A 72,089-nucleotide genomic window follows, 5' to 3' on the forward strand; every position below is an offset into this window, starting at 1 on the left:
GGGAAACCAGAACCATTTTTGATACATTACATGTTTTCCCAGCTTTCAATATTTTATAAGTATTGGGGAAAAGACTTTTTTGACTCCAATAGCTGTCAAGCTGTTGAAGTAGAATACAGTGAACTGATTTCAAGTGTATAGTTAGTTACAGCTATAAGATCCATGTGAACAATGTCGACCATGGCTTAGCTTTTGTTTAGCCGGCATCCAACTATGTCTGAGCCTCTTTGAAGGAAGAGATAAGAGACGTTATTAATTGAGTATCTAATAAAAGTAGATCGATGTTCTGAGCACTTTCCTATTTGACTTAATCTTCACAACTTCCCTGGGAAGTTTGATGCCTATTTAAAGATGTGAGAGGTGAAGTTTATGAAAGTTAAATATACTATTCTTAGTCCCACAGCTGAAAATTTGAAGGCCTGTCCCTTGAGTTCTGGTCTGCCAAATTTTACTTTAGTATTACTCTACCATGCTTTCTTTCTGAGTGACTTTTCCAGAAAGTTCTATACATCCACTTCTTACCAATGGGTTTTGTCAGCACTGATCAGACTCACTGTCTAACCCACTGTATTAGTTTGCTAGAGCTGCCATAACAAAATACCACAGACTGGATGGCTTAAAAAACAGGAGGCTAAAAGTCCAAAATCATGGTGTTGGCAGGTTTGATTTCTTCTGAGGCCTCTCTCCTTGGCTTGCAGATGGGCACCTCCTTACTGTGTCCACAAATGGTCTTTTCTCTGTGCATGCACAACCGTGGTGTGTCTTTCTGTATTCAAGTTTTCTCTTCTTCTAGGGACAACAGTCAGATTGGATCAGGGCCTACTTTAATGGCCTCATGTTAACTTAATCACCTCTTCATAGGTCCTATCTCTAAGTATAGTCACATTCTGAGGGGCTAGGAGTTAGGGCTTCAATATATGAGTTGGGAGAGGGGACACAATTCAGCCCATAATACCCACTTAGATAATAATCAAAAGCATTAGACCATTTTCTCCTGGGCTTTGCATGGCCCTCCCCGTAGACCCAGCAAAGGTCTCCAAATGCTACCATGAAGGATAAATGCAATGCTTACAGTGCCAGTTCTTATTTTGGGTTTTACTTATAACATATAGCTCAGACCTGTGAATCAAGCAGTCCTTACCCTTGTGGTGGGTTTTGTCCCTACTATATATAATTTGCATCTATACAAGTAGATTTAAATTTGTGTAGACAAAATATTAAAATAGGGGCTTCTTATTCCTGACTCAAGATGCAGCTACTGACTTTTGTATAGACATAAGCATAGATCATTCATATGATGAGAAGAGATCCAGAGTTCTAGTGACAGCAGGATAAAGGAGATTACTGAGGTCCTTACTGAATCCAAGAAAGGAGATAAAATGGCAAGTACTTGGCAGGCTATCCTAGAAGCTTTGAGTAGTGACTACCAGGAGGGTAGTGGGCAAGACAGGAAGAGACAATTGGGAGAGGTCTAGGGACATGTAGTTGCAGTCTAGAATCAGCCATGGAGGAGAATCAGGGTCCCTGGTACTAAAGGGACAGGTCATAACTAAAATAGAAGAATAATAAAGAGGACAACAATTACACTAGCTAATGATTATTGCATTCCTATTGTGTGCCATTCCTACTATGTGCCAGGCATGTAGGGCTGTATGTACATGTTGTTGAGGACTTTATGAAGACTTACATATTCTCTATGACCTTTCTTCCACGCTAGGTGGGTCTCATGACCAAAGATTTTCCTTCCTGCTCCCATTTCAAGGTCCTCTCTACCCTCTCTCATCTGAATAGCCACTGAACCTTCTCATTCTCCATCCTCCAAGTTCAAGTTTATCTAGTTTCCTGGAGTAACATCTAAGGATCTTCATCTAGCTGGTAGGTCTGGGATTTCTTCCATCTTGGTTTCTACTTTGTCACGGCTGTGAGGAGGAAAATCAGCATTCATGTACCATGAGAGAGGAAATGGGAGAGGAGGGTAAATATACAGTATTTTTTTAAAAAAAGATGGAAACTTCAACACATAACCCAACAATAGATCCTTATTGTCTATCTTTTCCAACTAGAATGAAAGTTCTATCATAAGAGACACCTCTCCCAGGCTCACAGCATCAGCATAGGCAACTAATACATATGTGTCGAATGCATAAATGAGGTATATAAAATTTTGAGTAGATGAAGGAATAAAGATGAGAATTCTCTCTGGTGCTCATTTGCTGCAGCCTTGCTTAACTTCCTAGGCTACTTTAATGTATATTTTTGCTCAGAATTATGGGCACAGTATCCTAAAAGAACTCTTTGGCTTATGTAATATTATCCCACAACAGAATCTCCTACACTTTTCCAAAGATTTGGAAGGGTAAAAGTAAGCCCTGTGAAATATCAGGCTTCCTATAATTAAAACTCTATTTCTTCAGACATGTCCTCACACAGAGGCAGAGACCAAATAATGGCCTTTGTATTGAATTAAGGCAAGTTATTGGAAAATGAATTCTATAGAATTTCTAGTTTTATTTTTCAAGAATGCTTAAGATCAGCAGCAGATGGTAAGCTCTTTGGATTAGATCTTGCGCATTTTGCTTGTAAAATGAGGGCACAGATTCTGAATCTAGACAACTGAGTTGGAATTCTAGCTTCCCATTCTTGCTACCTTACTGTGTCTTGGCAAGTTGTTTAATCTCTCCCATAGGGTTTCATCATCTATAAAATAGGAATCATAATAATGCCTGCCCCATAGTGTGTTGTGAGAATTAAATGAGTTACATATATAGAGCACTTAGAACAGGTTTTCACATACTGAAGAGAAATGCAAGTGTCAGTTACTCTTACTGTGATAGAATGCAGAGTCCTTTGTTAAACATTCAATGATAATGTGCTTCTTAAAGGGTCCCATGAACTAAATGACATATAATGTAGGAGACAGAGGACAAAGGATCTTAATAAAGACACATCCAGTGCTAGGCTAAGTATTTTATATACATTACCTCATTTAATCTTCACATCATTCCCCTTTACAAAACAAGAGCAAAACCAAAAGCAAAACAAACAAACAAGAAAAAACAATCTTATGTTAAATATATGTAAGTTCTCATTCCTAACAAATGAAAGCCAGATTTCAATCTGGCTTTGTCAGATTCTGAAGCCTATTTTGTTTTAATGGTTTAAGTGCAGAACTACTCAAAGAAAGTTGAAGTTTAGAAAATGTTCAGCTACAGGCCTCTGTGCTAAAAATGTTAAAGTGGCTGCAGAGTACCTAATTTGGTTTCCCAAAATAAGTAGATTATCTCTCTGGAGAAAAAAGTAATTTCCCTTGTAGGATATTGTAAAATCTTATCAACTTGCACTGAGGCAGATAGAGGCCTAAAATATAGGTTTAGAAATACAATTTTAGTTTTAAAAGAATTTTTTATAAATAGAATGAGTACTGGTTTAGTGTCTGGGATCATATCAGTTGTTATTTAAATTCATACAGCTTATTGTTCTTATTTGTGCCTATAGTTTTTTGTTTTTTTTTTTAAGGAACTCTAAGTCTTTAGTGGTCACACACTAGAAAACAAGATCCCCATCATGTCATCCTTGAGCTCCTGTGTGTTTTTCTTGGTCTTGACGTGTCCTCTTCCCCATCTCATTTTACTTCTGTGGGAGTCTTGGACATATGACATGTTTTAATGCGTGTGTGTGTGTATATGCGTTATTTTCTCCCACCTTGTGCCTCAATCTCTATTTAATAATATCACTACCTTTTACTTTTTCTTTCTCCTTATTTTCACTTTATTTCTAATTGATTTCTCTTCTCTTCCCCTGAAACGTAGACCTGGAGTCTGTTTTATTTCTAGCTGATAAAATTATGTATTCTCCATTCCTCCTTTAACCTATGAAAAGAATAGTTGATATTTCTCTGTATTTAAAATGTTGACCCTAAACAACAAGGTCCTACTGTGTAGCACAGGGAACTATATTCAATATTTTGTAATAAACTCTAATGGAAAAGAATATGAAAAATAATATATATACATGTATAACTGAATCACTTTGCTATACACCAGAAACTAACACAATATTGTAAATTAACTATTCTTCAATTTTAAAAAGGCTGACCCATGTGGCCTTATGTTAATTTTTTTCTTGACAGCACAAAAGGATTTCTGTCTCAATTTAAATAGTTATTGAATAAATTAGGCAATCCATATAAAGTAGCAGCACTGAGACAATGACAGAAATGACCTATCTACCTAAATAAAAATTAAGAGATTTGAAGATGGAAAACTGTGTAAGAGAATACAGGCTATTTTAATATTCCAGAGTAAATATTGGAATTCATCCCTGGGGAGATCCTTCATTGGTAAGCCCTTTTAGTCATGAAGACATGAAGAAGTACCTACTCAACATTCTTGGGAATTAACCTAAAAGTAGATGCTGGTATTCAGAATTCTGTTTAGTAATGAAGTTAATAGTAAAAATTAGGCCAAATAGAATCAGAAATTTCCCTGAGCCTGAAATGCATTGTGTGTCCTTGGAAGATGTGAATGATTGCTATGCAAGTATTTTCTCCCAGGAGCTGAGGCTGTACTCTAGCAGAAGAGACAGATAATTCTTCTCTTCTCTTCAACTTATGCCATAGGAAGCCCTGGGAAAAGGAATGGGACTGAGCTGACAAAGCACCACCAACACTGGATTGTTGGTGTCCCTTCTAATTTAAGGTTGAATGAGTCACAACTTGGGATATATGCTATGGGCCATGACACTTTGTTCCTTACCCATGGGTTTGGAATATTTTCCCTTGAAGGGAATGGATATTCCCAGTGTCAGTCACCCTAGGACAGGAAATAAACTGAGCCTTAGGAACAAAAGACTGTCTGCTTATCTCTGCATCAGAGGCCATTGGGCCTATTCTGCCATATGTAGGTGTAGAAATGCCTGGAGCCTTCTGTTGGGGAGAATGGGGCTGACAGCCCCACCACACAGAGGCCTGCCAGGAAACGCAAAGGGAGGCTGGTGGTCTCTTAGAATAAAGACTTTTTACAGCAAGTCTAAGCTGTGTTTCTCTGGTCCCTAAGCTTTCAGTAAACTCTTATTAACAGTATGGTTTAGTCTCAGTTGTACGTGGGATTCAGGGGAATTGAAATTATCAGTGGTGATCAGGGGAAGACAGATGGGCCTAGAAGTGAGTTGATAACACAGGGGTCAACTGCCCCAGAAGCGGTGGCTTGGCAGCAAGTGGACAAGCCAGAGAAGAGGAAAAATGAAGGACTTTTAGGGCACTGCCCTTGGAAACTTCTGGAAATCAGTGGTTGAGAGGACCATTTAAGGAGGCTAATTTCTGCCAGGAAGACAATGAGGGTTCTCACCAAAATACTTTGCATATAAAAAGGAAGTCTAACCTCACTTGGTAGACACAGGCTAGGAAGCCAGCAATATACCGGATTTATTTGAAACATTTAAAAACAGTGATTTAAAATGCATGCTAAACTGACTGTAAGCTCAGATAAACATAGTAACAGAAAGAGCAAATCTCAGCTCTCTCTTTCAATAAAATGAGTTGTGTTAATATATAATTTAATAAGAAGCAAAATTAATATATAATTTAATGAGAAGCAATTTAATTTATTTCTGTTTGAAGCTCTCACTCTTTTTTGACAAATTATTATTTTAACCTTGTAATCATTTGATGTGATTGATCAGCCAGTCAGCAAAGCATATATTTTCAACCTAACTTAAATGTGTTGGCAAAATTATTATTTCTTTTACACATTTGATACGAGTCTATTTTACATTTTTTATGAATAAATTGATGAGAATCATGTTATCTTGCCTCAGTATCAGCCTTCTGCCCCCGAAAGTTTTATGTTTATGCTGGAATATTTGACAAGGTCTTTCTAAAGTTAGCATAAGAAGAGGAAAAAAACCTTGAAAACCTAAACACTAGGTGAAATCCATGCAATTAAGCAAAAAATATAATAACAAAGCCCTGAAAGAGGACCTGTTTTCCAGTTCCTGGCTCTGCCACGAGGTATGGACATTAATCACTTAGTTGATTCCTCTGAGCCTCAGTTTCCCCATCTGTAACCATACAGGATCATTTAGAAAGTGCAGTGATAAAATGTATATGGGAAATACTATAAAGGATTAGAATAGCTATTACTACTTATGCAGGTTTTTGCTTACATGTTAGTTTACCTATATATTTATAGTATATGTACTCAGTGTGTACAAAACCTAAGAATTCACCCTATACTATTAGAAGTGGGTAGAAATGGGATGATTCTAGAAGGTTAGGCAAATGGATGTATGGCTTGGTGTAGATACAGAGATAGATATAGCTTTTTACTTTTTACATAATTTCTCATTACATTTTTATACACCTTAAGGGATAAATCTTAGTTTTCCTATTTTCAAGTGAAGTTCAAAGTGAAATAAAATCTTCAAAATAACCCAACTAGCCAGTGACAGAGATGAGATTGAAATCCAGGCCTCCTCTACTGCAGAATCCTGGGTTCCTTCTCCCCTACCTCACTGCCTCCTCCTTGTCAGTTCTTGGAACCCACCTGGCCATACACCTGGTACCCCCTTTGCCTTAAACTTGCCTTATTTCTCAGAGATCAGGGATTGGTCCTGGCATCTAATGTAAGAAAGCAAAATAAGTGAGAAACTTGGTCACTGCTGTTCCACACTGACCATAGGTTATTTGGTGAATATTACTTGACCAGTTTCAAACAGGAAATTCTGAAGACAGTACTGGAATCAAATGTGGATTTGACTAGTGTTATTGCACTAGTTTATGGGTCAACACTACAAACTAGGATTAGATTTTAAAAATTTATCTAGAACCTCAATCAAACTGAGGCCTAGGAATTTCTATGAGTCTGATCTGAAATAGCTCTTACATTGGTAAACATTCAAATAGACAATGATGTTCATCCATTAGTGTTATATATATATATAAATATATATATATATAAACAAAAACACAGTTTTATGTAAAAAGATGAATCTTTTTAAAGAGACAAACTGAATCGAATTTTAAATCATCAAACCCAAGCTCTCAAATTCAGGATAAAAATCTTTCTAAATGAAGATTTCATTAACTTCTGGCTTTCAAACATATGTATATATACACACACACATATATATTTATATATATTCACACACATGCATACCTTTTTTGTTGAAAAGCTCCTGTTATTGCCATTTGGTTCATATTTCAAAATTATCTTCATGCCATAAAAATTACATCACCTTTTATATACAGTTTATCTCAACAAGATTCAGAGAATAAAATAAGCAATGAGAAGCACTGGGAATAATTATAGAAAATGCATTTAAGCACATGGGTAAATTAAAGGGTTCAATCACAGGACCATTTGTGAAGGAAGGAAATTAAGAGATATTAAGTAAAAAGATATTTTGGTGCTGAGTTTTACAGAGAAGTCAGGAAAGAGGAATACAGGATTTTACAATCATGTAAATACAGGAATACAGATTGTAGATGTTTAGGCAAGAATTAAGGTGGGATTCTGCAGAGAAGCTAGGTATATCAGATTGTAAATAACACATCAGGCACATTAGGCCAAGAGCAAAGTGTGGGCAGGGTGGGGCAGGCACCATCAAACGGTCTTTATGGTATGTATGGTACGGTATGGTATATCTGGTATGGTATGTATGGTAATGATATTTAAAGCCAGATAAGATCACATGGGAGCTCATATAGAAGGAGAAGAGAAGAGATTCCAGATCTGAAAGTGGGGTATTTGGGACTGGATGAGAAGAGTTCAGCAAAGGAGAAGAGAGACAGGGAGGAGATCAGACGTAGAGGAAAACAGATGAGAGCAGAAATCACGTCAAACACTGCTGGGAGATTGAATAAAATGAGAACCAAAAACAGACCATAGCTTTGGCAATGTGCTGGTGGTTAGTGACCCAGAGAGGAAGGGAAGAGACAAGAGAAGGGGAGGGAACTCCTGGTAGAGAAAACAGGGAAAAGTCAAATCTTCCCTGCCATTTAGCTATAAAGGGGGATGGAGAAATGAAGCGGATATGGGGTCAGAGGGGATTTTTTTTTTTTACTATAGAAGCATTTATAACACATTTATTTTGCTGATGGTAAAGGTCCATTAAAGAAGAAAATTTTACTGACCTAGAAGTAGCCAATACACACCTCTCAGAGGGCACCAGCACCAAAGTTGACCAGCACTCCCCCTCATGGCCCACAGATGAACAGATACAGGCTTCTCACCCCAATCCACCACCCATCCCCAAATCTGCTTCCCTTCTCACCCATATACAATTATCCAGACAAGTATGTAGGCACTAGATGTGTCAGGGTGACTGCTTTAACAGTCTGTATATCACTGAATTCCATTGGGAGAGGTATATTCTAAACATTTAGAAACATACCAGGGACAGGCGATAGAATCATATGGGATAACTTTTATAGGGTTCTCCGAATGACGTTCCCAGACCAGCAGCATCAGCATCACCTGAGAATTTGTTAGAAATGCAAATTTTCAGGCCCCACCCCAGTCTTTATTGGATCAGAAGCCCTAGGGATGGGGCCCAGCAATCTGTGTTTTGACAAGCCCTCCAGGTGACTCTGAGGCACATTCAAGTTTGAGAAATACCAATCAATCTATACCAATTTCAGATATATTGGTGTTTCAATAAAAAAATTTTGACTAAGCAGTTTTAAACCAATTTTCTTTAAGCTTATAATAAGGGGAAAAATAGTATAATACTTTGGTAGTAAATTTCTTTCTATAAAATAATTCTCATTTTTTGTTGTTGTTTTTCTTTTAGTTTCCCTGATTCTAGTTCTGGGACAAAAAAAGTACAAGATGAGTTTAGAAAAGTTTGTGCTAGGAAGCAAGAAAATCTAAGGTGGTCTTGTGAAAAGGACATGGCAGCTGGCTTGAAGGCAGCTGCTGTGGCTGAATTAGGGACAACTAAGCATCAGAAACAATGAAGACAATAATGGATTATATTACATTCAGGGGAAAGAATATATATATATATATATATATATATATATATATATATACACACACACACAGTAATACTATGGCAAGGAGGAGGCAAAAGAAAGAAAACTCTTCTTAACAGAAGAATAAAAGTAGAAGAAAGGACAGAATTAAAATATTACAATTTTACATCCAACAATAAAATACTAGATATAGGCAAGGATCATTGATGACTCCCAAAACAATTGGGTCAAAGTTATTGGGGGGAGAACATTCACAAGGTCTCAAATTATTGCCACACAGAATACACATTAATGACCAGCGAAAAACGTTATTCTGAGCTATTTCATTTACTTAATACCATTTTGGGGGATGTTTATTTTTTTTTCATTCTAAACACTGCTGCAAAATATTTTGATACACATAACTGTGTACACAAATTAGCGTTGTTCTAGAAAGGCAGCACAGCCCATGAATAGAAGCAAGGACTCAGGAGCCAGTCATAAATCAAGTCCTGATCTGACACTTGTCCGCTGTGTGACTTTGGCTGAGGTTCCATCTATTTGCACCTTGGTCTCTCCATTCAGAAAATGAAAATAACAATAGTTCCTACACCCTAAGGTTGTTTTTGGAGTCAGATGAACTGATACAGGAAAAGGACTTAGAATAGTATCTTCACTGAGTTGGCCCTCGAGGCTTGTGAGCTATCACCACTAGTATCGTTGCTGTTGTTTTGTGGCTGGGTTAAGCAAGGCACATATTCAGGTTTAATTGATCCTAACAAATTGCCTGAGAGAGGGGCTGCAACAACATATGTTTCCACTTTGTCACAACCTCTCTAATGTTTGGTATTGTCAGATGTTTGTTGTTGTTGTTTAAAAAGATGGTTAAAAAACTTCAATTATTGTAATTTGAAATTTTCTGATTACTAGTGAAATTGCTTTTCTTTTAGATGTTTTTTGGCCATTTGCATTTTATCTTCTCTGACTCATCTATTCATATTTTCTGCTCATTTTTTTTATTGGACTGTCTTTGTTGTTGTTAATAAGGGCTCTTTGTATACTCTGAACTTCAAACTCTAGCCAGTTGTACACATTCCAGATGTGAAGAGAATCAACATCTTTACAATACCCAAGCTTCCCATCCATGAACATAGTGCATCTCCCATTACCAAGGTAGTCTCTCATTTCCTTCAGTGAAACTATATCAAATCTCTCCGTAAAAAGCTTCCTTCCCTTCTCATTTTTTTCTTTCTTTTTTTTTTTTTTTGGTGTTTTAATTTTTTTTTGGTCTTAATATGGGTAATTTTTAAGGTCTTTGGTTTCTAATTTTGCTGCATTAAGGTCACAGAAAGTATTCTGTATATTAACTTTTGAAATGTGTCAAGACTTCTTTTGTGATATCAATATTTGTAAATGTTCCATGTGCTTGAAAGTTATGTTTATTCACTGTCATTTAGTTTTAGATTCAATATGTATATTTATAATATGAAGTTTATGTTATTCAATGCTTCCATATGCCTAACAATTTTTATCTACTTGACTTATGAATGTCTGAGACATGTGTTAAAGTCTCCCATTCTGTGCATTATGTCAACTTTTTTCTGATGTTCTCCTTTGCTATCTTATCGGAGTTTTCCACTATTGCGTAGTTAAAACTTTATTTCTTAGAAATTCTTTACTTCTTTGAATGTTTTGAAATCTTCCATCCTAAAGTTTGAATCTACCTCATATTTTCTTCCTTCATTATTAGAGATTTCATGATAGCTTGGCCACCCTCTTTTTCCCAAATTTCCATTAGTTCAACTTAACCAGATAAGTTTAGCTCTTTAGCACTCCATCCATATCAATAGTTATATATATTGTTATCTTCCAAGATGTGAATTTATTAACAATTTAAGTAGATATTTAATAAAATGCTCTGCTTTTCAGAGTTATACTTTCTTTAGGAAATCCATAAACTAGAAGGAGGAAAGCATGGTATTTGATTTGGTATACAAATGAGAGGGAAGGGAGAGAGATAAAATAAATAAATATAAATATAGGCACTCCCCAACTTAAGTGTAAGGTATATTCCAAGATTTCGATTATAAATTGATCATGTGGAAGTTACAGGATACTTGTTCTCTCAAGCCATAAGTTATTTGCTCAGTTATTTTCAACTGTTAATTAAGAAACCCCTTTTCCTCTGTGTTATCACCTATCCCTTGGCACATATTTTCCTGGATATCATTCCTTCACTTCCCGTAAATTGTTGAGAGCTCATTAATGATGAATTCATTTTAAAGCTCTATTAGGTTTCAGAGGTCATAGCCAAGGATATTTTTTCCCATTCAATTCTCTCTGGCCTTTGCTAGAAGTCTATTATTTTTATATGACCAAAGTCTAGGACATCACATCTGCCTCTTCAGTATTAACAAAGTAGATACCTTTTTATTCCAATCCTTCTCTTTCTTTCAAAGGAGAGGCTGAAGCCTAGGGATGTAGAGAATATGACAAAGGGTAACTATACTCAACTGGAATCTGCAAAAAAACATTGCCCATGCTACCTTGTCTTCAACTTTTTATAGACAAAGCCAAAAACATTAGATATATATTTAAAGATCTTCTGACTTTGTCGATCAATTCCACATGAATTTGACATAGTGAGTAGTCATTGTCGACTTTGGTGAGTCTGGGCAGTGTTTCTGTACACACAGGAAGCAAGCTTTGGAGACAACATCCTATGTATTAGGAGAGGTCTTCACACAGATTTCTCTGTAAGCGTGCAGTGGCATCCTTAGGCAGCCTGATTTATTTCTTCTTACAAGAGCTAAGGGGATAATCTAAATCCACAGGATTCTTTCCATTAACTGATTTCTATGAATCTCTTCTGATTCTATATAATATATGTAGGAATCCATATGATGACTGTGTTATCAATAGTTTGCTAAGTCTGCCATAACACAGTACCACAGAAATTTGTCTTCTTACAGCTCTGGAGGGCTAAAAGTCCAAGTCAAGGTATCATCAGGTTTAGTTTCTTCTGAGGCCTCTCTTCTTGGCCTACAAATGGCCATCTTTTCACTGTGTCTTCACATAGCCTTTCCTCTGTGTGTGCGCATCCCTGGGATCTCTTTGTGTGTCCAAATTTCCTCTTCTTATAAGGATATCAGTCAGTTGGATTAGAACCCACATTAACAGCCTGATTTTAACTTGAACACCTCTTTAAAGGCCATATCTCCAAATATGGTCACATTCTGAGGTACTGGGGGTTAGGGCTTTCATATATGAATTTGGGGGGTGGGGGGACAGAATTCAGCCCATAACAGTGACTTTAAGAAGTGATAGCAGAATGGCCCACAAGGAGCCATGAGAAATAAAGGAGAGCTGAGGTCATACCACCATGTCCAGCAAATCTCATTAGGTTCCTTCAGTGTCTATGGGCAGGACCAACAGGATTCTCACTGAGCCTGAGACTGCACATCCCCTTCCAGGCCTCTACTAATGCTCCAGCTCTTACACATGCCCTTCCTTGGCACTGACCTCCTTCCTCTTGCCCATCTCTGACTTTGCATTTGGAGTCCACAGTGGTACCCAGCTTCATCTTTGTAGCTACTGCTTCCCAGACACTTCTCCTCTGGCTTTGTATTTTCTCTCCTCAGCTTAGCTCCTTGGCAGCTCCAGCCCCAAGACTGCAGTACCAGCCCTTCTTGCTCTGATGCCTCATGTTTCTCTGTTGGCCCACCATGACCTTGAATTTCTCCTTGCAGTCTAGTTCCTTCCAGGAATATGCAATTTTGCATCTCCTCAAACAGTGCATAGAATTGAACTCATTGCTCAAGGCACATCACTTCTCTTCTCTTCCTCATTTGCAGAGTGAAGGTATGACACCTGCCTGAGAGAGATGTGGGAATTAATGAGCTATTAATTATTGCACAAGAAGATGTTTTGGAAAGGTCCAAGTTTGTGCTGTAAAATTGAAAGTAATTAACTTTAATATAATTTTTATTTTAATTGGCTCTGTAAGGAGTCCTTGGGCAGTAAGCTCTTCCAGTTGGCCTTCTCATTCAATAAAGCAGCTAAAGACAGCAAGAGATGGAACAAAGTCTATGTTGATTATGTGACTGTTGTCTTTGTTTTATTCATTAGACTTTTCAAGACAGAATTCTGTCCCAAAGACAATGAAACATCAATAACTATAATTTCTCTTTGTTTTTTCTCTTTTTATTGAAGTATAGATGATTTATAATATTATGTTGGTTTCAAGTATATAGCAAAGTGATTCAGTTATACATATATATATGTATTCTTTTATTTTATTCTTTTCCATTATAGTTTATTACAAGTCATTGAATATAGTTCCCTGTGCTATACAGGAAATCCTTGTTGTTTATTTTATATATGGTAGTGTGCATCTGTTAATCCCATACTCCCAAATTATCCCTCCCACCCTTCCCCTTTGGTAACCATATGTTTGTTTTCTATGTCTATGAGTCTGTTTCTGTTTTTGTTTATTTGTTTGTTTTTGTTTTTTAAAGCTATTTTTAGCATTTAGGATTTCTTTTTAAAATTTTTTAAATTTATTTATTTATTTATTTTTGGCTGTGTTGGGTCTTTGTTTCTGTGCAAGGGCTTTCTCTAGTTGTGGCGAGCAGGGGCCACTCTTCATCGCAGTGCACAGGCCTCTCACTGTCGTGGCCTCTCTTGTTTTGGAGCACAAGCTCCAGACGCGCAGGCTCAGTAGTTGTGGCTCACGGGCCTAGTTGCTCCGCGGCATGTGGGATCTTTCCAGACCAGGGCTCGAACACATGTCCCCTGCATTGGCAGGCAGATTCACAACCACTGTGCCACCAGGGAAGCCCTGTTTCTGTTTTATAAATAAGTTCATTTGTACTGTATTTTAGATTCCACATGTAAGTGATATCATATAATATTTGTCTTCCTCTGACTTACTTCACTTAGTATGATAATCTGTAGGTCCATCCATGTTGCCACATTATTTCATTCTTTTTTATGGCTGAGTAATATTCCATTGAAATATGTACCATATTTTCTTAATCCATTCATCTGTTGATGGGCACTTAGGTTTCTTCCATGTCTTGGCTATTGTAAATACTGCTGCTGTGAACACTGGGGTGCATATATATTTTCAAATTAGAGTTTTCATCTTTCTGGATATACACCCAGGAGTGGGATTGCTGGATCATATGGTAGCTCTATTTTTAGTTTTTTAAGGACCCTCCGTATTCTCTTCCGTAGTGGCTGCACCAATTTACATTCCCACCAACAGTGTATTCTCCATACCCTCTCAGGCATTTATTATTTGTAGAGTCTTTGATGATGGCCATTCTGACCAATGAGGTGATACCTCATTGTAATTTTGATAAGCTTTTGCACAGCAAAGGAAACCATAAGTAAAACAAAAGACAAGCTATGGACTGGGAGAAAATATTTGCAAATGATGTGACTGACAAGGGCTTAATTTCCAAAATATACAAACAGCTCACACAACTCAATATCAAAAAACAAAAAAGGCAAAAATACAACCCAATCAAAAAATGGGCAGAAGACTTAAATAGACATTTCTCCAAAGAAGGCATACAGATGGCCAACAGGCACATGAAAAGATGCTCAATATCACTAATTATTACAGAATGCAAATCAGAACCTCTGATTTAAAAAAATAAGCTGGTTTAAGAAAAAACATAAAATCATGTTCATGGGTGAGATTCTACCCTGAACTCTTAATCTTTAAATATGACCAATGGACAGGATGTTCTTATGCCTCCTGAGTGGCATTGACCTTGGGACTTTTTGACCTTATTTTTCTCTACTGGAGATTTTATGAGCCTGTACATATGTATAGCCTGGACACCAAGCTATAAAGGGTCTCAGAGAGCCATCACAAATGCAAACAGAAGAGTGATATCTCATAGAGTAAAAGAAGAAAACAACTTTTTTGGTCTTCTGCTCCCAATCCAATAGTTCTTCCATACCTGATCTGGAAACCTTTTGCCCTTAGGCAAATCCATAACTTTTTCTGGATACTGTTACATAACTCAAAGCCTCTCTGTCCCTTATAGTCCCAAAAGCAGCATCAGGTCAGTAATTAAAGGGATCAACACAGTTTAATTACCAAAGCTCCAAACTTGCCTCAAAGGGAATGCCTTTCCCTCTGCCACCTTGATGCTGCTTCAGACTGAAAAGTGTTCAGCAGGGTGGGCCTGAGGCTGACCTTTCTAGCCTCTCCCCAGCATTGGCTTGTTTCCTTCTCCTCCTCCTAGCCCGCAGCAGGCTTCCTTCAACTCTTCTTAGATTTTTTGGGAAGGAAGTGGGGAATGTAGGAAAAAAATGGGAAGGAAAGGTCATATCCAACAACTGTACCCTGTGGGATTTGACAGATTCCCAGCGAGAGGCGTTTTCACTGGGATGTGTTTTCAAGGGTTTTCCACAAGTTCCCTCATATAGGAAGATGTAGCTGCCACTTCTTTAATCAGGCGGAAGGTCTCTCTCTCTTCTAGCTGCCCCTCCACCCATTCCAAACCTTAGTTTTTGCTTCTAATAGTATATCTTCCATCTTTCTCCACCTGCCCCTCTGAGGGAGGATAAGGAAGGGGAGGAAAGGTGATCTCTTGTCCAGTTTGTTCAACCCATTTATACCTTTGAATAGGGTGGGAGCTAAAGATGGATGATCTAATTTCAAAATATCCTCTCATGTCTTAGGCAGCACCTACCCTACTTTGAGATGTAAATTCTTGGTACCTATTGCTTTATTCCATTTGTTAAAATGGGACTATTTCTGCCTCAGCTTAAACTAAGAATGAGTCTCATTTTAAGACAAATGGCATATGGATATAGCAAAAACCATGGACATGGGAACAAATGACTGAAAATTGAGAAACATTTAATCAGTTTAATGAGAAAGGAAACTTTTTAGGAAGGATTTGAGAATACTGAGAATTTGTCCCCAAAGCATTCAGTGGAAAGGTTTCTGGGGAGTTTAACAATGAGATGCAGAAGGGCAAAGCAGTGAGGGACCGTGAGGCAAAGAGGAGATGGGTGGCCTGAGTGGCCTGCTGTGTAGATTGTCTTTTGAAAGGAAGAAAGACAGTCCTGGGATGAGCAGTGGCAGAGTATATAGAACTTCAATTCTGACACAGGATTGCCCAGGTCTGCTCTATCCTGTGGGCAGTGCTTGACATAAGCAGATACTTGCACTTTGGTTTGGTGACAGATACGGCGATAGAAGAAGCATTACAAAAAGAATTGGATCAAAATGATTTTCAGTCCAGAGACAGTTTGAAGACTGGCAGTTTTAGAAAATGATTATTTTCAAGTCTTGCTTAAAGCCCGCATTGTCTTCTGAAACCCAGTGAAGAAAGCAGTGCAGGATTGCCTTCAGGGAAGTGGTGGAGCCCGTCACTTCGGTCCCTTTAATTTGGACTAAGCAGTGTGGATGAGGCACCGTCTTGGCGAGAAGAGTGGTGGACCAACCCAAGAGGTCTCTTCCACTTCTAATTTCTATGATTAACGTGTTCTTGCTCCCATCCTCTTGCATTTTCTAACAATTTTGAAAAATCTCTGCTAATGGAAAAACATTTTACAAAGAGATTGAAAGTAATTACAGTGTGTGTGTGTGTGTGTGTGTGTGTGTGTGTGTGTGTGTTTTAACCTGGAATATATTATCAATTTCATTTATTTCCCTAGTAAAACATTCACTGCAGGTTTAGTCTTTGAAAGACAACTTGATTATCTGTTCTACAGAGCAAGTCAGGAAATATCATTCAGTCATAACTTCCTATTATGAAATGTTTAGGCCCTAATCATTTTCATATTGAACAGGGGTCTGACTAACACATAACATTTAATGTGTGTGTGTTTTGCAAAACAAATTGAATAGGCAGCATGTAACATTGTTGGAAATAAATGGATATATTTAGTACCTTTGCTTTAAAAAAAAACTATGTTTTTCTCTTCTAGAGCTACACAATGTCCTGAATGTTTTAAATAAAGGGTACTGTTCCACACTTCAAAACCATGTAATAAAAGCTCTTTGAAGGCAGATTAAATAACTTCCCACATACAGTTAATGTCATGGTACTCTTAAATAAAAGGGGAGGTGGAACTAAGGATAGGAAATAAAAATGTACATTCCTATCTGGAGAGTCACCTTAAATTAACTTTATACTTAAAAAAAAAAAACGCTAAGTTCTGTACATATTGAAGTTCTTTTGTAAAAGTATAAATGAAGACTTCTAACTAAATTAATATCTAATGTATGTGACCTGCATGTCACCAGGCCTCCTCAGTCAGGGCTTACACTAGAGTAACAGTAAGAGTTATCAAACCCCAAATCTCTGGTTTGGGGTTTGGTCTCTCCCCACCAGAAAAACTACCAGAACACCAGCCCCTAGATCCCTTACTCTGATTGAAAGGTGTTCATGAAAGATCACAACACTGCCAGTGTCTCTATCCCATTTAGGATCTTTGTGCAAATTAGGAAAAGATACCCTTTCTCCAGGCAGATGAAGAATAAAACTGCACTGGATTTCAAGCCTGTTCTAATTCCCTTGGCTGGACGTCTTTGGGCGTAATCAACCAGCACACTGTGTGTGGCAGCCCTGCTAACTCACCTCTTCTTTCAACCTGAAGCATCAATATACACTCTATCTCCTTTAGGCCTATGTGAACCTTAATGATGGGTGACCCGTGGTAGTGATGGCCCCTGTGAAACCTCTTTCTGCTGTTTTCTACACTGGTGGTCGTAGCTGTCCTCTTATTCAATGTTAATAATTTCCATGCTAAAAGTATGGAAGAATGAGTTCCCCACAATTCATGCTATATGCCTTTTCAAGAACCACACAGCAGAACAAATCTGCATTCTAGATTTCTAGTTGACTTCAAGGGATATAGCTTTTTGGAGGGGATCAGTATATTTGTTTCATAAGAAATCACCAAACTGTCTTCCAAAGTGGCTGTATTAGTTTTCATTCCCATCAGAAATGGATGAGAGTTCCTGTTTCTCCACATCCTCAACAGCATTTGATGTTGTCAGTGTTCTGCATTTTGGTCATTCTAACAGGTACATAGTGGCATCTCACTGTTATTTTAATTTACAATTCCCTTATGATATACGCTGTGGAGCATCTTTTCATATGCTTATTTGCCACCTCTTTGATGAGGTGTCTGTTAAAGTCTTCACCTCATTTTTTAATTGGGTTGTTTGTTTTCTTATTGCTGAGTTTTAAGAGTCCTCGTGTCTATTTTGGATAACAGTCCTTTATCAGATATGTCTTTTGCAAATATTTTTATGCAGTCTGTGGCTTATCTTCTCATTCTCTTGATCAATGCATTTGTTGTAGCTCTATCTCCTTAAGAAAATGACATATGTTCCTTAGGACACAATAAAGAGAAAATCTGAGTGAATGCAGCTGTTTAACTCAACCTTGTCCCCTTATATACTCCACTTGGGAAGCTAATGGCTTGTCTTCCCCTACCCCAGCCCAACCCCACCCAGAGTCATTGAGAATATTGGTCCAGGGGGTCAGGAATCTCAACTTGTCTAGTCATTGTCCTTCCCAGGAAGTTTATGAGGTCCTCAGGCAAAGAAAATCCTTTCCTTCCTTTTATACCAGCTGTCAGGACATTCTCAAAGATATGGGAACTGAAAGGAATAGGCAGTTTAGCCTTCTGTCCTTAGAACCTCGCTGTATTCTTTTATATGACTTTAGAGGCTAAATAAATAAATAAACCAAAACCCGTCTACAATACTATACATTACCCAATGATGAATTGAGGTCACCCTGGATTTGAACAACAAGAAAAAATCAGTCCTCCAATTGCATGACTTGAATTAATCCAGTGGTCTTGCCCAATATTTTGTTAATGTGGATTATGTCCTCCTGTCCCTTCTGCCTTCCAGCTTTTGAGCCTAGTGTGTTCTGTATACAGTATGTTTTGCTCAGCATAAACCTAGACATGAAAATCAAGATTTTCACTGGTTTCCAGGCCAAAAATGACACCACTCATAAAGGTTTTCATTTTTGCTATTTCATTTTAAACTTCCAGGCTCCTTTTTTGCTCTCTGAGTTTTCCTTTTTTCTCAGCATTTTTACCATATTCTTGGGCTAAAACATATTCTCTTATCACTCAGAAATTATCAGTGATAGTTGTTTTCTGTTTGTTTATGGTCTTGACTCTGCTCATTTTCAAGTGTGAGCACTTAGAAGCTAATCAAAGGCAGTGCCATTATTCTCCATGTGTCTCTCCAGAACCATTCTCCACCCTTCAAGGCCCTGGAGGCTGGCTGCTATGGATCACACCATCTGGGATCCCCAGCTCCCTGTTAGCTTCAACTAATGGAGGCACTGGCAAGTGGTCAAAATATATAGGGAGAAGAAGACTGGTCATCTATTCTCACTTACTCTCTGCTCAGTCATTGTTCTTTCACTGACTGTTCCTTCATCACAGGGTTTCTTAACCTTGGCACTGTTGATATTTGGGACCAAATAATTCTTTGTTCTGGGGTCTGTCCTGTGCATCATAGGATTTTTGGTGGCATCCCTGACCTGTACCTTCTAGATACCAGTAGCAATCCATCTCCCCCAATGTCTTAACCAAAAATGTTTCCAGACATTGCTAACATCCATGGGGGAAAATTGTCCCTGGTTGAGAACTGTTCTATTGCTGTGGCTGGAACAGCCCTTCTTGCACAGTTCCAGCTCATACTGGACTCTGGTAATACCATTCTCTCCTCTTGCTCTCTCAGGTCTTTCCACTCATGCTGATCGCTGGGCTGCTCACCATTCTTTTTTGGTTCCTTTCAATCTTCCCACCCATCTGAAAGGAATGCCTTCATTAAGGTCTCTTAAGTGAGTCCTTTTAGCATGTGCCCCCTGTTTTTGACTTAGATCACATTGCTCCAAGGTGTGTCATGCCAATGGGTGTGTTGCATTGACCATGATCATCACTGGAGGGTCATCTCAGTATCTTCAGGCATTTTTGGTGAGCTGGTCAGTGTCCTCACTTTTCTGATCTCCTGCTTGGAAGGTATATGTTTGACTGCTGGTATTCTGGCAGTCTTGTGGGGGAGGAGAATGAAAGGTCTCAATATGCAGTATGGAACCTTTCACTTAATCTTTGTTTATTTATGATATCCTTGCTGTGAAATGTCTCTGCTATTTTCAAGTCCAGAGACCTTCTGTTTTCGCTCTCACTAGAGAACAAAGTTCAAGTGTTCTGCCCTAGTCTTCTTTATTTTAATGCTACCTTCATGCACACTTCCAAAGATACCTGGGATTACCAATTCTGGCTAGTTCCTTTTGGTCTCTATTTAGAGATCTCTTCCTCTGAGAGCTTTTCCTGACCATCCAAGTCAGTGCTAGGTACCATTTTTGCCATCAGAACACCCTCTGCTTACCCTTTCTGGATGTTCTTTTCTGTCCCCTACCAGCATTGTGTACATTCTAAAATATTTACTAGCAACAATGTGTCAGATTTCTCAGGCTTTTGGGAAAAAGAATAATTGAGAACTACCTCTCTAGGTAGCATTTAGAACAATGTATAATTATGATCCATTTAGACATATCCTTCATTAAACTGGCACTCCTTGAGAGCAGGGACTCTATGTGTACTGGTCATCACTGGATCCCCAAAGTTTAGCACAGTGCCTGTCACATAAATATACGTGAATGGATGAAGGTTCAATTACTACTGACTTCGTGCTGATATTAGCACACAGCAAGTTCTAATTAGATGATGAGTCTTCCCAAGAAGTCAGATTTTTCTGTGAGTTGACATGATGATTGAGAGTTAAAAAGAAGAAGAGCATCCCGTAAGTTCAAGCCCAGAGCCAAGTGGGTCACCAGAGGTTGGAGGTACTTGGAGCCCTCCTTTTGGAGTCTGCCATCTTTCCCATTGTTCTGGGACTACTCTGTGCTTTGGAGATAATTGCTTGGGTATTTGGTCAACAGATGAGAAAAGAAAGTTTACATAACAGGTAAAAAAAGAAAGAAAGAATTTACTATTATCATCCCATTTTTGCCAAGTTTTGCAAATGAACAATTATGGTAAATCTGGTTTGAGACCATTTTGTGTGGCTTGTAGTTAACGGTAAATCAAGGCCTACATAAATTGTATCGGTTTTTATTTCTATGAATTTATGTCAATGAGGTGGTCGGGAGAGATTTGACAATTTGTGTCAGCAAAATGTTGGACAAGAAGTTTGGAAGCCAGCTGTTATTCAACCTAAGCCTATGTTCCATTTGACTTTTCTAGGTGGAAAGTGGTATTTTCAGCATTCAATCAATGCAAATGATTCTGGAAAGGTGACCTTGATGGCTTTCACATAAGGCGCCACTAATAGACACCATTTGTCACAGAGATTTTCTCCCACCCCCAACTTAGGGGCCAAGGTCACATATCACCTTCCAGATTGGAAGAAAGATTGGAATTCACCACTCTGAATAGCATAGAAAGAAAACCTGGAAAGCTCATTTACAGGTGATCTCTGCCAAACTCCCCACTTTTAATGCAAACCTTTACAAACTAGATTAAGAGCTGAAGTTCTGCATTCTCAGGGCTTGCTAAAAGTGGACTTCTGAAAGTTATTACCCAAAACTAACCTTTTCAAATGACAGATTTCACCTTCTGCTTTCCAACATTGGAAATTCTGTGCTTACACTACGTTTGAACAGACCCACAGTTACCATCTTCCCCACTGATCCCACCCAGGGCGAGTTCATCCATGTTGCAGGCAGGACTCAGGTTGCTCTTCCTTTTAGCCAGAAGCCACTGCTGCTGTGGCTCAGACTCTTTGATGACATTTCTGTCACTGTGTCTGTGGGGACATATGCCAAAGACCTTCCAGAGAAAGAGCCAAGAGAAAATATCTTGTGTTCAAAATATAAACACCGCAGCCCTGTTGGAAGGATTTCCGTGACAGATGGCCCACTTGTAGAGATTTCTACTCTCCCGGCCCTGTTCCTGCCACAGTCACAAAATCTGGCTCGAGTCTTCAGTGCGATTTCTCCTCCTTGCCCTGCCTGCATATCTCATTGGAGTCACTTGTGTTTCTTATCCTCCGTACCAAGCTGTTACCATGCACTTGCTGCCTCTTGAGAAAAACCACGGCAACACAGCGACTTGGGTTTGCTGCTTGCCTGGTTGCCACCAGCTGCCACAACATTGGTTCTCCGTGGCTGCTCCCCCAGCTTGGCTTCATCCGTGCAGAGCAGGCTGACAGGATCAGAGACCCACACGCTGCACAGCTGGCAAGACCCATTTTAGGGACACTGGTCTCTTTGAAGCCTTTGATATGAATTTAAAATGAAAAGAATTAAGAGATGTAATTATCTTTCACCAGAGTCTCTAAAAATTACAGAAAAAATAAAGGAAGAAAATTACAGAAATTATTTTAGCTACAAATGACCAAATCCAGGACAAACAAATGTGTCCTATTTCAGCGTTTTTGCTCCTCAAGTAACTCTAGGACAGCATGGTGAAGCAATCTTTCTAGAGCCAGAAACACTCCCAGATATTTGGGCTTACTTTCTTGGCAAAAAGATTGGAATTCATCACTCTGAATAGCATAAAAAGAAAACCCGGAAAGCTCATTTACAGGTGATCTCTGTCACACTCTCCACTTTTTTTTTTTTTGCGGTACGCGGGCCTCTCACTGTTGTGGTCTCTGCCATTGCGGAGCACAGGCTCCAGACGCGCAGGCCCAGCAGCCATGGCTCATGGGCCCAGCCGCTCCGCGGCATGTGGGATCCTCCCGGAACGGGTCACGAACCCGTGTCCCCTGCATCGGCAGGCGGATTCCCAACCACTGCGCCACCAGGGAAGCCCACACTCTCCACTTTTAATGCAAACCTTTACAAACTAGTTTAAGAGCTGAAGTTCAGCATTCTCAGGGTTTGCTAAAAGTAAGACACTTTAATGGGCTAAATACCACTAACTTCATCTGATCCCCAGGGTTTACTTCATACCAAGAGCACGTAAGCATCGCTCTTCAGTGTAGCCCTGCTTAATAGGCTTAACTCCGAGAGGCAGGTTAAATCACCAAGGAGCATACAAGGAATGTATCCCCAGGAGAAGCAGGCAATTTAATTTTAGTCTTCCATCAGTAAAAACAGCAACAGCTCAAATTAGAAACATTTTGCAACTCAGGAATAAATGCAAAAATAGACCCTATTTTTAAAAGGTGATCCAGTTTATTAATTGTGCGGTTAACTTTCTCTTGTTCTGCAGTGTTCTTATGTCAAATGCCACCTCCACACCCAAGTGAAAGTAACTGCTAGTGACAGCACATGAGATCACACAGAATCTCTTCCAAGCTGCAAGCCGAGGCACTGGGTCTCAATAAGCAGGATAAGCAATCTCTTCCTGCCCGATGTGAATGTCGGTAATCTTCAGAGCAGCCTTCAAATAATCCCGAGCACAGCATTTTCCCTGAACACCGCTTTCCCTGAAAGCGTTCTTGATTGAGCCTCTCACCAGCTCCTGTTATCACAGAAGGACAGGTGTTGTCATGTTTAATATCCTGTAAGGGGAAAGGTCCAGGGCAAGAATCACAATGGGAAAAAGTATTAGCCCCCATGGAAATTAGATAGTCCTTAAGGAAAACCAGCACTTGAACTTAAGAACAAAGCAGACGTTTCGTATTTTTCATTCCCCTTTGCTTGTATTTTCCTGGAATTCTTTGATCGAGAATCGGGAATCTCGGCACACTTGGCCGATGTTACCTGTCTTAGAAGAAGGGATGGCTGGGAGGCAGCTGGCATTAATATCACCAGTGGTGTAGCCCCAAACTGCTGGAAAATTATTCACTAGAAAAGGATTCATATCACTTTGTGAGAATTCCCAGGTCATCTTTCTGTTTCTAGGGAACTTACGAACATCTAGGTTTTACCAAGAATTTTCACTGCTGGAATGTACAAGTCATCAGGTTCTGCTGTAACTGAGCCTCTATCCGATTGCGTAGGATGCGGGTGGCAATGGTGAGCCAAGGCAGCAGTGGTTGGGAGGGCAGGCTCTGGAGCCCAGCTTTCTGGGCTTTGTCTCACGTGCTGCTCCCTGTGGGACTCTGAACAACCTCTTCAAGGCTCTCTTTTCTCATCTGTAACGTGGAGGAAATAGTAGCGCCTATCTCACTGGGCTGTTGTGCAGATTAATTGTTTCCTCCCAAGATCCCTGACTCCCACACTCTTCGCCATCTTAGCAAATGGCACCCCATCCATTAAGCTGCTCAAGCTAGAAGCCAGGAGGTCCCCCTTAATCATTCTGTTCTTCACGCTCCCTAGCCAGCTGGTGATTACATCTGTCAATTCCACCTCCACAGCCAATCCAACATCTCCCCACTGCTCTGGCATCTTGGCCAACGGTGCTTGCATTTTCTCCCTCCAGCTCCTCTCCAGCTTCTCTGCCACTGCCCTAATCCAGGCTGTTCCTTCTGGCCCGGTCTATGCAGGGCCCACCTTCTCATGTCTCCCTGCTTCTTCTCTTGCCGCCTTTACAGGGGTTAGTCACCCTTAAGCAGCCTGAGTGATGATTGGAAAGGGAATTCATGCCACTGCCTTGCTTAGAAACTGCCAGTGATTCCTACTGCACTGAAAATCCATGCCAAGCTCTTCACCGTGGCCCTTGCCTCCCCTCTAACCTTTTCTCGCTCACATCAGCCCTCCGCCATTCCTAGAGCACGTGGGCCTGTTCCCTTCTTTGGGCCTTCACACCAGTGCTCTCCTCTGCCTTAATCTTTGGTCCCTGTCTTAGCGCATTCAGGCTGCTATAACAAAAGTACCACAGACTGGATGGCTTTTACACAACAGACATTTATTTCCCACAGTTCTGGAGTCGGGGAAGTCCAAGATCAATGTGCTGATAGATTCAGAGTTTGGTGAAAGCTCACTTCCTAGTTCGTAAGTTCCATCTCTTCCTTGTGTCCTCACATGATGGAGGATCCTCATGGGGTCTCTTTTATAAGGGCATTAATCCCATTCATGAAGGCCTAATTACCTCATGACCTCATCGCCTCCCAAAAGCCCCACCTCCAAATACCATCACATTGAGTATATAGAGCAGCCCCTCCGACCTGATGTGTCACTGTGTGATTCAGATCTCAGGTCAGCTATTACCTGTTAAGAGAAGCCTTCCCTGACTACATGGTCTAAAGCAGAGCATTATAATTTCATTTGCTACATTTGTTTCACTCTACTTATCAGAATCTAAATTCACCTTGTTTATTTAATTCATTATCCATTATCCACGCACCCAGTAGAAAACAGTGCTCTGGGAGAACAGCAATTCACTCAGTTTTGTTCAATAGCATTCCTTCCAGAGCCCCGAATAGTGCCTCGAGAACCTCAGTAAATATTTTTTAAAGGAGCGGATAGAAAATGCTTTGTATACAAGTACTTAACATATGCGAGTTGATTTTATGATGATTAAAAGTAAGTAATTCCTTTATCCTGGTCATTTTTGTTGGCAAAAATTTAAATTTAAAATCATTTTTGGGGTGCTTCCCTGGTGGCGCAGTGGTTAAGAATCTGCCTGCCAACGCAGGGGACACGGGTTCGAGCTCTGGTCCGGGAAGATCCCACATGCCGCAGAGCAACTAAGCCCATGTGCCACAACTACTGAGCCTGGGCTCTAGAGCTCGCAAGCCACAACTACTGAGTCCGTGCACCACAACTACTGAAGCCTGCGCACCTAGAGCCCATGCTCTGCAACAAGAGAAACCTCCGCAGTGAGAAGCCCACACACCTCAATGAAGAGTAGCCCCTGCTCGCCGCAACTAGAGAAAGCCCGCGTGCAGCAACGAAGACTCAACGCAGCCAAAAATACATAAATTAAATTAATTTATAAAAATTTATAAAAAAATAAAATAAAATCAATTTTTGTGTTTTTTCTAATACTAATATTAGTGATTTGGGGGAAGGGGGAGGCAAAAAGAAGCCCCCGGAGAGAGGCGGAGCCTTTGCAGCAGGTCCCAAAGGCTCCAGAGTCACTGTTTTGCAAACAGAATTTATAGCAGGACCTGTCACTTGAGAAACAGTGAAACTTGCTCTTAGATTTACCCGCCACTTAACTGCTTTCCTGGGACTCAGTTTCTTTCATCGTTTGTAAAATGGCCTTGCTCCCAGCCCCTGTTATTGGGAAATCAAACGAAGCTGCACCAAAGGAGATCTAAAAGCGTTTGCATTAATGCTGGTTTCTTACAAAGCAAAAAAAAAAAAAAAAAAAAGAAAAACATAAACATTTCAACAACCACTAGTTTGCCTGAAAAAAATGGGGGTACCATGCATCTGTCTTGGAGGAGTCAGACCAGAAGTGTAGGCAGGGTTGGCCTAAATTTTAGAAGCCATACCAGCAACATTATCTTCCGTAATTGTTTATCTAGATGGCTGTTTCAAGACTGACATCGGTCTTCTTGGCTACCAGCTCAAGGTATTCTCTCAGTTTGGCAGTTCAAGACACTTCTGTGTCCCTTGGAGTTCTATTCTACCCTTAGTTTTGGGTCTTAGAAAGAGGCAATGCAAGGAGTTTTGTTCAGTTTTTTACCAGACAAGCATTATGTCAGCCTTGCTCCCAACATCAATTTCCCTGCAAGTCCCTCAGGATGAAGATTTTCTCTCATGAACTTCACTTTCTCAGTGGGGGATCCCCTGTCTCACTATTGCACACTCAAGGCTTTGTGCACCTTCATGGACTCTGTCCATTACTCGGCCTGGTTGGCTTACATAGAAGTCTAAGATCTTGGACTTAGCTTGGCCGTTTGCTTAGCGGTGCTTGCATCTCATCACTCTACTCTGCCTGCAGCATGAATGCTGTTCAATAATGGCTGCCATTCAGGGAGCAACTCATGTCATGCACTGTACTATGTGTTTATGTGTAGCATCATTAATCCTTCAAACAACATTCCACGCTGTTTATTATCTATCCCTTTGCTACCGAGGGTCTCAGTCCTTTTCCCTCTTCTCCAATGTTTGCTAACTTTCCTCAGTTCTCTCCCCTTGCTTTGGTCTTTTCCTCCCTCTCAAAAAACAGTATACTTCAAATCCTTACTTGTAAACCCTAGAAATTTGACCCTCCTAGAATCCAGTGAGATAGGAATCATTAGCTTAATTTGGATTAACCAAACAAATTCTTTAATTTGTACCCTTGATTTACTTTAAAAAAATACCCTTTATTATATCAAAATACATTTTTCATTACAGAATTTAAGGACAATAAAGTTGAACTCCTCTTTAATATTGTCATTTTTGCTTATATCCTTCCAGACTTTTTTCCATATATATAGAATGGAGATTTTAATATTTCAGTAGGATGGCATGTTGTAATGAAATATAATTCTATTTTTTAAGTCCTTCCATGTAAATTTCAAGACTTCGAAGGAAGTCACACAGGAGTCAGAGGAGGAGGAAGAAGGTTCAAAGCTTTATCTTCTGCTTTCACTTCTTCCCCTGCTCTTTGCAGGATCTCATACACTGAGGAGGAAAGGCCAAGAGGAGGCAAACTCTCCGGGGATGCATGGAATTTAGCATGTGTGAACAGGGGCCTTATATTCTTCCCTATTATCTGATATTTCTTTGTTTTTCACTCTAAGAGAACTTCTTCTCTTCTTATCATCAAAAATCTTGCACATCAATTTCTAATTTCATCTATTCTAACATAGAATAGACAGGTTACTGTCTTGTGAGGAAATGCAGAGTGGATGATGAAATTCAGCTTTTAGCTTCAGACTTGTCTGGCTCTGTCAAGACAAGACAAATCCTGGCTCTGTCATTTTCCAACAGTGTGATCTTATGTGAGTTACTTTCCTTTATTGAGCCTCAATTCTACCATGTGAAAATGGAGGTAATAGTACCTATGTGTAAAATGGTTTGTGGAGATTACGTGAGAAGTGTAAATGAGGCATCTAGCAGAATGCTGGACACACAGGAGGCCTCTAATAAAAGGCAGCTATTATTTTTATACAATTCCATTTATTTCAAATTAATATAAAGAGCAAATCCAACATTAAATGTGGTATTCAGCATGATTCAACCATTCAACACTTAGTTCTAAATTCTGGATATGTTCGAGTTAAATTCCTTGGATATAAAGAAAATTAGCATCAACTTCTCCACTTTCTCCAGTGTATAATGCACCCTGTTTCATATAAAAGTTAGCCATGAAAATATCATTCCTTGGAGGCTAGGCATTTTACCAAGATTTCTTGGTGAGCAAAGCTGATATTTGCATTAATAAGTTAAACTCAGTGGTTCTCTATAAATAGGGAAGCAATTTGGTTGAGGAAAGATCAGAGAATTGAACCCTATTAATTGGTTTATCTAAAAGTTTCCTGATAGGTTCTTTGCATGACTGCTACGTAAAGTTATGTTTGTGGCACCAAGCTTGTCTCTCAATATAGCTGGAAACCTAGTGATCTAGGCAGTGACTCTATGTCAATATAACCTTGCTGAAAAGGATTACAATTTACAGTATAATTTACACATATATACATACACGTATATACATATATGTATGTCTACCCTTTCTTCAGAATCCAAGCTTATATTCCATAAGTGACTGGGCAGCCTGTCAGAAGGGTTGCACCCTACCAATTGCAAAGATAGTGCAAACCTAGTTTAAAAGAATTCTAAATAAAGAGATATAGAGTGTTTCTCAGCACCTTATGATATTTGACTATATAAGTGTATGCACACAAATGAGACATATTCCTGTCATCAAGGAGCTTACAAGCAACTGAGAGACAAATGTTCAAACAAACAGAGTAGAATTGTTATTTAAAGTCAATTAGCATAACTCCCAGTAGGAGAAGAGTAGACATAAAAGTTAGTCTCAGCAAAGGCTTCATGGGGAACAAAATGTGAGCTGAGACTTGGATGCTAAGTGGCAGGGCAGGAGCAGGGAAAGAGGATGGTGTCCAGAAAGGGAGCAGTGTGTCTGATGGAGGGTGACACTAAACAAAGAGGTAAGGGCCAGTGCATAAAGGCTTTATACTACCTACAAAGTGTGTAGGTTTTCTTTTAGGCAAATAGAAATATTAAACTGAGAAGCAGAGACATAAACAGGTTTCTGTTTGAGAATGGGGCTGACTAGAACAACTTTCTGTGATGATGGAGATTGTTGTGTATCTGCACTGTTCATTATGGGGGTCACCAGCCACATGTGGCTACTGAGTGCTTGAAATGAGACTGAGAAAATGAGTTTTTAATTTGATTAAATGTGTGTTTACAAACTGTATGTGGCTAGGGGCTATCGTATTGGATGGTGCAGTTTTTAAAAGATACATCTTGGCCATATTTAAGGATAGATTATAGATATGACCTAAACCAAGAAAACCCTAAAAAAAAGTTCAGGAAGCTATACTGTTGAGGACTAGAGAAGGGTAATGGCAGCTGAGAAATAAAGGACAGGGTACCTTGTGAGATAGGCTTGCACCCCCAGTTCCTGGGCTCAATAACCAATGCAGTCAGTATAAGAATCAGTGTTGAAGGGATTGATTAGATATGGAGAGAAAAAATTGCTAAAAATTCAATCTCTCCTGGGCTGGTTAGTAACAGATTTTCTTCTCTTTAAAATAAATAGGTAAGGGAGAGGAAAAGGTTAAGCCTTCCTCTAAGGATTTGCATACTTTGTCTCCAAAGGTGAGGAGAGGGAGAAAAGGGGGCCCATTGAGAGTAGAAAACAGTTTATAGCTTCTCTGAGACCATGAAGGGAACTGGGCTAGGGCTGTATGAGTCCCACAGGGACAGCCCTCAGCTCCTGCTCTTTCAGAGCACTCTGGAGAGCAGCAGGGCCTCACAGGAGGAGATGATAAGTGTGTCCAAGGAGGTGGACATCAGGGCCCAGTGCACTCAGCTTCAGTAAAGACCCCTACTTCCAAGTTCAGCATAGGGCTCCAAAGTGAGTTGGCAGGGCTGCATTTTTTCTGGAGGAACTAGGGAGAATCTGTGTCCTTGCTTTTTCCAGGCTCTAGAGTCCACCTTCATTCTTTGGCTTGTGGCCAGAAGCTTAACATCTTCAAATCCCCTTCCCTTCCTTTCCCTTCCCTCCACCTTTTCTTCTCTCTCTATCTCTCTCCCTCTCCCTCTCTTCTCTGCTACTATTGTCATATCTTCTCTTCTGACTTTCACCCTCCTGCCTCCCTCTCCTAAGGTTTCTTGTGATTACATTGTGCCCACACAGATAATAATGACCCAGGATAACCTCCCCATCTCAAGATCCTTGATTTACAAAGTCCCGTTTACCATGTAAGGTAACATCATCACAGATTCTGGTTTCAGGATGTAAACCACTTCAGGGAGCTATTATTCTGTCTACCACACCAACCTACAAGGGTAAAATCTTATTTTAATGACCGATGAGAAAACATGTAAATTTTGTATTGTATTAAAATTAAATTATATCCATATACTTTATAAATTACAAGTAAGTGAACCATTTTCTAGGATTTAAATATTGTTTTAGAGCTAAAGCTTTAGTTTCATCAATATTTATTATGTTGGCATTTGACTTATAGTGACCAACTCTTTTTCCCTTTTTCTACATTAACTAAATTGTGTGAAATTGAAGAGGTCAGACTTCTCAGAGCCTCAGTTTCCTCCTGTATAAGATAAAGGAGTTGAATTGACCCATCTCTGAGGCCCCATTCAGCTAGAACCTTGTTTATACTCTTTTCTATTATTCTACTCTACATTCAGAATTACATTTTGAAAACCAGCAGAAGTTCTGGTTTCTGCCCAGAGCAGCAAATGCCAGACTTAGTTTTTGATTTGGTTTTTTGCTCTGTTCTATGCGCCTAAAGCATCCTAACAGAGTTTGTCATTTGGGACTAGAAAACAATGCATAACTCAATTTTACCCATATACGCTCATAAATAATGAGCACAAACTTTGTAACTAACTTAATAACAGCTTTCTTGGGCTGTTTTCATAGCAAATAATGCTACACCTATCACTTATGGTGGGTAATAAGAGATGCTATATTTGCATAAATCCTAAGGGTATGAATCATCATCCAAAATGTTTTCTTGCTTTCCTGTTTTCCATAATGTCATATTTCATTGGAAATACTAAGTTTCAAGTGATTGTTCAGTATTTCATACTTCCTGGAAATCATTTAAAATGAAAAACTAAAGGAGGCAAACTTTTTAAATGTAGGAGTTTTTTGTTTGTTTGTTTTATTGAGCAAGGGATTTGAGTGGAGAAAAATATCTTTATGGGCACTTGCTACTTGAAATCTCAAGCTATTAGTCTAAAACTAGTAAGTAGACATCAGAATTCATTAGAGCCACTAAATTTATCTTTTGTTGTTTATTGTGCATTATTCTCAACTTTATTTGGAACATGTCTAAAATGATCTGATAGTATGATACATAAGAAATCTGATCATGAATTTAAACAACTGGCCTGAGCACTGATCTGTGTGAAGATACTGGTACTCTACGGCACCTTCTTCTTTCTCATTTGTGTTACTACCTGTTGGCAGCCATGTGCCATTGTAGTATTATGATTTGTAATAAGATACATGTATTTGGTCTTTGTTCACTTTTCTTGGCACAAAGCTCCTAAAATCCATGGTATTTCCTAAGTGATAAGCACCACAAAGGTCTTTTGTTGTGTTAATTAGGTGACTCTTGGAACCCACCTAAAGATGGGTCTGACTGCCAAGAGAACCAACCATGTGATTAGAGGGTTGGAACTTTCAATTCCACTCCCCTGATCTCCAGAGTTGGGCGAGGGACTAGAGGTTGAATCAGTTGCCAATGGCCAATGATTTAATCAATGATGCCTGTGTAATGAAGCCTACATAAAAACCCAAAAGAATAAGTTTGGGAGAGCCTCCAGGTCAGTGGACCAGAATGCTTTCACATGCCACCATGCCAGGTCTCAAACTCCACCAGGATAGAAGCTCCTTTGTTTGGAACTTCACCTTATGCATCTCTTTGTCTGGCTGTTTGTATGTATCCTTTAATATCCGTTGTAATAAGCTGGTAATAGTCTACTGAGTAAACTGATTTCCTGAGTTCTGTGAGCTGCTCTAGTAAATTAATCAAACCCAAGCAGGGGTGGTCCTGGGAACCTCCTCCAGTTGGTCAGAAGTACAGGTAACAACTTGGACTTGCAATTGGCATCTGAAGTGGAGGGCAGCCTGGTGGGACTGAACCCTTAACCTGTAGAATCTGATGCTCTCTTTGGGTAGATAGTGTCAGAATTGTGTTGAATTGTAGGACACCCAGCTGGAGTTGGAGAATTCCTTGGATATGTGAAGGAAAACCTCCACACATTGGAGTTGGTGACCAGGATCTTAGCCATTAACCTCTTTCTAAGAAAATTACTGTGTTCACTTGGAATTCGCAATTAAACAACCAAACTGTGACAATTCTCTCTCTCCAGCAAGACCCAACACCAGATGTCTTGTTCCCTCGCAGCAATGTCTCATTATAGGTTATTTAGTTTATATTTCTGTAATATTTAAATCTTTAATATTCATTGCATGTGATCTTTCTAGCTGTTTCTCATTCACTCAACAAATAGTTGTTGAATACATTGTGTCAGGTATTGTGCTAAGCTCTAGGGATACAATGGCAGGCAAACCAGGTAGAGCCCTTTTCTCACAGTTCCTACAGTTTAGTGGGAGAGATAGAGATATTAATCCTGGGATTACACAGCCACATTTAAAATTGCAATATCATGTTAAGAACAATGTGTTGAACCAAGACAACAATGAAAGAAAAAGGTTTTTTAGAATGTATAAATTCGTATCAGTATCAGTAATAGAACACTTTTTTTTTTTTTTTTTTGCGGTACGCAGGCCTCTCACTGTTGTGGCCTCTTCCGTTGCCGAGCACAGGCCCCGGATGCACAGGCTCAGCGGCCATAGCTCATGAGCCCAGCCGCTCCACGGGATGTGGGATCTTCCTGGACCGGGGCACGAACCCGCGTCCCTTGCATCGGCAGGCGGACTCTCAACCACTGCGCCACCAGGGAAGCCCTAGAACACTTTTATAAACATCAGGTCTTATGTGGATTTGGATGTCCATGTGACTTCACTGAGAGTTTTTTTCTCTAAATTATTTAATTGCAAAGGGAATTTGGCGTAACGGGGAAAATTCAACAGCTTTAGAAACAGCACAGGAAAATAATGATTAGAAAAGCAACCTTTGCCCAAGATTTCAGATCCATTAAGTACTGATGTGTGGCACATTCTAATTAACATCCTGAAATCGAAACTTCTAATCAGGTATGATAGGATAGAAAAGGTTAAAGGCTGCCATTTTCTTGTATATATGAGAGCAATTATAGAGATATCTCATTTTCCTACCTAACAGCTCATTTTACACGAAGTTTTTTTGTTTTTGTTTTTTTGTGGTACGCGGGCCTCTCACTGTTGTGGCCTCTCCCGTTGCAGAGCACAGGCTCCGGACGCGCAGGCTCAGCGGCCATGGTTCACGGGCCTAGCCGCTCCGCGGCACGTGGGATCTTCCCGGACCAGGGCACGAACCCCTGTCCCCTGCATCGGCAGGTGGACTCTCAACCACTGCACCACCAGGGAAGCCCTACACGAATTTTTTATATCTGTTATCAAAGAATCCATTTGGTTAGCTCCAGGACACATGGTAGAGCATTTTTGTTGGGGCTCCTCCTCTTTCTGTCCCTACATCACAAGATAGAAGGCAAAGGAGTTGTTATTTGGACAGTGTCAAACCTATGCATGCAAGGAGAAAAGTAATTGTATATTTGTTAAAGCCTACACTAAATTATTAGGACTTTTCATATTAAAACAAAAATCTATGGTAGTGGGTAAAGTCTTTATTTTCACCCTGAGTTTATTCTTATTCTAAGATTCCTGAAGATTTAAAACCAACTTCTTTTCTGGCCACAAATACCCAACCGCCAACCTCCAACCATAAGCAGTACTTACCACCCCTTTACCCTATTGAGAGGATATGAGGAAAAGAAGGAAGTCCTGGAAATTTTACTAAAGTTTCTCAAGAAACTTTACTCCAAGCATGCAGACCCTAAATAGGTAACTGTGAAGGACACCATCACATCTCCTTTCTGTACACCCTACCCTCTTTCAAAGCTCATCTCAAATTGTACTTCCTACAAGAAACATTTTCTCACCACCCCAACAAGCGGCCTGTCTTCTGAACTCCTGGATCACTCACTGTTTATACCTCTTTTATGAGTACATGGTATGTGCTGCCTATGCCTTCTTTTTAAAAAGAGAATTATAAATAATAAAAAGGCAAACAGCTTGATCTACAGCCCAGCTAGAATATAAGCCCAATGAAGTCAAGAGTCATATCTTTGAAATTCCTCTACCCGCAGCTAACAGAACATGGCCCTGGGCATGGAAAGTGTTCAGAAAGATGTTTGTGTTTGTTAATTACGAGAAAGTGGAGAGGGAGGAGAAGAAGAAGAAGAAAGGGGAGGGGGAGGGGAGGGGGAGGGAAAAGGGGAAGAAGAAGAAGGGGAAGGAGAAGAAGAAAAGACAGAGAAAGAAGAAAAGAAACAAGAGCAAGGAAGAAGGTGATATGTAGGCAGACATACATCATCTGCCCACATGTAGCCCAGCTTACACCTCCACCACTACTTCTTATGTGAATCAGCTATTCTCACTTAGCATCCTTTCTTCCATCTGTAAATAGGGACAATGATGTTACCTACACCACTGTCTCCTGTAAGGATTAAATAAGTCATGAAATCATGATGCCCAGCACATTACCTTCAAGGAATGTTAGGAATTTTGAACACTATTTTAATCTGATTCTTTATAAAACAATGGTATTATTAGTCCTATGAGCTAAACATGTCTATATTTTAAGGATTTGGGGCAAAGATTTACCAAAAACATATAGGTAGGACCAGAAGGAAGTTGATGAGTGATAGAGAAGACTAAGGTACAGCATTAAACAGTCAAGAGGAGAGAAAGTGAATTTAAGCTTAGGGAGCAGAACTTTGCCAACTTACAGTAGTTGGTTTATTATCATTACTGTTTATTTCTAGGTAAGCAGGAATCAGAGCTGGAACGAGGAGACTGCACAGGAAGGTGCTTTAGGACTACTTAGCTGTGCCCTCTCATTCTGGAAATATGGAAACCCAGTGGACAGAGTAGTCGTCAGCACTACAAGAAACACAGGGTCATTAGACATGTTTCCACATGGGTTTGGAAGAACCCCTCTAGGCACCACTGCTGACAAATGGGACAGGAAGAGTGGAAGAGAATTTGTACCTAGTGCTGGGTGTTGGTCAGGATCTCAACAGTAAACACATGACACAATCAAATTAGGAAAATCAGAGGAGGAGTTATTTACAAAGGAACTATTTTGAAAGTGTGGGCAAGAAACTCTGGGCTAGGGGCAGGAGAGCAATTACCACCAACCACAGACCTGAAGAAACTGGAAGAAATTAGAAGGAACTAGAAGGCAAGAGCCATGTGGAGGAGGCCAGCAGAAGGGGAGCAGTTATTTTCATTTGAGAAGAGAGGCAGACCTAGGCAAGCTTCAGAAAGGGAGCTGGGAAAAGAAAACCCTGATCTCACTCTCCTCCCGCCCACTGATCTCTTGCTCAGGCTCCACTACTGTCCAGTAGTCAAGGGAGGTCGTTGATGTATTTATTCCATGTTGGCCAGACAGACCTTCTAGTGCAGTGAGCAGGGCAAAGAAGATTGGGTAGAAGGTGCTCAGAGACAGCCAACATGTGCTGCCAGGGATCGGTTCCTTCCTTCACCAGATGTGCCTTTGTTAAATTTTCAAACATGTCCAACCACTCTCCCAGTCTACTTCCAACTCTCCTACCTCAGGCCTTGATCCTGGCACTGACCAATTGAATTAAGTGGTCTTTGTCTCATCTGCCCCAACCAAACTGTGCTTCACAGCAACTCCAGATTAAACTTCCTCTCTCCTACTCATTTTCTATAACCCATCTCTTGAGAGCCTTCCCTTAACTTCCCTGGACTGAATCACTTCTCCTCTCTGTGTGGTCCACAGATCTGGGATGCAATAAAGAGAGGGAGGAGAAAATGATGTAGAGCAAAGGCTCTGGAGTTGGACTGACAAGTTTTAAATCCATCTTTGGCCACTTCTTAGCTAGATGACCTTGGGCAAGTTTCCTCGTCTGTAAAATGGAGATAATAATACCTATCTTGCTTGGTTGCAAATAGAGTAAAATAGAATTTAGGCCTGGCCTAAAGTAAGAACACAATAAACATTAGCTGCTATTACTACTACTACTATTCTACCATAAGTACTACCACCATTAGCATCCCTATTCTGTTTCTCATGTTTAATTATATTTGGTGAGACCTTTGAGGCAGAACCATGCATTATGTATCTTTGAACATCATTTGCTTTCTCTCCTTTCCCCTCCTCAATGTGGTCTCTTTTCTGAGAATGTCACAGTCTGGTGGAGTTAATTGCCACCACCACTGTGCTATCATCAGAGTGCTATGAAAACTTGCACTCTGCCATGTTCTCCTGGCTCCTGGTTCCCCACTCTACTCATTAGTTTAAAGCTACCACCTGAGGACGACAGTGCTGAAAGCAGTGATTTTCCAATCTTGATTGCACATCTAGATCAGCTGGGGAGATTTTTACATGCCAATGCCCAAGTCTCACCCAGAAAGCTCAGCCAAGAAATGTGCAGCCAAGGTTGAGGACTACTGGTGGAAAAGATCAGGAATATTTGAGACTGGAAAGAGACCCCAGATATACATTTGCAAAAGACATGGAAGTCTCAGTGGTGAACATTTGTACCACCACTCTGAGTGCCACGTGCTGAAAGGCCATGTCGCAATTTTTCTGCATGTCTGCCATTGTGTAGTTCATCTCTGTTGGCAGCCACATCTCCCATGTCATTTTTTTTTCTTATGTTGATTACTCACCCAGTTTGTGATTCCAATTCTTCTTAGAAACATCTCAAATATCAAAATTGGTCTTATTCATTTTTCAGTTGCAAAATTCTGATTTATGGAGATATTCCACTCTCAAGGAGGTGGAGCATAATCTCCCACTCCTAAAGGAGTGCAGGCTGCCCATCGTGATTTATCAATATTTCCAAGGAATATAGTATGGAAAGGAGGAAAAATGAATAACTTTATAGTGGAGAAACCCGACAAATACTATCTCAACCAGGTGATCAAAATTAACATTATCGACGATAAGGCGATTTGTATTGGTAATTTGTATCTTTGACAAGATGTGACGAGATTGTCACTGTGGTCTTCCTCCCCAAAATCCATAACCCCAATCTAATCATGAGGAAAACATCAGGCGAATCCCAACTGAAGTACATTTTTCATATATTTAGCCAGTACTCCTCAAAACAGTCAAGATCATCAGAAACAAAGTTTAAGGAACTAACACAGCCAAGAGGAGACTAAGGAGACATAACAACTAAATGTAATCTGGTATCCAGGATGGGATTGTAGATCAGAAAAAAAAAAATTAGGCAAAATCTAAGAAAATCCAGATAAAGTATAGGCTTTAGTTCATCAATAATGGTTGAATATAGGTTCATTAATTGCAACAATTGTACTACACTAATGCAAGATATAACAATAGGGGAAACCGGGGTGGGAACTCTCTATACCATCTTTACAACATTTTGTAAATATAAAACTGTTCTGAAATTAAAAACTTCATTGAAAAAATCTGGCACAGCTGTGAAAGTCATGGAATGGTAGAACTTTTAAGTGACAGATATTTCTACTTAACTTCAGTTTCAACCCAATGCAGTTACACCAGTGGTTTCAAACTTGAGTGTGTATCACAATCACCTGGACGGCTTGTTAAATAGATTGTGAGCCCCACCTTACCCCGGTATGACTGGGGTAGGGCTTGAGGATTTGCATTTCTAACAAGTTCCCAGGTGATTCTTATGTTGCTGAGCCACAGACCGAACCCACTGCTATATAAAGTCAGTCCCAGAATTCAAAGCAAGTTTTTGCTCGCGTCTCTTCGTCAGCGAGCAAGGTAAGGTGGCTTTATTTGAATGTATCTCCTCCTTTAGTACTCAAAGTGTTGATGCTGTAATAACTGGTGTGTAATAATTTAGCATAATTCCAGTTGACGTTGTTTTATTATCCTGTGTAGGTTTTTGGTAATCAGGAAATACTGTTCTTAGTATCTAGTTTGGTTTTTGGAAGTTATTTACAACAAGAAAGTGGGAACTTCCAAATGAAGTGCAGCTTTATCTGCAAGTCTTCGAGAATGCAATAAAAATCATAAGGGGAATTTGGAATTAGTCACCTAAAAAGTGCACGTTCTTAAACTAAAAAAAAGCGGGGGGGGGGCGAGGAATTCTATGTTTGGATGTTTTTGCTTGCAATTTTTGTCTGTCAGGATGAATTCAGAAAGAGGAATGTAGGGAGGCTTATCAGTTTTACAAATGTTGGAGGGTTCACAGCAAAGACCTGGATTTGTCTTGTTTGTGATTTTGCTTGTGTGTGGAGGGTGTGTGGGGGGTGGGGCGGTCAGGATGAGCACCTACTTAAGAGAACTAGCATGAAGCTATCAATGCCCTGACTTGAAGCATCTTCTACAACTATTTACTCGAAGATTTAGGAAGGAATGACAATATCCATGTCAATTCCCTAACTGGATTGTGCGGCTGTGGGGAGAGAGCCTAAAAAAGGAATTTCAGGTTAAACGAAAATAAACTGGATTTAGTGAGGATAGATCATTGAAAACCTTTGACAGGTGTGTGATTTCTTTTGTGTTTCGAAACCTAAAATGTTTTGAAATTGAGTGACTTTGGTAATTATAGGGGAGAACCCAGTATGTCACTGTTTGTTATTACACTGATCTGGATTCTCTATAAAAAAGAAAGTTTAAACTCACAAGGCAGGTGCTAGTCTTTGCTCTCAAAACCCAGGGTAGTAAAGAGTCCCCACCCTATGTTTCATTTTACAGTTTGTCGCCAGTTTCTGCAATAATTATCTGCATCCTAACGGGTTACTTTAGACAGCAGCCTGCCATCCCTAATCAGACCATGTGAAAACTCTGACCCTGGCCTCTCTTCCGTCAGAACTTGTTCCTCCACCAGAGCTGCAGCAGATGCTTCCCAAGAGCAGCAGCTTAAGTGTGAGCAGGGAGCAGCTGTGTGGGTGGAACCGCTCAGCTCATTCACCTACGAGATGGAGGGAGATGCTGGGAAGGAATGAAATAGCAATATGAAAAAATAGCAACTGTCAACAAAGGGACTGACAGCTGGGATTGTCAAAAGTCCTCCCCCAGCCCTTCACACCAGGCTTACCCAATAAAAATAATACAGAAAGCAATGAAGAAATAACGTCCCATCTTTCAGGAGAGTTGCTCCTTCGAACTGAATACTCTTGTCTTTTCCCTGAGTTTCCAGGGTTCAACGCTCCTTTTTCTTATTCCTCTTGCCCCTCTCTGCTCTACTTGGCTTCTTTTCCTCTTTGGTGCCATATCTTTAAGCCAGGAGAATAACAAGATTATATCATGGTCTACATTCATTGACTTATTTTCTTCTCTTATACATTGTTGCTATGATTAGTGATCCAGGTTCAGTTCTTACTATGTCAGGTTCTGGTTCCTTCAGTTCACTCTGGTCCTTTTTAACTTAGTAACTATGCAAGCTCACCACCCTTATTTGTGCTTTCTGGGTCACCCTGCTTTTCTCTATGACTCTAGTCACTAAGATGTATATCACTATATTCCCCTCCAGAGCCTCTGGTTAACCCCTCTGCTTCCCTCCACTGCCTTTTTTTTTTTTTTTAACTTCTTGTGCGCTCTTTCTATTTTTTATTACAGCATTAGAGTTACTGCCTTTTACAAGGTATAGTACAGTCAGATTTCCCACTTTAACCATTAAATCCAGCTACTGCTTACTAGTAAACAACACATTTATACTCCAATTTTTAGGTTGTGCTAGCTTCCTTGGATGTAGGACTATGGTACTAGAAAATGCCATCTCTAAGGAACCAGAGGTGAAAACTTGAAGTCTGCAGAAAGTTCTTTGAAGATCTATGATTGAATGACACATAGAACAAGAAGCATCCTGATATTAGAGGGCAAATTTAGGATCCGAACCAGAAAGAGTCTTTTAATCCTGGTTTTTCCACATATTAGGCATGTTACATTAGATGTCCTAACATTTTAGAAATTTTTTTGTTCCATGTGGAAATAGTATTTGGCCTGCTATCCTCTCAAGTTTTCTATGCCGATCAAAGGAGATGTTGTGAATGAAAACAATTTGCAAACTGCAAATGTTTCTCTCAGTGTAAACTGTACAGATGGAAAGTTTATTCTCTTTTAACCAAGAGCTAGCTAGCACATATTTGATTATATTATGAATGTTAACACTTTTTCATGGCGCCTGCTTTCTTCACTCTGATGCCCCGCCACCTGGCTAGGTTTCTGTGGGTGCACACACACTGCAGCTTCTCCCTTCCTGGGAGGAAAACTGAGGTCACTGAGTGGACTCCTCAGGGCCCATTAACCCATGTCTAGATAAGAGCCCAGCCTTTAGGACAAGACACACCTGGGCCTGAGTCCCAACCTGCCCAGTGTGTGATCTTGGGCAAGCTCCCCAACTTCTCCAGGGTTGAGTTCTATCATCTGTAAAACTGGGGCAATTGTTTTTTAGGGGTCTTGAGACACTGTGTCCAACTCATAATCAGTGTTCCATAGTCATGACATTGAACAAGTTGTAACAATATTGCCATGTTTTAATACATGGCAACAACAAGTAATTAACAAGTGAGGCCTGGAATAAGGCCCAGAAAGGTAGGCTTCCTGAAAACCTTATTCAATCAATCAGAAACTGTACCTCAAACCCCAGTGTTTAAATTTCTGATCCCTTTCTGTCCTGGACTGTTTACCATGGTTCTCTGTTCCCCATGGAGATGGGCATTCCCAGGACTTAAGCCTGAGTTTCGTCCTTGATGAAAATGGGAAAGAGACAGGGCGTGTTGACATTGACCAGTCCTGGAGTCATGAGCTAGGATTTTCAGCCTCTTTGGATGCAGCAGCAGCTCTGAGAATTTAACAGTACCTACCACAACCGTTACCATAGCAAGCTCGAATCCCACTTTGTACAGTGGAGTTGAGATGTGAATGATTAGTCAGTGAAACAAAGAAATGGTTTGAGGTGACAAGTGTATGAGAGCCGTGCTCCACACTGCTCTTAATCAACAGGGACAAAAGACTAAATGACAGAAATTCTCTTAGGGAGAGGCTGACAGTGCCAAGTAAACCTCCTTGACAAGTCGTACTCTGTCAGTTTTAGGCAAATTAGCAAGTTCAAATAGGTGGCAACTATTCCTGTCTTGCCAGCTGTGGTGATTCTCGGGTTCAGTGTGATACTTTGACCTCCTTCCCTGATCAAAATGCCTGAAAGCTGTGTCCATATCTCCAGAGTATCATTAAAAGGAAATGGAAGTGTATCCACCGGGGCCTGCCAATCTGCCCCATCACAGGTGGTGTTTGCCTGGCAGGTGACACTCTTCTTCACAGTATGTGGGAAGCCCAGAACTAGATTCTGGCCTTTATAGGAAATGTGAAGAGCTTAAGTCATTTTAAAAAGGAAGCCATTTTCCTAAATGAGAGAGCCTGCTGCTAGCTCTTTTCAATTTCATTACATTCCTGGAATGCTCAGTGTCAGATATCTTCTGAAACTTGTGAGTTAACTGTTGGGGAAACAGCCTCCTATGTTTCCTGTGCCTTGGATATCTCTACATCTGAGACTGTAGAGGGGAAAAAAAAAGAAAATTGAGTGTCTTGGTGTCAATCTTGGCTCTCATTGCTGGTAACTTGATGGCTGAGATACTCATTAGTTTATTCATTACCTTGTCATTCCCTCTTTGGGTCACAGCCAGTGCTTGACTGCTTGTCTCAGGAATACAGTACTTATGTGGATGACACTGATGTGGGTTGTGGAATGAAACTTAGTAGTCGAAATAGAAAGAAACCCTTCTTAAAACCCAAAGACTTTAGGATAGTAAACTCTTGTCCATTCACTGAAATAAATAATAGTGTATTCTTTGCGTTTAGCTTATACAAGACATACAGAAAACGTTTAGGAACTAGCCAAGGTCCCACACTGGTGGATGCTTTTGTAGACTTTGTCTACTCTGGTTCTAGAACTGTTAACTGGCTCCATTTAAGAATTCAGACTGCTGCTCTGGGTGTTTCATCCCTAGCTGGCCCCATGATGACTGTTCTAAAATATCTCTGTTTCTCTCTGTTCTCTAACTGCATATCTTAACAGATACCCCAACCTCCTACTTTACTAAAAAGTCAAAGAAAGCCTTTAATTTTTTAAATCTCTATCAAATATCATAGTATGTTTATTCCTCCTTCTTGCCAATCACCTAAAAAAAAAAAAGTTCAGCAAACGGTGGCCCATAAGCCAAATCTGACCTGCCACCCATTTTATGAATAAAATTTTATTAGAACCTGGTCATGTTTTTTCATTTATGTATTGTGTGTCTGTTTCTGTGATACAATAGCAAAGTTGAGTAGATGGGAGAGAAAACATAGTGGCCTGCAAAACCTGAAATGATTACCGTCTGGCCCTTGACAGAAAGTTTGCCAACTCCTTCTCTGAGGAAACAGTGGTGGTCTTCCTTATAGGAAGCCCCCTTCCCAGCCTATGGATCCCACCTCCTCCTGACTCCTCTGTTATCTGTCTGTATCAATTCCCTCTCTCCTCACATCTTCAACTTCCTCTTTTCTAGTCATTCTTCTTCCAGTGTTCAAATTGGGTTACTTTAATTAAAGGTGGTTCAATTCTTAACAGTGACATAAAATCTCCTGGAGGAACAGTGTCTATAGAATAAAGAATAACTTCAGGCTGTGTCTAATAGCCAGCGCTCTGCAGAGCACCTCTAACCCAGGTATTCAGCCCTTGAGCTGAGGTGCCCAAGATATTCTCACCCTCAAGCCAAGTGGGATAATATTCCATCTGACACCTCCATGTTTTGCTTATGCCAATCACCTGAAAAAGCCTCTTCCCACCCACTTGTTTGCTTTCCTAACCTATTTTTCAAAACTGAGCTTGATATAACACCTTTTCTCACATAAAATCTTTTGTTTTTCCAAATCTAATCTCTCTTCCAACACAGCCACCTACAGCATTTTGTTGGTACTTCTTATGAGATTTATCACTTTCTACTTTGTATTTGTAAGAGGGAAGAACCTTTGTATTCTATTCTATTACAATTTAATCACCAAAGAGATGTTGCCTATAAGCTTGAATTATACATAATGGCCCATCTCTGGGAATCCTGCTCCCAGGTAATGAGCATTAAGCTAAAATACCTTTGTTTAGCTCACAGGAAACATCCTGACTAGGCCCACCTGTGAATAAGTGCAGGAAGAAAGAAACTAACACATCCCCTCAGGAGGCTGACTTGAACCAGGAAATGTTTGACTTTACTTGCTCCCCTTTTAGTATAAAAGAAGACTGAATTCTAATTCAGGCAAGATGGTTCTTTGGGAGACTAGTTCACCATCTTCTTGGTCTTCTGGCTTTCTGAATAAAGTTGCTGTTCCTTCCCCCAACAACTCCTCCCTTGATTTACTGGCCTGTGGTGCAGCCAGCAGTACAAGCTTGGACTCAGTAACATATTTCATTTATTTGTCTGTCTTCTCCCTCTCCTCAATATGGCAATAGCAAAATCTTTGCCTTATTTATCTTTGATGTCTTTACAATACCTAGCACTATTTAGATCCTACCTAAATCTGTTGATTTGGTTTGGATTTCTCTTACCAAGTATGTGAAACCTTTGTGAATAAAGGATATGGGGTTTCCTAAACCATTTTCCCTGAAATAATATGTATGAAATCCTGAAGAATAGATGCCGTGCATACCTCAGGTTTTGACTTGTGGATAGTAGGTCAGCTCTTAAAAATTTCAGTATCTATTTATGTTATTGGAAAAAATCATAGCCCCGCTTGATCTTATTTTTTCCACGTCAGTCCTGTTGTTCTATAAATCTGTGACTTACATGGAAATGCCAAGATGGTTATACACAACTGAACTTTTTTTTTTTTTTTTTTTTACAACTGCTGAGCTCTAAGACTGAATTTGCATGATAATGTCTATGGAATTTCATTTTTCCTTCCTGGCAAGTGCATCAGTTTAAGTTTTGAATTGATAACGAGCACTGCCTCTTCAAGGGAATTAGCTGGAGAAAATACCAACGTATGTCAGGGTTGGGTTTTTTTTTTAATGATTTCAGAAAGATAGTTATAAAAGCCCTTTAGAGGTTATTGTTGAAGGCATGTTTTATGTGAAATTTAGCTCATCAGTTTAAATCTTTTCTTAGATCTGCCAGCCCTGATGTTGGGTTAAGTAATTCCTTTTAATGGTTGGGCTTTTGCTTAGCAGGTGGCAACCTGGTGCTCAGGAAGCCAAAATTATGTCTCTAGTACTCACGGAGGTCAGCGTATTTCTGTTTCGTGTCCACAGCCTGCAGCCACAACCCTGACCAGCTGTCTGGAAGTGTCGGTGGTTGGAAGAAGGGAAACTAGTCAGCAGTGTGACCGGGTCTCTACAAAAATTTTCTAAGAGAGGGAAAAAAAAACCCACTCAGAATATACTCATCACTGTAAACATTATTAAAGAAGATGAAAGACAGGTGTCTGGATATCTTAAGAGAAATAACTTGTCAAATTCTACCTTAGTGTCAGTTTCTTTTTTGGGAGTTCTTGAACTTCTGATTTGAGTCTATCATAAGTATGGTTAAATCAGTCCAGGTGATTTAAAAAGAGGAGAATGGAGGCATGGGGGGCCAAAGTGATACTTCTTTAAAGTCCTGGGCTTCCCTGGTGGTGCAGTGGTTGAGAGTCCGCCTGCCGATGCAGGAGACACGGGTTCGTGCCCCGGTCCGGGAAGATCCCACATGCCGCGGAGCTGCTGGGCCCGTGAGCCATGGCCGCTGAGCCTGCGCGTCCGGAGCCTGTGCTCCGCAGCGGGAGAGGCCACAGCGGTGGGAGGCCCACGTACCGCAAAAATAAAATAAAATAAAATAAAGTCCTAATATGCATCTAATCAAAGAAGCAGTGATAAAAGCACTACTTGGCATCAAATCATAGTTCTAAGCTAGAAGCAACCATAATTCTCCTAAGTCCAAAAGGTTGCGTTGGTTGATTCCAGGTCACAGAGTTGGCAGTGACCCAGGACTTAAACCCAAACCTCTTTCCCTCAGGTCCAGTGCTGTTACTATCATGCCATACAACTCTTCCTCTGCCATTTGAGACTTTATCACCATAGTAAGTTCTGATCCACAAGTTGAAGGCATGACTCTACTGTGCTTTCCTGGAACCTTTAAATATCTTTAAGTGCCACATCAGGATCATCATCATTCTTGGGTATTTACACCCTTAATCTGAAATAGCTGACATTTACAGAGTGCTGACTATGAAGCAGGAGGCCCTATTCTGAGAGTTTACGCATATTAACGCTTTTAATGTCACAGGCACTGTTCTATCTGTCTTCTAAAGGTTTGGCGGACTCTGTCAAGCTGACCAGAACCCATGCTCTGAACACAATACCCATACTGCATGTACACCTACCTCATCAGAGGCAACACAGAACTCTATGGGCTAATCCTTCCCACTGTGTGGCCATGCACTAAGCCCTTACTCTTTTTCGAGGGCCATTAAGACTGTTGATGTGAGCGTATCACCTCTTGGCTTGCACGTAGAAACTCAGATTGTCCCAAAGCACAATTGCTAGTGAGCAGATTAGTGCTCTTTCACCTTCAAGGGAAGTCTTTTTGCATGATGATTCAAGGTGACGTGAATGTGTGATCAGATGTCTTACAAGACCCTGGGCTGCTGTAAATTTGTCTAAAACAGTTGGATTATTCCCAGTCAGATGCCAGTGCCTTTGTGTGGAAGCGTAACTGTAGGTAGTACAGAGGTGTAAGAAGATTCAAGAATCTGAAGGTTGTCCTTTCAATCTCAGTGCCTGTCCTCAACTCTCGAGTTTACCTGCTTTACAATGATTTCTGTCCAGATTTTCTAGAGGCAAATGAATTTTTCCAAAGAATCCTGCAGTCACCTAAGCTGGTGCCTTGCTTGGATATTAGGAAGTTTTCTTATTTTCGGGGGATTCTTAACTTGTGATATAGTTTTGGCAGTGGATGCAGATGGCTGTGCGGATGTTTGCTCAGAAAAGTCAAGAGTCCGTACAAGTGAAGATGATCTGGAGGGTGGGAGAAACAGCAGAAGTGTACATGGTGGAGGTGGGGTACAGACCTTACAGGAACTGGGAGAGAACTGAAGTCTCCCGGTTGAGTGAGTGGCTGTCAGTGTGACACTGGGGCAGAGGCTTGTAAGCTGGCAGGATGTGGTGCAGTGCCTGGTAGTTTAGGTTCACACAGCCAGTCCTGAGTTGCACAGAGGTTGATAAATGTTTTAATTTTCCCCAAATCACATCTCTTTATTAATTCCTAAATCAAATTCCAGTTTGTATGCTCCATTTCTAGGCTGAAAATGTATGCTTTGAGACCAATTCAGGTAAATTATCCTGTACCACCCCCATTCCTGGAAAACAAGTAGAGTCTCATTTGGATGAATGTTTTGCCTCCCTTCCATTTGGTCTTAAACCTGCTTGCTGGTGTTCCTATGTGGCCAGCTCTTAATAGAAATTCCCAGTCAGTCCATGGACTATTTTTAAGAGCTTTCTCTTCTTCCCTCCTCCCACACATGCAAAATTTCTCAGAGGGAAATTCAACAACTACAGCCAGTGTGGAGGGGATTGAAGCCTCCAAAAAATGCACTGTCAGAACGGGGAACGATTTCAGATCAATGCTTGTGAGGATCTTCACAAAATGGTTTAGACCAGTGGTAGGTAGAAGTAGCTCACCCTGGGATAAGGTTACCAACCATGTTCCTGATGCCATTAACAGTACTTTTCAAATGTTTCAAGAGACTAGAGTATTGGGCTTCACTGGTGGCGCAGTGGTTGAGAGTCTGCCTGCCGATGCAGGGGGCACGGGTTCGTGCCCTGGTCCGGGAAGGTCCCACATGCTGTGGAGCGGCTAGGCCCATGAGCCACGGCCGCTGAGCCTGCGCGTCCGGAGCCTGTGCTCCGCAACGGGAGAGGCCACAACAGTGAGAGGCCCGCATACCGCAAAAAAAAGAAAAAGAAAAAGAAAAGAGACTAGAGTATCTTAAATCCTACCCACACATGCATATTTGCAGAGGAAGGGAGAGAGAATTGAGAAAGAACAAAGGAAGGGAAAAAAGAATGAATATGGGAAATTGTTTTTCTTAGCAGTTAGACTAGACCCTCCTTCCTGGAAAAGACCCATCTTTTTTGATAACTTTTAAAACTTCTGTTGGAGACTGAGCCCTGAAGGGGGCTGTAGGATGAGCTCAGATGAAGAGAGCCCAGGTGAGCTGCATTGCATCAGAAGGAAAATATGTTAAGAGGTCTAGTCTGCAATGTGGGGCAATGATGGGAGAAGGGAGAGAGGTGAAAGTCCCAGGCAGTACAGAGAGAGGGAACTGGGCAAGGCGAGGTGTCTCAAGGGATCCTACAGTTAATTCTTTGTCAGGAAATTGTCAAATATACATAAGGGAATAGCTTAATGTACCACATGTAATCATCTGCTTTCAATTACCAACACATGGCCAAGCTAAACTCCAACCTCTCCCCTTCACGCCTTCCTCACTTTTTAAGGCACATCTGAACATCACATTTCATCCACAAACATTTCAATACATATTTCTACAATATAAGATTTTTTTGACAAAACCCCAGTATTATCAACAAAGAGAATTTCCAGCAATTCCTTAGTATCATCAAATATATTCAGATTATCTCATTAACTATTTATTGTATAACATAAAGATACCCAAATCATAAGTTTACAGGTTGAATTCTCACAAACAAATGTATCTTTGTAACTAGGATGCTTTTGAAAAAGCAGAAAAGCACCAGCATTCGAGAAGCATGGCCCCTCCAGTGACTATCCCATCCAAAGGTAACCCTGTACTGATTTCGAATTTTATCTAAGTGGAATGGTACAATATTTACTTTCTGTGTTTGGCCCAACATTATGTCTGTAAGATTAAATTTATTAAAGTGCACTTAATATTCTACATGCACTTGAGAAGAACATGTATCCAGCTTCTGATGGATAGAATGTTTTATAAATATCTGTTAGATCCATTTGGTCTAATATATGGTTCAAGTCCATTTCCTTATTGATTTTTCTGTCTGGATGATCTACTGATTGCTGAAAACAGGGTATTGAAGTCCCCTACTATCACTGTGTTGTTGTCCTTTGCTCCCTTGATCTGTTAGTATTTGCTTAATATATTCAGGTCCTCTGATAATGGGTATATATACATTTACAGTCATCTTGTCTTGATGAATTGACCCCTTTATCAATATATAGTGACCTCTTTGTCTCATGTTACCGTTTTTGGCTTAGTCTATTTTGTGTGATATAAGTATAGCTACCCCTATTTCCTTTTAGTTTCCACTTGCATGGAATATCCCTCTCCATCCCTTCACTTTGAGCCTATGTGTGTCTTTAAAGTGAGTCTCATAAGCAGCATATACTTGGGTCTTGGTTTTTTGTTTGTTTTTGGGGGGTCTTTTTAGCCATATATAGGCACTCTGCCTTTTCATTGGTGAATTCAATCCATTTACATTTAGAGTTATTGACATATGAAAAGTTATTAATGCCATTTTATTGTTTTCTGGTTGTTTTGTATTTCCATTGCTTTTCCCCCCTGTCTCTGCCCATTTTTGTGAATGGGTGATTTTTATGGTGGTGTGCTTTATTTTCCATTTATCTTTGGCGCATCTGCTCTAGATTTTGCTTTGTAGTTTCCATAAGGCTTACATAATATTGATACATCTCGAAGTGTATTTGAAACAAGATCTGTGCATTGTTCTTGGCTGATACTGTTGGGGAGGAAGAAAAAATTTCTCTACCCTTTTAGGTTCTTCTGGCTGGTCTAAGAATTGACATGAGACAGATTAAGAGAAGAAAATCTGATTTCATATATACAGGAACCTCACATGAGAGGGTCAGAGACAGAAAGGAAAATGAGGTATATAAACCATCCTGAGCTAAGGAATGGGATAGGGGCCTAGGGCTTCCAAGGACATGAGAGTCATTCAAAAGGATGGTGGGAGAAGATGTTTGGTAATTAGACCTTTACCCTGCCATACAAATAAAGACACTTAGATAAAATTTCTTCGGTGATAACTCTTTCCTGGGAAAATCCCCGACTTAAATTCTTTTAAGTAATTGAGGGAGGGGCAGTAGCTTCTCTAGAACCCAGATGATCTTTTTTTTTTTTTTTTTTTTTTTTTTTTGCGGTAGGCGGGCCTCTCACTGTTGTGGCCTCTCCCCTTGCGGAGCACAGGCTCCAGATGCGCAGGCTCAGCGCCATGGCTCACGGGCCTAGCCGCTCTGCAGCATGTGGGATCTTCCCAGACCGGGGCACGAACCCTTGTCCCCTGCATCGGCAGGCGGACTCTTAACCACTGCGCCACCAGGGAAGCCCAACCCAGATGATCTTGATTGCCTTTACCTCAAAATAAACTTCATGGAAAAGCCACACTTTGAGGAGGCTCAGTTTGAACCCCTACAATATACCCTTTAAACTGTTTTTCATTTGTTTCCCCTCTTTTTCTTTCTAAATTTCCATTTGTTGAAACTGAGACAACTGTCTCATAGAAGTATTTACATGCTGGAATGTGATTCCTTCTCTGGTATTGAACATGTTTCTCTATATCTATATTTTATGCAAACTGAGTTAGAACCAGAGGCCTGATCTGAACCAGGTTTTCCTTTTAAAAAAAAGGATATAGAGAGTTTTAAATGCAGTCCCACTCCATCTCTAAAAGACCATCAATTTTACATCATTCTTTAATCTAGCTGGGCAAGTAGATGCTTTCCTTGGGGGAGCTCAGAGAGAAGGATGCAAATAGAGCTGATATTCAGAATACAAATGTATATAACAAGAAGAAAAGATTGAAGATATGTATCAAAATGTTAATTACTATTATGGGTATGTCATCAATAATGTTCTTACATGGTTATATTGGAAACATTAAAAACCAAAACAAATTTCATGCTTTAATAAAGATATTTCCCTGGCTGACTTCTCCCTGGTGACCATCTTCCCATGGTGGGGTAGGGGGGAGAACACAGGCAGGTGAGGCATCCTGGCCCACCCATCAGGCCATCCAGCTCTTTCACCTTCACTGTGTTTCCCATGCAACTTTCTGGTCTTCATTTGGTTTCTCAAGTTGGCTATCTTGTGGGAAGAGGACACAGCATTCTAATCCACCTGACCGATATGCCTAGCATTCTGTGATGTGTTAATCTGTCTTTGTGGAATATATGACTAATTCGCTAGGTCTGACATTGTTGGGTGAACTGATAAAAGCAGTTTTCCGCATCTCTACCACTGAGCTCCAGAGTCTTGAGCTGGGAGTTCTACAGCAAAGTGCCAAAAGTCTGAGAGTTTTCTTCCAGACGATCATTCAGCCTCTCTTTTTCATATCTCCATGGGAAGTGTGACAGGGGGTCAATTCAGGAACCACCTGATGAAAGATACCATGTTTCCTCTCCAGAAACGTGTGATGGAGACATCTAAATGATCAATACAGGTTTTTCTAAACCAGAAACTTTGGACAAGAATCTACAAACAAGAGATCTTTGTTTCTGGAAACATCTGAAAATAAGATACGCTGTGAAACTCAGTGGTTCTTGACCTACTTAGATGCTGTCTAAGTGAGGGAGACAAAATAAGAAATGCTTACATTTTTGTTCACTAGGGTTTTTTCATAGGGAATCATTGTTTGGGGGATAAATCGGTATTCTGTAGATAAGAGTCCTTATGTAGGATAGCTTAGTGGGTTGATGCTGTGGACAAACTGAAACTGATAGGTAAATTGTACAAACTTTTGCATATATTTTTTCTAGGAAAAACATAGCTTTCTTCAGACCCATGATCAAAAAAGATTAAGAATATAGAAATTTCAGATATTCTTAGGTAAACTATATGTAAAATGAAGTTTGGATGGTAAGGGGTGACCCTGGAAAATGTGAAGAGAATTGATGTATCTATTGAGTTGGCCAAAACATTTGTTCAGGTTTCCCATAACCTCAAATCAAAGTCTGTGAGGACACTGGGATTAGAGCTTGTTTGGGAAGATTTGCATGGGGAGGTCAGCTTTGAATTGCCCTGTAAGACGTCGCTAATGGTGTCAAGTAGGTGAATTCATGCTCACCTACATGAGCACCACCCCTAAATTCTTTCTTCCACTTTTCTTCCCAAGTAGTCTTCATACCTTGCTGTCTTAAGCCCTTCATGGACACTTATGGTTCATCTGTTTTTATGTGAAAGCATCTGTATTCCTCTTGGAAGAGACCATTCATTGTCTCCCTACTACAGGGAAGTATAAAACAAGAAAGAGAGAGAGAGATGAAAAGGGCTTTATCAAAAGTAATAATGTTGCATTCAAGGTGAATTATGTGATGAAGAAAAGATGGCTTTTGAACAGGATGGCAGGGTAACAAAGGTTTATTCTCTGCTCTTAACCAGCAAGTGTAGATTTGGGTCTAGGCAATATGTATTTATAATGTCTAAAGGGCAGTTAAATTCCTGGACGTCAGCCATATTCAGATGGAGTCAAGATCTAAAACAGGGTACAAAATGACTAACTTTGGACTGCATCCAGTCCACAGACTTGAGAATCCAATCCGCAGTCTTTGTTGCTGCACGTGGGCTTTCTCTAGTTGTGGCAAGTGGGGGCTACTCTTCGTTGTGGTGTGCAGGCTTCTCATTGTGGTGGCTTCTCTGGTTGCAGAGCATGGGCACTAGGCACATGGGCTCAGTAGTTGTGACTCATGGGCTCTAGAGTGCAGGCTCAGTAGTTGTGGTGCACTGGCTTAGTTGCTCCACGGCATGTGGGATCTTCCTGGGCCAGGACTTGAACCCGTGTCCCCTGCATTGGCAGGCAGATTCTTAACCACTGTGCCACCAGGGAAGCCCTGGTTATAATTATTGAGTATTGTTTGATGTCAATTTAGAATACCTTCCTCCTCCCTACTTGAATTATTTTCATTCATTATTCCTCTCACCTATTTATAAGCATTTTTTTCTGTTTGGGGACCATCAGCTCTCCCCAAGAAAAGAATGAAATGTGTGCTTTTCAATTTTTATTAGTGTACAAATAATAAGCCAGAAGAAACCAGAATTGGGGGAAAATTCATTGGCAAGGTCAACTTAATACTGATCCCACTGAATTGTTGGCATATATGTTTCCTGTGCTTCCCAATCTAAGCAGAAGAATATGTAATAGAAAACATGACTCACTGCTGATATGATTTAAAACAGAATGCAAAATGGAGAGAGAGCCCCTGATTGATTTCAGTTCAGACAGAGCTCTGTGAATATTTTTCTGCCTTTTCTGCTGCTGTTGAACTAATACAGGTAGAGATACCTTGTGGTATTTTAATGCATCCTTAATACTGTGAGTGGAAGCAGAAAGATGACAAAACTCCTTACACAGTGTCCTGCTCACAGAGACAGCTCATCTTTGACACAATCATTGGTGACTCCATAGCAGGTTATATGGTGGATTTGCTCATGGGTCCAGCTTCTCCTGGGTTAGAGAGAATTGTTTAGTACACTTAGCTATTCGTGTTCATTATTCTCTGCGCACATTGGATCCTGAAACTTTTTGTTCACTACATGGGGAGGATGGGAGAAGACTGTGAAAATCTGAGCTCATCTATGACTCCCTCCAGACTTTTAATGGCCTCTCCAAAAAACATTTATAGCAGAGATAGTATGTGTAATACACAAATAATCCTTTCAGACCTTCTCAAACACTAACCCCAGCACTCCTTACTTCTCTCTGGAATAAGAAAAGGAAAGTGGTGCTCCCATCTCAGGGGTCTATTACCAAAAGTAGAGAAAGCATTGACAGTTGGGCTAGCTGCTGCTTCATTGTCTGTCTTCAGTGGGGTTTAGTTTTTTCAGTCCTGAAACCTCCTCATTACTGAAGCAACTGGAAGATCACTGACTGACGGCATCCTTCTGTCTAAAGGAACACTACTGCACCTAGGAAGAGAGGACTAAAGAGGAAATGACCTGAGCTCAATGTGCATGCTTCCAAGAAAGGCTGCCAAAGTTACTGACAGTACATGAAATACTGTGTATATTTCCTTTTCTGGGGGAAAGAGAGGTTCTGGATATGAAAGGATATTTTGCCTGTTGACTACTACCTGATGCCCACTGAGCCTAGATTAATTCTCTCCTGCATATCCCTTTACAAGGATGAGTTCTCCACTGGTGATCTAAACTGAGGAGCATGTCACTCTGGGAATGTGTGTCTGTGTGTCTGTCTGTACAATTTTACATTTGTAAAATAAGAAATGAATGTTGGCTCGTTCAGTGTGCTCTCTTACTTGAAATAAGAATACTAGAGTTCCCCCATAGTTTTAACTTTGAAACTCTAGACAAGCATCTGATAATCAGAGTGAACCTTTTTGAGGCAGAAAGGATAGTGATTTAACAGCATAGGCTCTGGAACCAAACTTCCTGGTTTCTAAACCTGGCTCCACTGTTCACTACCTCTGTGGCCTTGGGTGAACTTACTTAACATCCCTTCACTCTTGCTTCCTCATCAGTAAAACAGGCAAAAGTACAAATACCATAGAATTGTGGTGAGCACTACATGTAGTAAAAAGTATATATAACTGATACATAGTGAATACTCAAAATCGAGCTCTTATTAGCTAGAATTCAGACAGTCAAAAATGAGGGGTTGTGTTCATCCATAATTCAGGAAGTGAGACCAATAATGATTATTCTCACATAAAATTGCTTTGCTTTTATAAAACCACAGATTTAAGTTATGTGACATAAGATGTTCTGTAGATTGTCATAGTCTCCTCAAAATCCTTTGAGATCAAGTGTTTAAAAGGTCCCTGGAAATCATCTACTCTACACATTTTAGAGATAAAGAAACTGGATTTCAGAGAGGTTAAATGACTTGGGTCAAATGACAGCAATAGCTCCTAAACAGCCATTTAAGGAGACTGCTTAACAAAAGTAGAGAAGGTGAGATTATGAACAAAACAACTTCGCATCCCTCACCCAGCCTAACTCTTCAGAACTCCACCTGAGTGCAACCAGAACCAGCAGACCAAGGAATGGAAATCCAACCAGAGAGAGGGAAGAGCCAGGAATTTGCTGGAGCTCAATTAGGATACAAATGTATTGTGGACCTCTGTATGTTTATTCCACAAACACTTGTTGGCCACCAGTATCCACACCGTGTTTTGGTTAGAAAGCTCGACATCATTTCTTTTATATGCAGGAACACTTGAGCCTCAGATCCCTCTGTCTCATTCATGTCTTAAGATCTGGTACATAGCAGTGTTCACAGATAAATTCTCTCTCGATGCAACGGTGCGGCAACATGGGAAAACATGGGATTTAGAGTCTCCAGTACGTCTGCCACTTATGAGCTCTGTAATCTTTTTTTTTCTTGAATTTCTGAATTTTATTTATTTTTTTATACAGCAGATTCTTATTAGTTACCCGTTTTATACATATTAGTGTATACATGTCAATCTCAATCTCCAAATTCATCACACCACCACCCACCGTCCCACCACTTTCCCCCTTTGGTGTCCATATGTTTGTTCTCTACATCTTTGTCTCTATTACTACCCTGCAAACTGGTTGATCTGTACCATTTTTCTAGGTTCCGCATATATGCATTAATATACGATATTTGTTTTTCTCTTTCTGACTTATTTCACTCTGTATGACAGTCTCTAGATCCATCCATCTAGATCCATTTGTAGAGCCCAATTTCGTTTCTTTTTATAGATGAGTAATATTCCATTGTATATATATACCACATCTTCTTTATCCATTCATTTGTCGATGGCCATTTAGGTTGCTTCCATGACCTGGCAATTGTAAATAGTGCTGCAGTGAACATTGAGGTGCATGTGTCCATTTGAATTACGGTTTTCTCTGGGTATATGCCCAGTAGTGGGATTGTTGGGTCATATGGTAGTTCTATTTTTAGTTTTTTAAGGAATCTCCATAGTGTTCTCCATAGTGGCTGTATCAATATACATCCCCACCAACAGTGCATGAGGGTTTCATTTCTCCACACGCTCTCCAGGATTTGTTGTTTGCAGATTTTCTGATGATGCCCATTATAACTGGTGTGAGGTGATAACTCCTTGTAGTTTTGATTGCATTTCTCTAAAAATTAGTGATATTGAGCAGCTTTTCATGTGCTTCTTGGCCATCTGTATGTCTTCTTTGGAGACATGTCTATTTAGGCCTTCTGTCCATTTTTGGATTGGGTTGTTTGTTTTTTTAATATTGAGCTGCATGAGCTGTTTATATATTTTGGAGATTAATCCTTTGTTGATTCATTTGCGAATATTGTCTCCCATTCTGAGGGTTGTCTTTTCATCTTGTTTGTAGTTTCCTTTGCTTTGCAAAAGCTTTTAAGTTTCATTAGGTCCCAGTTGTTTATTTTTGTTTTATTTCCATTACTCTAGGAGGTGTATCAAAAATGATCTTGCTGTGATTTATGACAAAGAGTGTTCTGCCTATGTTTTCCTCAAAGAGTTTCATAGTGTCCGGTCTTATATTTAGGTCTCTAATCCATTTTGAGTTTATTTCTGCATGTGGTGTTATGGAGAGTTCTAATGCCATTCTTTTACATATAACTGTCCAGTTTTCCCAACACCACTTATTGAAGAGACTGTCTTTTCTCCATTGTATATCCTTGCCTCCTTTGTCATAGATTAGTTGACCATAGGTGTGTGGGTTTATCTCTGAGATTTCTAACCTGTTCCACTGATCTATATTTCTGTTTTTGTGCCAGTACCATACTGTCTTGATTATGTAGCTTTGTAGTATACTCTGAAGTCAGGGAATCTGATTCCTCTAGCTCCTTTTTTACTTTCAAGACTGCTTTGGCTATTCAGGGTCTTTTGTGTCTCCCTACAAATTTTAATATTTTTTGTTCTAATTCTGTAAAAAATGCCGTTGGTAATTTTTTTTTTTTTTTTGCGGTATGCGGGCCTCTCACCATCGTGGCCTCTCCCGTTGCGGAGCACAGGCTCCAGACGCGCAGGCCCAGCAGCCATGGCTCATGGGCCCAGCCGCTCCACAGCACGTGGGATCCTCCCGGACCGGGGCACGAACCCGCATCCCCTGTACCAGCAGGCGGACCCTCAACCGCCATTGGTAATTTGATTGGGATTGCATTGAATATGTAGATTGCTTTCACTAGTATAGTCATTTTCACAATATTGATTCTTCCAATCCAAGAACGTGGTATATCTCTCCATCTGTTTGTATCATCTTTAATTTCTTTCATCAGTGACTTAGTTTTCTGCATACAGGTGTTTTGTCTCCCTAGGTAGGTTTATCCCTAGGTATTTTATTCTTTTTGTTGCAGTGGTAAATGGGAGTGTTTCCTTAATTTCTCTTTCAGGTTTTTCATCATTAGTGTATAGGAATACAAGAGATTTCTGTGCATTAATTTTGTATCCTGAAACTTTACCAAATTCATTGATTAGCTCTAGTAGTTTTCTGGTGGCATTTTTAGGGTTCTCTATGTATAGTATCATGTCATCTGCAAACAGTGACAGTTTTACTTCTATTATGATTTGGATTCCTTTTATTTTTTTTTCTCTGATTGCTGTGGCTAGGACTTCCAAAACTATGTTGAATAAGAGTGGTGAGAGTGGGCAAACTTGTCTTCCTCCTGATCTTAGAGGAAATGCTTTCAGTTTTTCACCACTGAGAACAATGTTGGCTGTGGGCCATATATAATAAAGGCCATTTTTGGCCTTTATTATATTGAGGTAGGTTCCCTCTGTGTCCACTTTCTGGAGAGTTTTTTATCATAAATGGGTGTGGAATTTTGTCAGAAGCTTTTTCTGCATCTATTGGGATGATCATATGGTTGTTCTTCAATTTGTTAATATGGTGTATCACATTGATTGATTTGCATATATTGACGAATCCTTGCATCTCTAGGATAAATCCCACTTGAACATGGTGTATGATCCTTTTAATGTGTTGCTGGATTTTGTTTGCTAGTATTTTGTTGAGGATTTTTGCATCTATATTCATCAGTGATATTGGTCTGTAATTTTCTTTTTTTGTTGTGTCTTTGTTTTGTTTTGGTATCAGGGTGATGGTGGCCTCTTAGAATGAGTTTGGGAGTATTCTTTCCTCTGCAGTTTTTTGGAAGAGTTTGAGAAGCATGGGTGTTAGCTCTTCTCTAAATGTTGATAGAATTCACCTGTGAAGCCATCTGGTCCTGGACTTTTGTTTCTTGGAAGATTTTTAATCACAGTTTCAATTTTATTACTTGTGATTGGTCTGTTCATATTTTCTATTTCTTCCTGGTTCAGTCTTGGAAGGTTATACCTTTCAAAGAATTTGTCCATTTCTTCCAGGTTGTCCATTTTATTGGCATAGAGTTGCTTGTAGTAGTCTCTTAGGGTGCTTTGTATTTCTGCAGTGTCAGTTGTTACTTCTCCTTTTTTATTTCTAATTCTGTTGATTCGAGACCTCTCCCTTTTTTTCTTGATGAGTCTGGCTAATGGTTCATCAATTTTTTTGATCTTCTCAAAGAACCAGCTTTCAGTTTTATTGATCTTTGCTATTGTTTCCTTCATTTCTTTTTCATTTATTTCTGATCTGATCTTTATGATTTCTTTCCTTCTGCTACCTTTTGGGGGTTTTTTGCTCTTCTTTCTCTAATTGCTTTAGGTGTAAGGTTAGTTTGTTTATTTGAGATGTTTCTTTTTTCTTAAGGTAGGATTGTATTACTATAAACTTCCCTCTTAGAACTACTTTTGTTGCATCCCATAGGTTTTGGATCATCGTGATTTCATTGTCTTTTGTCTTTATGTATTTTTTTATTTCCTCTTTGATTTCTTCAGCGATCTCTTGGTTATTTAGTAACGTATTGTTTAGCCTCCATGTGTTTGTGTTTTTTACGTTTTTTTTTCCCTGTAATTGATTTCTAATCTCATAGTGTTCTGGTCAGAAAAGATGCTTGATATGATTTCAATTTTCTTAAATTTACTGAGGCTTCATTTGTGACCCAAGATGTGATCTATCCTTGAGAATGTTCCTTGTGCACTTGAGAAGAAAGTGTAATCTGCTGTTCTTGGATGGAATGTCCCATAAATATCAATTAAATCTGCCTGGTCAATTGTGTCATTTAAAGCCTGTGTTTCCTTATTAATTTTCTGTCTGGATGATCTGTCCTTTGGTGTAAGTGAGGTGTTAAAGTCCCCCACTGTTACTGTGTTACTGTCTATTTCCTCTTTTGTAGCTGTTAGCAGTTGCCTTATGTATTGAGGTGCTCCTATGTTGGGTGCATATATAATTATAATTGTTATATCTTCTTGGATTGATCCCTTGATCATTATGTAGTGTCCTTCCTTGTCTCTTGTAACATTATTTTAACATCTACTTTATCTGATATGAGTATTGCTACTTCAGCTTTCTTTTGATTTCCATTTGTATGGAATATCTTTTTCTATCCCTTCACTTTCAGTCTGTATGTGTCCCTAGGTCTGAAATGGGTCTCTTGTAGACAGCATATATATGGGTCTTGTTTTTGTATCCATTCAGTGAGCCTGTGTCTTTTGGTTGGAGCATGTAATCTATTTATGTTTAAGGTAATTATCGATATGTATGTTCCTATGACCATTTTCTTAATTGTTACAGGTTTGTTTTTGTAGGTCCTTTTCTTCTCTTGTGTTTCCCACTTAGAGAAGTTCCTTTAACATTTGTTGTAGAGCTGGTTTGATGGTGCTGAATTCTTTTAGCTTTTGCTTGTCTGTAAAGCTCTTGATTTCTCCATTGAATCTGAATGAGATCCTTGCCGGGTAGAGTAATCTTGGTTGTAGGTTCTTCCCTTTCATCACTTTAAGTATATCATGCCACTCCCTTCTGGCTAGTAGAGTTTCTGCTGAGAAATCAACTGTTAACCTTATGGTAGTTCCCTTGTATATTATTTGTTGTTTTTCCCTTGTTGCTTTCAGTAATTTTTTCCTTGTCTTTAATTTTTGCCAGTTTGATTACTATGTGTCTTAACGTGTTTCTCTTTGGGTTTATCCTGTCTGGACTCTCTGCGCTTCCTGGACTTGGGTGGCTATTTCCTTTCTTGTGTTAGGGAAGTTTTCGACCACAATCTCTTCAAATATTTTCTTGGGTCCTTTCTCTCTCTCTTCTTCTGGGACCCCTATAATGTGAATATTGTTGCATTTAATGTTGCCCCAGATGTCTCAGACTGTCTTTATTTCTTTTCATTCTTTTTTCTTTATTCTGTTCAGCAGTGAATTCAACCATTCTGTCTTCCAGGTCACTTATCCGTTATTCTGCCTCACTTATTCTGCTATTTTTTTTCCTCATTTCATTAGACAATGTATTTCGTACATCATTCCAAATAAGTACATATTCACATCATTCTTTTTTTTCACACACACACGCTGTATTTTATTTTTACAAGAGATAAATAAGCTGACACCAAGCATTGTAAATGCATGAGCACAGCAAAAGCAACAATGGTTGCAATTACCAAACATGAGTTATTCTGCTATTGAGTCCTTCTAGTGTAATTTTCATTTCAGTTATTGTATTGTTCATCTTTCTTTGTTTTTTAATTCTTCTAGGTCTCTGTTAAACATTTCTTGCATCTTCTCGATTTTTGCCTCCATTATTTTTCTGTGGTCCTGGATCATATTCACCATCATTATTCTGAATTCTTTTTCTGGAAGGTTGCCTATCTCCATTTAGTTGTTTTTCTGGGGTTTTATCTTGTTCCTTCATCTGATACATAGCCCTCTGCCTTTTCATCTCGTCTGTCTTTCTGTGAATGTGGTTTTTGTTCCACAGGCTGTAGGATTGTAGTTCTTCCTGCTTCTGCTGTCTGCCTTCTGGTGGATTAGGCTATCTAAGAGGCTTGTGCACGTTTCCTGATGGGAGGGAGCAGTGGTGGGTAGAGCTGACTGTTATTCTGGTGGTCAGAGTGCAGTAAAACTTTGATCTGCTTATCTGCTGATGGGTGGGGCTGTGTTCCCTCCCTGTTGGTTGTTTGGCCTAAGGTGACCCAACACTGGAGCCTACCTGGCTCTTTGGTGGTGCTAATTTGGTGCACTCTGGGAGGGCTCATGCCAAGGTGTACTTCCCAGAACTGCTGCTGCCTGTGTTCTTGTCCTCACGGTGAGTCACAGCCACCCCCTGCCTCTTCAGGAAATCCTCCAACACTAGCAGGTAGATCTGGTTTCGTCTCTTGTGGGGTCACTGCTTCTTTCCCTGTGTCTTGATGCACACACTCCTTTTTGTGTGCCCTCCAAGAGTGGAGTCTCTGTGTCCCCCAGTCCTGTCAAAGTCCTGCAATCAAATCCCGCTAGCCTTCAAATTTGATTCCCTATGAATTCCTCCTCCCATTGCCTGACCCCCAGGTTGGGAAGCCTGACGTGAGGCTCAGAACCTTCACTCCAGTGGGTGGACTTCTGTGGTATAAGTGTTCTCTAGTTTGTGAGTCACCCACCCAGCAGTTATGGGATTTGATTTTATTGTGATTGCGCCCCTCCTACCTCACTGCAGCTTCTCCTTTGTCTTTGGATGTGGGGTATCTTTTTTGGTGAGTTGCACTGTCTTCCTGTTGATGATTGTTCAGCAGTTAGTTGTGATTCCAGTGCTCTCGCAAGAGGGAGTGAGCACACGTCCTTCTACTCTCCCATCTTGAACCAATCTGAGCTCTGTAATCTTTATTTATACCTTTATCATTTCATTTTGTTTCCAGAGTAAGGATAATATTAGACAGGCTCTGAAAGGAGGACATGTCATTGAGGTGAGATATTCTGAGAAGTGATTTGAAGGGGCCCCACGAGTTGGATTTATTCTTTACTTTCTGAGTTTTGTTTTTCTGGTGAGATTCTTCATGAAGGTAACAGCTGATCTGATGTCACTTGTTTTCTCATCTCTTTGCAGAAATCCAAGGCACTCTCCTTTCCATTTTGCCTCAGTGCTTTTATAATCTCTTTTTGTGACTAGTCATTAGAGATCAAGCCTTTTAGCTTTTCCCTGTGCCCTGTGTGGCCTGTCTGCCACTCTGGTGCTCTTCGAATTTAGATGTTGGGATACTAGGCAACAGGAGACAGCTATGAATTTGAAGAGGGGAAATCCTCAGAACAAAGGCTCCAGAAGCACTCAGAGCCATCTGGGGACATTTAGAATGCTGATAGTCCAGGACAGCTGTTCCAAGAGAAAACTTTCTTACCCAAAGAAAGATAAGAGCACTAGATCGGCCATGGAAAAGAAAAACCAAAAACTCTCCTTCTACCTCTCTTGAAATTTCCAGCTGTTTAGGGATGTGCGTTGTTATGGTAACAAAAGCAGAAACAAGAGAAGATACTGAAAAGAAGGAAAGGTATCTGGCTTTATAAAGGTTAGAAACTTAGTCACCCAAAGCTTGAGCCATTTCACATGCTCAAACAAGAGATACTCGTAGCCATCACAAGATCAATCATAAGACTCAACAATGGATTTGTTACCCCTAGAGCAAACAGGGAAGCCAAAGACACTAAAAGAAATAGGACTGGAGGGGAGGGGAAGAATACTACCTACCTCATTAGGTGATTTTGAAGATAAATGATGTAAGAGAAAGCACTGGGAAAATTATAAAGTAATACTACATAAAAACAACTTGATGTTAAAAGAGTTGAAGGCCCAATGGCAATACATGGATTAAGAAAAGCCAAATTATTGATACTAAAACTTTTAAGATTAGATGTGTAATGTAACTTACAAGTTATGGATGCTTATTAAATTTGTTTAATTTCTAAAATTTTTTCTATATAGTCAACCATTATTTACTGTAGGGACAAATTAATCCTTTTGAAATATTATTTGTCACACTTATTTGGAGACATGCTAATCAAGGCTCAACTTTTTGCTGAATAGAATGGAATTTAACTCATTTATCATTTTCCAGTTGATGAGTTACTTTTGGATACATATAACTTGATCCCTGTAAGAATGGGAGGTCCTCAGGGGAGACGGCATCATCCCCAGTTTGGTGTAAAGGAAACCAAGGTTCGGAGGATAAGGCACAGGTCACTTGTTCAGGACTGAAGTTCACAAGAAGTGTAGCTAGAATTTACATGCAGACTTTCTGACTCCAAATTCAGAATTCCCTCCACTACCTTGTGTTATTCTTGGTACCATCCTTTGGTAAATAAAAACTTTGCAGCCTCCAGGCTACACAGACTAAGGTATTTGTCTGAATGAAGCTAAGCAGATTGACAAACCATAATTCTGAATTTGTTTGTGCTGTATATGATTCAGTAAATCATCACTGTCATTAAATGCTCTATATATGAAGAAGCACTCACTTTCCAGGAAAACTCAAGTGACATACAGTTGGCCACTCCTCTCAGGAGGTTTCACATCCACAAATTGAACAAAGTGGGTATAGAAATTTTGACCTGCAGTTAGTTGAATCCAAAGGAGAATCTGCAGGGGGCTGACTGTATATTTATTGGGAAAAAAATCTACATATAAGTGAACCCATGCAGTTCAAACTTGTTGTGTTCAAGGATCAACTGTATTCATCGTGCTGCACCCATAAAGGACTTGAGCATCTGCCAATTTTGGTATCCTCAGGGGCTCCTGGAATCCCCCACAGATACTGAGGGAGGATGATAATTGTAGAACACCCACTTACCCAAAGCAATACTATAATCACGTGGTTCTCAAAGTGTGGTCCTCAGACCAACAGAAGCATCACCTGGGAATTTGTTAGAAATACAGATTCCAAGGCCCCATTGTACATTGGCCTAATCATAGGCTTTGGGGTTGGGACCCAGCAGTCTGTGTTTTTACAGTCCCTCAGGTGATCCCAGTGCACACTCAAATTTGTGAATCCTTTTCATAATCTATTTAAGGGAAGACCTGGCATACTATAAAGAATGGTGCCCTAGCATTTCCGCCTCCAGCCAAGGTTTAGATGTGGGTGTGTTTCCACTGAATGTCATGCTCTATAATAAGCAGATGCTGAGGGGGGTGAGGGGAGGTGGGGGAGAAGAAATGGAATTTGGTGTTCATATTTACCTGATACAATATATATTGAGTTAAAGGCAAATATGTATTTTTAAGGCAATAGTTCCCATATTAGAGAGCTTAATTATTATGATTATTTAAGGTCATTCTTCCTCTATTCTTAAAGTCTCTTCACTTAAAACTTGGAAACAATCTCTGGATTTTTGCTTGAAATCCACGGAAAATGGCAGATCATGATGACATAAGTACTCCCCTCTTTTCCTCTTCAGGAAGTGAAGCTGTTTGTCAGGGTGTAATCAGCCATAATTTAGCAATCTGGTGGTTGCTGACCACCCCTTTCTCCACAGCATAGCCAGGCTGAGTTGTCTCAAAATATCAGGAAAGATATTTAAAATCATACCTCCAAGCCCCTGGTTAAGAGGCCATCTTTGTTCACTTGACTTGTCTTGAGTAGCAGCTTAGGAGTGCATGGCTTTACATGGCTTTATTACTTTTTTTTCTTGGAGAATTTCATCTTCAAGAGTGTTTAAGATTATCATTTAACCTCTATGTTCTTCTTTCTGAAAAAGTTGCAAAACACCCTTAACCTTAATTTCTTTTTTACTATTATTGTTTCAATTCCTGTATAATTTGGATTGCAAAAATGTGAATTCTTCATTACTAATTATTAAAATAAGTGTAAATTGTTTAGCAACTGTATATTGCTCTCTGATACCTAAAATAAGGCTTGTTCATTAAATATACTAAGGATATATCAGAATTTTTTAATAGGGATAAATATTTGAATTATAACTACTATTAAACTTCACTCCCAGGAAAAATGGGCTTTGGTCCTGGGCTGCCCCCATGTGAAACTCACTATTTCAGAAGCTGGGTTGAATGTAAGTCACATCTCTGACCACAAATGGGAGTAGATTCCTTGTGATTTTGCTATGCAATTATGGGCCCATTATGTTCCGTTACAGCAGGAACATTGCCAAATTAATATCAGCAAATAAAACAACTAATGAGTGTACATCCTAAGAGCCTATGTTTCCTGCCTCATGATCTAAGCTAGGGCCCAAGACTGAGGTAAAGAGAAAAATATGCCATATGCTAATAAAGAGTTGGGGTGTGTGTGTGTGTGTGTGTGAGAGATGAGGATATTTATCCAAGGTGTGCCACACCTAGAGTGTGAAAGAGTGCTATATGCAGAGACAGAAAATATAGGTTCAAATCTAGTTCTAGATTCCTAGCTGACTAACCTTGGGCAACTTCCTTAATGATTTGGAACTCTGAATGTCAATGGAGAGTACTAACTTCCTTAGAGATTAATTAGGAGAAAGGTACTAGCTCCTGGATAAGAACGACTTCTACCAACTGTCTAGACTTAACAAAACATGGCAGTCATTTGCTTTATCATGAGCTACAGTTCTGATTCTGCAGGTGACCCAGTTTTTTTCCCAGAACAAACACCTGAACATGATTAGGAAGGCAGACAAGTTGAAACTGCTGCTGCTTTCTGCTGCCAAGCACCATCATGAAGGCACAGAATTTTTCTCTAGCAGCTGTAATAGAAATTTCAGCTTCCAGATCCTAGTTTGTTGGGTGTCAAGTGGCAGTGAATGCAGCTTTTTTTTTTTTTTTGACCAGGCCCAATACCAAAGCAATGTTATTTTTTAACATCTTCATTGGAGTATAATTGCTTTACAATGTTGTGTTAGTTTCTGCTGTATAACAAAGTGAATCAGCTATATATATACATACATCCTGCATTGACATATATATACTACCAAATATAAAATAGATAGCTAGTGGAAAGCAGCTGCATAGCACAGGGAGATCAGCTGGGTGTTTTGTGACCACCTAGAGTGGTGGGATAGGGAGGGTGGGAGGTAGACACATGAGGGAGGAGATATGGGGATATATGTATATGTGTAGCTGATTCACTTTGTTATACAGCAGAAACTAACATACTATTGTAAAGCATTATGTTCTAATAAAGATGTTAAAAAAATAAAAAAAATTAAAATCTGTCAGTAAATTTCAAGTATACGATACTGTATTAACTATAGTCACCATGCTGTACATTAGATCCTTAAAACTTATAAATGAAAGTTTCTTCCATTTAACTTAGATTTCCCCACTTCCTCCATGCCCTAAACCCTGGAAACCACCATTCTACTGTTTCTGTGAAATCAGCTTTTCTCTTAAGATTCCACGTAAAACTGATACCATTCTCTGCTGTCTTGTCATTCTGTCTGGTTAATTTCACTTACCATAATGCCCTCCAGGGTCATCAGTGTTGTAGCAAATGACAGGATTTCCTTTTTTATGGCTGAATAATATACCATTGTATGTATATACCACATTTTCTTCATTCATGAAAGGCAACCTACAGAATGGGAGAAAATATTTGTAAACCATATATCTGATAAGGGATTAATATCCAAAATATATAAGGAACATCTGCAACTCAATAGCAAAAAAGAAAACTCTGATTGAAAAATGAGCAAAGGACCTGAATAGACACTTTTTCAAGGAAGACATACAAATGTCTAATAGGTTCACGGAAGGTGCTGTATATCGCTAATCATCAGAGAAATGCATATCAAAACCACGCTGAGATCACCTCACACCTGTTAGAAAGGCTATCATCAAGACAGGAGATAGCAAATGTTGGTGAGAACATGGAGAAAAGGGAACCCTTGTGCACTGATGGTGGAAATGTAAATTGGCACAGCTACTATGGAAAACCGTATGGATGTTCCTCAAGAAATTAAAAAATAGAACTACCATATGATCCAGCAATCCCACTACTGAGTATATATTCGAAGGAAACTAAATCACTATCTCAAAGAGATCTGTACTCCCATGTTCATAATAACCAAGCTGTGGAAACAACCTATGGAAACAACCTAAGTGTTCATTGATAAATGACAATAAATTTTAATAGCAAGTACTAGAATCACCTTTTGCTGTAGGACATATAAGATTTATTATTCAGAAATTACAGTTCTGGCTATTTGTCCTGTCCAGTATCTTTTAAGTACCTTTCTGTATTTTGATACATTTCCACATTATGAATCTGTCTTCCTAAGGAAAAATTAAAAACAAATTTTTTCCTAGCATCCCTTGTGGGTTGTGAATATGCAACCTAGGTTCCAGTAATTAGATGTACCTATAGGAGGCTTGGATGCAGATGAGAGGAACATGAGGAGGTGTTGGAACCCAGTGAGATTTATCACTTGGCAAATACAGAAGCATCTGTTCTTGTAGAGCTTAGGATGTCTAGCACCAAGCATGATCAGCATCTAGGAGGTAGGTAGCAGTAGGAGTGGTATCTGCACTATAACTATTCTGCAGTATATATAGTTCGATGTTTTTCTGGGTATGCGGTCCCTGGTCTAGTAGCAGCCATACCTGCTTTTCAGGCTCTCTGAAAGATTCATTGCACTACCTAATATCCTTTGATAAATTCTGTTGTTTGCAACTGAAAATCCTGATTGGGTAATCATGTAGTCTTTTTGTCTTGTGATTCTTACCCAGCTAATATCTGCACTATATTCTATAGTACTTTTCCATGGTTCATAGAATTATAAATCCTTTTGAGCTAAAAGAAATCTTAGAAAAACCACCCAGTAGCCACCTCACTACCTGCCATTTTATAGATGTAGAATCTTAGTTGAGAAAGGTGAATTGGCTTGAAGAATAGTAGGTCTGGATTCAGAGCCCAAACCCAGGTCTCTTTAGCACCAGTATGGTGTTTTTTCTAGTGTTCATTTCACTATGCAATGCTCTCTACCAGAGAGAATATGCTGAGCTACAGAGGAAAGAAAAGGATATATGCCAGAGAACTTGGTAAGAGAGCATTGAGGTCTTTATTTAAGAATGCTTTAAATCATTCTCATAAAGGAATAGTAATTATACTGTCTCAGTCCAATGCTATCCCAACTTCAATATTGTAATAAGCACTTTAAAAGTACATTTTACCCCAAACTCTCAAAATGTTGAATCGAAATCTGCCTCTTTAACAATGGCAAGTGACAGCTTATGAAGTGTAGCAACCTGCAATCATCTCTAAAATTATGCATGGTTTTCCAAATTAAACTCCGTAGTGCATTCATACTTTGTACAAAGGATATACCATGACTGATTGATAAATTTATGGAGGCAAATCTTAATTGCAGGTTCATTGCAAGTTAACAGCTAAACGACTTAACTACTTAAGTAATTTGCATTGTACATGCCTCAGTATTCTATTTACACTTAATAAAAGTTTTATTATGAGATTACAGCATTCTCATTGTTAAAATTATGGAAGTATACAAAGCAAAAATATTAAAGCCCTCCCACTGTGTAATCTCAGTTCTCTGGCTGGTATGGATCTTTCCTAACAATATGTAATCTCTACCACCTGGAAATCCACTTAATTATGGGAGTTAGCCTCCTTCTGTGCTTCTCTAAAAGTTACTTTCTTCTAGTATATTTAGGTATTTAATTCACCTCTCCACTGAGATCTACTCTTCTACTTGCACTAGCTCCTAATATTTATTTTCGACTATGCCCTGACCTTCCATTCACTTTGCCCTCAGGCACTGTCTGTGGCTTGGACTTCCACCTTCCTTTGTATGAGGTGGTTATTGCCATTTGGGCCTCAGAAGTATAGCAACGAGACCACGCTTCTCTTGTCCCAAGTCCAAACTTTAATTCCTCATTCCACCAGTGGCACAAGGGTGTTGTGTATGACAGACCTTTTGAAAGTTTGGGGAGAACTCAAAGGGATTACATTATAGGGGGAAAAATCTTAAAACTGGGATTTAAACATGATTGCTCCCAGAGTCTGCAAAGATGTGAACCTTGTGAAAGGATCATCTAATGAGTACCCAACCCAAGTATTCCCTTCCTATCTTGCTTCATATGTATTCCCCTCCCCTGCTATACACATTCTTCCAAGGCCAAATAAGAAATCTTAAGGATTATAAAGTATAAATTTTAGTATGTGGTGATAACTTGCAGAACCCCCCTCCCAATACTTGTTTCTCATGTCAAAGTCTGGTCCAAGTTTGGCAGCCTTCCTGTATCTCCTAGGCATGCCATCTAGAACACAAGCCTCCAGACTCGATAATGGGGAAAAGAAAGAGAAGAGACACTTGAGATCTTAACAGCCTTTGCCCAGAGGTGCTGGTACCATGTTCCATCACATTTCATTGGCTGTAACCAGCCACATGGCCCCAATCTAAGTGTAATGGAGGCTGGAATATGTAGTCTGTGGGTCTAGGAACAGGAAGTGGTGTTGTAAACTCTGCCATATGTATAAGAAGGGAAAGAAATAGCTTCTGAAAGGCAGCATAATCTACAAAGATTATGCCCAAATATACCTTTTTACATTATTACATACAAAAGTCTCATTTCTCCTTTTGATAACTTTCTGCTTCCAGATTATCTCTGGGACCCAAACAGTACTTTAAAATATATATATATATAATCTCTATAAGGGAAGGAATTTTTTTTCCTGCCTTTAAAATTTTTCCCCACTACTGAACCTTCATAATCTAGAATGGTGCTTAGCAAGTAGCAGGATTTCAAGAAATGTTTAGTGTTGAATGAATATAAAAGAAGGCCCATTAAAGCTATCCTGATAAAATAACCTCAGAATGCAAAAAACAGATAAAATAGTCAATCTTGGAAAGCAAAAACAGCTATTAAAAAAAATTCTTGCTAAAATATTCAAATATTTTTAACCTACAAAGCTTATAGTTTTATATGGTAGAACTCTCTTTTGTTTAATTATATGCATATGGTATTATATGTCCTAAAATATTCTTATTTTAGGCTACTACATTGAACACATCATCCCATATCAATACATATATTAATTACCTTAACTTTTTGAAGGCAGCATTATACTTGGTTGTAGTCTATTGAGGGCCTGTTAAGTTGTTTACAATTACTATTAGAAATAATAATGTAAATCTTTGTGTGTGTGTATATGTGTGTGTGTGTGTGTGTGTGAGAGAGAGAGAGAGAGAGAGAGAGAGAATGCTTATCACTTACATGAGCTTTTTGTTTAAGGATAAGTTTCTAGAGGTAAAATCGCCAGACCAAAGTGACTTGACATTTTGAATTTTGACTGATAATGTAAAATTCCTCTCCTAAGAGTTTTTAACAACATACAATCTCAACAGCAATATGTGAGACTGTGTATTATAAATCTTAGTAATTGTCAACAATCATATAATTGTTTAAAAAAACAATCTTATTGTTTGAAGGGGCATTTTTTGATTATTAGTGAGGTTGAACATGTGCTGAAATATTCATTATTTTGTGTTCACTTACACTCAGCTTCTATGCATCCTATAGGTAAGTCCTCTGAGAATAAACCATTAACCACCTCCTCTATCATAATGAAAGGCTGAGAGGGGACAGATCAGCTTGGGTTAATCCTTTGAACCTGCTTAAGAAAGATTTCTTGGCTCACCCAAGCATACTAGTGACCTCCTTCTAGTTTCTTCATGTTCTTGTAAACCCTGAAATAATGCCAACAATCTGGAAACCTGAATGATTTTGTACTCACACTAGGGTGTAGATGAGCAGAAAAATCTCTAGAGGTTTCAGATGCTGCTAGGAGTTATGGTCAAGGCAGGTGGATCCAACAGGAAATAACATAATCAGCTGCAGAGGTTTCCTGTCCAGGAAGTACATTTTGAAGATGGCAACTTTAAGACTAGAATGTTCAGGCCATACTTAAGACTCTCACTCCATTTGGGAAAGACCCATAGAAGGCAGCCAGGTATGCAAGGTTGGGTATCTTGTGTGTTGCTCTGCAGAATCCAGTTGACAATGGTGGGTCATATCTCGCGGTAAAGCGTAGTGGTTATACGCTTGGACTCTAGGGACAGATTGTCTGGGTTTAAAATCTGGCTCTTATTTACTAGTTGTTCACAACCTGGGAAAGACAGCTCGGCTCTCTGTGACTGTTTCATCAACCATAAAATGAAGACAATAGTACCTACCTCATAGGGTTATTGTGGGAATTAAATGTGATCATACCTCTAAAGAGCTTAGAGCAGTGCTTGGTGCATTGGGGTCAGTAAATGTTACCTACTTTACTTAGTGGTGTGTTGTATTGCTTGGATTTTTAACACACATTAATGCAGAAGGAAGAGAATATCCTTGGCATTCTTTACACACTGATGTGCTAACTAAACTTTTCTCATACAGATCACTGATAATCTAAATTATGAGAGCAAGAGTACTTGAGCAGGCCTTGAACACTGACAGGTGGACAATAGTGCCTCCAACACACAATCTGCATCCACTTCCTCCTCCTTCTCCATCAAACAAAGCTTTGCTAATTTGCCATTTAGAGGCTCATCCTTCCTTACGTTTTGTACTCTTTCCAACACAGATGCAAAGAGATAGTATGTGGAGGACAAAGGAGAGAAATGTGTTAGAAGAAAACACACTAAATTTTGATCCCTGTAACCCAAGCCTTTGAAGGGAAGGCACATGTCCTACATTTTATTCGATACTCAAATTGCCTATCGTACCAAGTCCAGTGCTGGGCACCTAGAAGGAATAGGAAGTTTCTCCAGATTTAGTCCCTGCCCTCAGAAGAGCTCACAATTTGGTGATTGAGACAAAGAAAGACGCAGACAACATGAAGGAACCCCACAGAGGGAGTTGGGGTGGGAACTGCAGGTGGTGAGGGGGATGCTGTTTGGAGCTGGAGTCTTGATCCTCTCCTTGGGGGCACCTGTCAGTCCATCCGTTGGGGGTGGTCAGTGATGATAGTGTTGCTTGGGCTTGAAAAGAGGAGAATAGGTCCAACAGAGAAATTTCTTAAAAATAAGTACATAATTTTGTTTCCTTCCTGAGGTACTACATGATTACAGTAGAACATTTAGAATTAAAACAAAAAAATACAAGTAAAAATAGCTGTTCATCTCATTCCAGAGGTAACCATACATCACACCCTGATATATTATTTTCTAAATTATTAATATGTGTACACACATGTAGTTTAAAAATATTTTGAAATCTTTATGAGGAATGGAAGGGCTAATTTTAGAGGCAACACAACTTATGTGTGTTGTTTCTTTTTCACCTACTTTCCCTTAATGAAATATCCTGCGTATCTTATTATGTCATTTAAAATTATAATTTTGATTGCTGTGCAACAGTCCACTGAGTATATAAGCCATAATTTATTACATAAATCCCCAATTATTGGAGAGTCCAATGTCTCTACTGGAGAGTCCAATGTCACTATTACATCACAGTAAACATTACTTATTAGCCTTGATTATTTCCTTATACTAAATTCTTAAAAGTAGAATCACTGAGTCTAAAGTTCTCACATTTTAAAGTCAAATTTTGATTTATTAGAGAAGTCACTGTTATTTTGGCAAGATATAACAAAATTTACCAATATAACCATTTTTAAGTACACAGTTCAGCGGCATTAATACCTTTACATTCTTGTGCTGCCACCACCACTACCATCTAGCTCCAGAAATTCGCATCATCCCAAAGAGAAACACTATACCCCTTAAACAGTAACTCCCCATTCCCAACTCTCCTCGGTCCCTGATAACCTCTATACTACTTTGATTCTGTAAATTGACCTACTCTAGGTATATTTTTTAAGTAGAAACTCACAATATTTGTCCTTCTGTGTCTAGCTTATTTCATTTAGTATAATGTTTTCAAGGTTCTTCCATCTTGCAGCATACATCAGAGCTTCATTCCCTTGTAAGGCCAAATAATATTCCATTGTATGTATATACTACATTTTATTCATTCACTTGTTGATGAACATTTGGATTGCTGAGCAGCCACTTTTTTTGTTGTTTTGTTTCCAATACAATTTATTACGAGACAAAGTAGTAGGTGGAAAAAAATTCTTAATATTATTCTTCAGTCAGATATAACAGGTAGAAAAGCACTCCGTTTAAAACATGTCACTGCAGGAGTGATGTAATTATCCATTTTGGCTTCTGAATTCTGTGTTCAAGCTTTGTAACCTTTTGATGAAAAACAAACAAAACAAAACAAAACAAAAAAACTCCT

Source organism: Hyperoodon ampullatus, assembly GCF_949752795.1.
Source record: "Hyperoodon ampullatus genome assembly, chromosome: 9".
NCBI classification, from domain to species: domain Eukaryota; kingdom Metazoa; phylum Chordata; class Mammalia; order Artiodactyla; family Ziphiidae; genus Hyperoodon; species Hyperoodon ampullatus.